The sequence below is a fragment of the Amborella trichopoda genome, chromosome 5 (genome assembly GCF_054954075.1).
Source record: "Amborella trichopoda isolate Santa Cruz 75 chromosome 5, AtrichopodaSantaCruz75HAP2 v2.0, whole genome shotgun sequence".
Classification (NCBI taxonomy): domain Eukaryota; kingdom Viridiplantae; phylum Streptophyta; class Magnoliopsida; order Amborellales; family Amborellaceae; genus Amborella; species Amborella trichopoda.
In genome coordinates this window covers 44005714-44077802 of record NC_142340.1, presented here as the reverse complement: position 1 = coordinate 44077802, position 72089 = coordinate 44005714, and the positions used below count along the sequence as shown (strand labels likewise).

At 34.7% G+C, this 72089-nt stretch overlaps 2 protein-coding genes, 1 long non-coding RNA gene and 4 other non-coding genes across 10 annotated transcripts; all 7 read right to left on the bottom strand.

Annotated features, from left to right (window-relative positions):
• Positions 1–15160: 15160 nt before the first annotated feature.
• LOC18432043 (disease resistance protein RPS2) lies at positions 15161–18619 on the bottom strand. Its single transcript, XM_020665893.2, has one exon. It carries the CDS (start codon positions 18152–18154, stop codon positions 15311–15313), a length of 2844 nt encoding a protein of 947 aa, XP_020521552.1. The 5' UTR covers positions 18155–18619; the 3' UTR covers positions 15161–15310.
• Positions 18620–21794: 3175 nt separating this feature from the next.
• On the bottom strand, positions 21795–21889 carry LOC148782139 (small nucleolar RNA snoR69Y). Its single transcript, XR_016056724.1, has one exon. It is a non-coding gene; the product is annotated as a small nucleolar RNA snoR69Y (small nucleolar RNA).
• A 537-nt stretch (positions 21890–22426) lies between these two features.
• Positions 22427–22503, bottom strand: LOC148782138 (small nucleolar RNA snoR53Y). Its single transcript, XR_016056739.1, has one exon. It is a non-coding gene; the product is annotated as a small nucleolar RNA snoR53Y (small nucleolar RNA).
• Positions 22504–32642: 10139 nt separating this feature from the next.
• Positions 32643–34291, bottom strand: LOC110007058 (uncharacterized). The gene is made up of 3 exons (XR_016056401.1): positions 33842–34291; positions 33449–33756; positions 32643–33408 (listed from the first exon to the last, which is right to left on the bottom strand). It is a non-coding gene; the product is annotated as an uncharacterized LOC110007058 (long non-coding RNA).
• Positions 34292–36626: 2335 nt separating this feature from the next.
• Positions 36627–43490, bottom strand: PFL (Ribosomal protein S13/S18 family). Of its 4 annotated transcripts, none has more exons than XM_088868171.1 (4): positions 43396–43490; positions 42891–43051; positions 42094–42282; positions 36627–40916 (listed from the first exon to the last, which is right to left on the bottom strand). In XM_088868171.1, exons 1-4 carry the CDS (start codon positions 43396–43398, stop codon positions 40850–40852), a joined length of 420 nt encoding a protein of 139 aa, XP_088724297.1. In that variant the 5' UTR covers positions 43399–43490; the 3' UTR covers positions 36627–40849. The 4 variants fall into 4 exon arrangements, with proteins under 4 accessions (XP_088724297.1, XP_020521524.1, XP_088724295.1 ...); XM_020665865.2 differs by having other exon boundaries at positions 36627–36935; XM_088868169.1 differs by lacking the exon at positions 43396–43490 and having other exon boundaries at positions 36627–36935; positions 42891–43060.
• Positions 39708–39784, bottom strand: LOC148782137 (small nucleolar RNA snoR53Y). Its single transcript, XR_016056736.1, has one exon. It is a non-coding gene; the product is annotated as a small nucleolar RNA snoR53Y (small nucleolar RNA).
• LOC148782136 (small nucleolar RNA snoR53Y) lies at positions 39899–39975 on the bottom strand. The gene has a single exon (XR_016056735.1). It is a non-coding gene; the product is annotated as a small nucleolar RNA snoR53Y (small nucleolar RNA).
• Positions 43491–72089: the final 28599 nt, after the last annotated feature.

Here is a 72089-nt window from a genome sequence, read left to right as displayed (position 1 = left end):
TCAAAATGAATCCGTAGTTATCTTGAAAAATGTTTACCATAGTTTGATGAGTTTGGCTACTCAGTAAGTGATCATCATAATCCTAAAAATAATCATGATTGAAAGATATCAACATTTTCCAAAATGAGATTTATTAACAGAAATGCATCAACAGTTTCACTTTCAATAAATGCATAATTAAGTATAATCCGTATAATTGAAATGCTTATAACACTTTTAACGGCAGTACATAATTCAAAGGATTTCACAAAATACCCTACTCGCGTCCCAAGTAGGTCACATATATACCCCATTAGCGTCTTGATGGGTCCACTTAATCCCTATCGACGTCCCAGATAGGTCCACTTAATCCCTGCAGGTCCACTTATACCTCACCGGCGTACCGGATGAGTCCACTTAATCCCTACCGGCATCCCAGATAGGTCCACTTATACCTCATCGGCGAACCGGATGAGTCCACTTGCATACTTAAATTATTTCTAAATCTCTTTAAACATTCGAAAGCAGCAATATCATGTACTCAACATATCACTAAAATCATTAATATGAATTTCACTTAAACCATTAATAACAGTCACTCTCTATAATATTTCAAAAATAACCAATCAAATATTTTGGGCTCAAATTTAGAAAGGTAGCAGTTTGTAAAGGCATTCTAGCATAATTGCCAATTTAATATGTATAGAAAAACTCTTATAAAAATTCAAGAATACAGAATTATCACAATTTATAGGATGTTAATTTGCAAATAAACATTTCACAACAATACTATAATCAATTGGAAAAATGTCAATTTTTAAATAATACGGCAGTTATTTGCACACGAATTTTACAATGTCTAAATATTCAAAACAGTAGAAAGAAATATCACAATTTAACTAAAAGCAGAAATATCACATTTATTTCTAACAATAAACAAGAAAAATAAATAAATTTATTTTTTTAATTTACAACATTCAAAATTTCTAATATAGATAAAATATCACAATTTTTATTAAAAAGATTATTTTTCATGATAATGAGGTCACGTGCGCATAAAATTTATCGCGCCTAAAATTCATGATAATAAGCAGAAATAATTATTTCATTTCATTTTTAAAAAGAATGGATTATTTTTCGAGACAATGAGGTCACTTACACATAAAACTGATAAAATAAAGGTCCTAGACGAAAATATCACTATTTATTAAAAACAGACTATTTTTCAGGAAGACGATATCACCTACCCATAATTATTTGAGAGGGAGCTTCCGATAAAAAATTTCGGTTCGAGAGAGAAGTTCACTGTGTTTCGACCAGAGAGAGATCTCAAAATTTTGTTTTAAGGTGGGAGTGCTCACATCCCCTATTTAAATTCTTATAACGTATTATTATATTATTTTCTTACGCTCTACCTCATACCTGAGGTGTCGCGTTAAAAGCAGACTTTTATCGTACAAAAACCACGTCCGCTAAAGGACGTTGCCAACTGCAAGCAGCAGGAGGCAAAAGCAGGCAAGCAAAACAGGCAAGCAAAAGTTAAACGAAGTAAAAGTTTTTGAAAATAGTGATCGTCCCCAAGGACCATCATACTCAAACAGAACATCACCTATTTATAAGCATATTTTCTACTTTTTTTTTTTTTTTTTTTTTTTTTTTTTGAAATTTTAGGATTGTTACACCACCCATTTTGATTGGGGTGCAAATTTTATCCTAACTGACTAGATGAAACTTCCTATTATCATCGTCATAAGAACCCCAAAAAATTTTTCTTATATATCTCTCAATGATATTGAAAATATTACTAGATATTTGAAGAATAAACATTAGATAAATAGGCAGGTTGGCATAGGTCAACTTAATTAGAGAGACACACCCTCCCAATGAGAGAGTTTTGAATTTCCAGAGATCCAGTTTAACTTGGTATCTTTGGATAAAAGGGCCCCAGACCGCTCTAGATAGCCTTGAGTTTGAAATAGAGACCCCCAAATACTTAATAGGGAACTTGTCGATCTTAAAGTGGAGGATAACAACCAGAGAATCGAGAAGACTCGAATCACAAGAAGTCCCAATCGTTGATGTTTTATGAAAATTAACTTTAAGGCCCAAAGCTAGCTGGCTACAAACAAGGAAGTTACTGAGATTCTTGATCATAATAGGGTCAGCATTGCAGAAATTAAAGTGTCGTCCCCGTACTACAAGTGAGAGATAATAAGGCCATTGAAACTCACCTGAAAGCCCTCGAGTCTGTCCTTACCAACAATGTTCTTAAGCATCATACTGAATGCTTATCCAACCAGGGTGAAAGGAAAAGAGACAGGATCTCCTTTTCTGATGCCCCTAGAAACCTTAAAAAACCCTTGTGGACAACCATTGATAAGTATAGAAAAATGAGCCGAGGACAAACACCCAAGAATCCAAGATGACCACCTAGAACCAAAGCCCATACATCTCATAATCTCCAATAATACTTGCCATTCAACTCTATCGAATGCCTTTTCCATATCCAGGTTAATAACAATCCCTGTTATCATATCAAGGGACTTCGAATGAAGGTATTCATGAGCAATGAGATTACTATCTGAAATCATTCTATCACAAATTAAATTAGATTGTTTTCTAGAAATAAGAAAAGGTAGAGCTACTTTAAGTCTTTCTGCTAAAACTTTAGCAATAATTTTATAAAGACTAGAAAGTAGACTAATGGGACGAATATCACTGAGCTCCGCAATAATATATTTCTTGGGGATGAGTGAGATGTAGGTAGAGTTGATACTTTTCAGGACATGACCAGTTACCATAAACTCCTTAACCATGAGAATAATGTCATGTTTAAGAAGTCCCCAAAATTTATGGAAGAAAATAAGCAAGTATCCATCAGGTCCCGGCACCTTGTCACTTGGTAGACTATACACTGCCTTTTTTATCTCATCCTTAGTAAATCCCTTCTCTAGATCTGCAACCAAAGAGGGTGACAAAGTCTTAAAAGGAACTCCTTCCAAGTTAACCTAAAAAATATGTTCACTAGAAAAGCCTTAAGGAAGTGGTAAAATAATGGCATTGTTCTTGCCAATTGAACCCCCTTCAGCAACTCTTGGTAGATTCAGAGTAGAAATGTCATTTTGCCTTCTGTGTGCATTAGCAATGGCGTGAAAGACTAAGTGTTTCTATCTCTCTTTCAGTCTCTTTACCCAAGATCTTTGTCGTCAATAAATCTCCTCTAATAGCATATATTCATGTAAATTATTTAGTAGACAATTCTTATCAACCCTTAAAATTTCTATAAACTATTGTTATTCATGAATCTGGCTTTCGATCATCTCAAGGTCCATGAGAATGGTGTCAATCTTACCTTTTAAATGGTATCAAGTGTTTTTCTTTCCATCAGTGATTCTGTGTTTAAGCGAGAGCAACTTTTTATACAACTAAAAACTTGCACTCCCAAAAGAAAAATAGTTTACCAAGGAATCGCTGATAATGTCCAAAACCTTGGGCTCATCAAACCACCCAATCTCAAACCGAAAGGGCTTGGGCCCAGAAATAACATCATATGTACTAAGGCAAATAGGCCAGTGGTCAGAAGAAAGCTTGATTAAAGCATGGACTTTAACAAGAGAAATGGCATTTTCCCAAGCACCTGAAATAAGAAAACGATCCAGCTTGAAAAGAATAAGTTGATCTACACCATTGTTAGACCAAGTGAAATGAACCCCACTAATCAAAAGGTCTGACAGGTTGTGGCGCATGATAAAGTCATTAAGCAAGTGCATATGAGAGTTGTAATGAGAAGATGAAAAAATCTCTTCAGGATGCCTAATCAAGTTAAAGTCCTCCCAATATATACAAGAAGCCCAGAAGAGATTCAACAATTATAAACATCATCCAAGAAAGTGGCCTCAAGGCCAGGAGAATTAGGACCATAGACATTAACAAGAACCCATTTAAAATCCCTAGCAGGTCCAACAAAAGTAATAGTCAAGCATCTATAGGAGAAATGTCGGGTCCCAAAGAAGCCACAGCCCACCTGAGTTGCCTTGTACATCAATCCCCTCAAAACAGACATATCTATTGCCCCATATAGCATTAGCTTAAAAAAAAACAAGTTAGTAGTGCTCAGTCTCTTGCAAGATAATAACAAAAAGCTGAAATTTCTTTATTAGGAAAAGAACCTCCTTCTTACGCTTTTCGTCTCTGAGCCCTCAAACATTCCAGCTAATAATCTTCATAAGGAGATGAGGTGTCATCCAGTCCATCCAAGTCACCAACTTCACTAGGACTGGAAGAAGAAGAGGAGTTGCTGGAAACCCCTAGGGGCTGGATATTTGTGCTCATGCTCAGGATAGAAATACCTCCTAATGAGGTGCTGGGGGAGGCGAGTAGAAGAACGTGTCCCAGCCCAAATTTGCTTAGACTTTCCTTTGTTGCTCAATGGCACAGAGGCCTCTGAGCCAACAATCCCGATCTCAACAGCAGAGGGATCAACAGGAGCTAGAACAGTAGCAGAAGAGCCTCGCATAATTGCATCAGACGAGGACACCAGAGGCGTTACAACAAATTGATCTGCAACAGACTTAACAAGGGCATCAATAGGAGAAAGAACCGAAGGTAATGGTGTATTGAGGAAAGCACCCATATCCCCAAACATATCCAAATAAGCCTGCTGCACATGTGTGATATTAATTGAAGATTGACGAGAAAAATTCTTATCAAGAGGAAAACCAAGAGTTACAGACGAAATAGGATCCGATAGAGCTTCAAAATTAACGCCAATCGCAGCAGGCTGGTCAAATACAGCCATCTCAAAAACACCAGTAGGCTCACCGTCAATGCTTGCATCCATCAGCAGAGGCGCAACTACATTTTAAGGGGGCAGAAAAATTCCCAACAGAGCTTCGACTACAACTTCAGGAGGCAACACATCCTCATCAACAACATCTTGAGAATCTGCCTGGTCATGGTGTGCACACCCCAAATCCTCTTCCGATTGTAACACACCACTATCTTCCCCAAAAGGTACATTAACAGCATCAAAATCCACAACAGGCTCGAACAACGCATCATTAACCTGAGTAATGGCCACATTCAAGTCTTCAACCTGCAATAAGTCTTCTTCCAATGCATCCGTCTCTCCATCGGAAACTTCAAGAAGCACCACTAGGTCTGGCCAAGGAGGGCTTTGTGGGGACATAATCCTTCGAGTTTGGCACAAACTGAGAGCAAGAAGTTTACGCTGGAAAATGGTTGAGAGGAGGAAGAGGAAAGAAAGACAATTCCCTAAAGCCAAGAGCAAGCAAGTGAAGAAGTTGAGGAGTTACCTTCAATTGTGACATCAATCATGGATGATTCTGTTCCAATATTGAGAAAATTTCTTTTGGGGGGCCTTGGGGAGACGACTCTAACAAAAGACATATCAGGGACCATTACATTGTTCCAGTCGACATCACAAAACTTCCCACAAAGGTTAGCAATGCTCCATCACAAAACTCCCCACAAAGGTTAGCAATGCTCCGGAAAACACCAAAAATTCCAAGCATGCAGGGGAATACCCCAAAGATGGATCCAAGTATTGAGTTTAGAGGTGAGGGAGGCATGATCACTGGATTTCCAATGATCCACTGAAAGGAGCTCTAACATATTTTTTATGTTCACTTCAAGAAGACAAACTTGAAGGAACATATTAGGCATGATCACTGGATTTATTAAGTGAACATATTAGAGCTCTGTGAAGGATAAAAAAAAGACAAACTTGTTAAGGCCAAAGGATAAAAAATAACCGGATTTTAAAACACTTAATCCTTCCATTTACGTAAATATTGTACTTCATATGTTAGGATTCATGAGTAGCCTTCACATGTCAATAGATTTTCCAAAGGTGCATCACACCATTTCAAAAAATCAATGAAGTGGTTAAAATTAACTAAATTACGAAAGTAGTTACTTTTAATAAATTATGTAGCATAGGTGCCTCTTCAAGTATTTTGTAAGAACCCACTCTGCCATTGTTTCAAGTTCGGAACCATAAATAATCAAGGCATTTTGGCTAATTGGTCACTCAAGTTACTCTATCCAAATAACCTAAATATTTATGGTTGTTCCATGTGCTAACTAGAGCATGTATTTCCATTGAAAAAATCATGTTTTGGAACTTGGAACAAGCAAGATATTTATACCTTTTTTTATGGAAAAAGTTGATGTAAAGTTACAACCTTAGAGTGTAGAATTAATGTGCACCTCAAAAATCTATTAGAAAATGTTGTTTGATCATCACAACATAAGATATATATATATATATATATATATATATATATATATATATATATATATATATATATATATATATATATATATATATATATATATATATATATATATATATATATATATATATATATATATATATATATATGTGAAAAAAATAAAGATTTCGAGTTCCAAAAATAGTACATCTTGAAACATATTATTTAGACCAGCTATTTTCAAGATTTTCATGTTTGTCTATATCTATTTGATTTGAACCATGTTTGGAGTTTAAAAATTCATAATCAGATATCAAAATGGATTCTAAGGCCATCCTAACAATTTTTTACATTAAAATTATATTTTATAATAAAATATAGGGTTGCATCTTATTTGGATTGTTTAAGGTTATAACCTTATAAAAACCACACCCTTTTTTTATATGGGTGACTTAAGTGGCACCAAATTATCGAAATGCCTCTGCTTACTTAATAAAAAATGTGTTCTCGGTTTTGATCTAAGAACAAGCCATATACATGCCATTTGGCTCAATCGACTTAAGTGAGACAAATTACCTAAATGCCCTTGCTTGTTTAGCGGAACAAGGGCATTTAGGGTATTATAGCAAGATTCTTGAGGAGGTATCTAAATGACAATATTTTTTAAGAAAAACCCCAACCAAAATTGTTGATTTTAAGCTCCTTATTAATTTTTTGAGGTAGTTGGACCATTTCATGACAGTGTGAAGTTTGTATAAGTTGCCTTCTTATATGGTAGAAGTAAGGCACATATCTAAAATTTGCTTAGAGCTTTCATGCATGTATCATAAACTTTATGATGACTTAAAAACTTGTTTTCATCTTCAGTGATAAAATTTTAAATTTCAAAAATAGTATAGATCGAGCACATCAATAAACAATTTGAAATCTTGAAAATGGACGGTCTAGGTAACTTGTTAAAAGATGCACTATTTTTTAGACTAGAATCTTTTTTTCTCTATACATCAGGTCGAGATGAACAATTAGAGGGCTCTCCAATGCTGGAACACCCTCTTCTACAGGATTTTTAATGTGCCCCTATAAAAACTTTTTCCCTCATGATATTCTACCTAACGAATTTTACTAACTTTTTTAGTATACAGTACGACGTTATATAGAGCAGCATGGGCATTTATTTAGTGGGAAGCACAAAAATGTGGCTACCTATTAGCCTAACTGCCCCTTAGAAAGGGTCACCTCTTTAACAAAACTCAGATAGTTTTTAGAATAATTACTTGATACTGAAACAGATCCCTATAATACGTTATATCTGGTTACCATCTTTGAGACTCCCCTAGATTAACAAATTGCTTAGATTGGAATTTTGCCGACGTTTCTTTCAGATTTAGGAAATTTTTAAATATTTTAAATAAATGAATAGAGTACTATTAAATCTTTTAAATAAAGGGTGTGGTTTCTATAAGGTTGCAACCTTAAACAATCCAATTAAAGCTCACCACCAATTTTTTTCATAACATGTAATTTTGGTGTAAAATATTCTTAAGATTATCTAAAAATCTATTTTTATCTTTAATTATAAAATTTTAGACTCCAAAAATGGTTAAAATCAAGTAGATCTATAAACATATGAAAAACTTGAGAATTGACGGTGTATATATTGTGTTGCAAGATGCATTATTTCTGTGACTCAAAATCTAAGTTTTTTTTCATATTCATATATCTTGATGTCGGGATGATCAATTAGAGGGTTTTTCAATATTAAAATAACGTTTTACAATGGCTTTTTTAGGTACATCTTTAATTCTACAAGGTTGCAACTTTCTATAAACTTTCTCCTTAAATAAATGAATAGAAAACTATCAGAAAACTATAATAAATCAATAGAAAGCTTTGATAAAATGTGACCAAAACAAAAATTTGCAATTTTAAATGATACTATGGTGAACTTCGCAAAAAAAAAAACCATGTAATTTCATTATTAGGATGGCAAGACATATTTTTATTAGAATATGGAAATCACTAGGATGTTAAGACATGGCAAGACAAGTTTTCTAAAAGATATTAGAAATAGATATTTGGGGAAATTTATAGAATATATTTAACATATCAATTGGTTAATATTTTACTCGTTTTCAACTATTCCAAATCATAATCGTAGGTATTTTGAAGGCAAAAATAGGTAAATATTAAATAATTCAGGTGAATTTTGATAAAATTTCGTTTCTTTCTTTATTTTAGACATGGTGTAGATGGAATACTGGACATTGGGCTTTTGGAAAGCGTGCAGCCCGACATAAAATAGGGGCGGTCCCTCACTTTGGGCTTTTGGAAAGCACATGGCCCGCCATAAAATCGAGGCGGTCCGGTGCATTGGGTATGCGAGATACAAAATGGGGGTAGTTTGGCACTATGCATTTCATCCAAAAAATATGATTTTTTGACTTGAAGGGTATTTGTTAGAAAACCTCAACTTGGGGTAAAAGTTGCTCTATAAAACTTTGTTGGGGGTAGGATGTCTAGAAAGTATCCTTTTGGGTTTTTTTTTTGTAACTTTTCCTTTTTTTCTACCCACTATGAGATATTTTTAACTTTGAAACTGAATTTTACCACCCAATACCAAATGTATAAAACTTAATTATCACACCCACTACCAAATTTTTATTATGGAAATTAAATACCAAAGTTTACTATGAAACCCAAAAAAATAAACTTGAAATTCCCAGCCCAGCATCAATGAAATTCTAAATAAAACTAGGTGCCCATTGTTTATTTGAAAGTTTTACTCAAGTCTTATATAAAAACTTAATTTTTAGTTAAAAGTTTTCCTCAATACCAAGTTTAGCTCCATCTTAAACTTTCAATACAATTACATATAAGAAGGATGGGAGGATGGGTTTATGCGAGTCCCCGGACTCACATGTGCATGATGGGCACCTTCTAAAATCTATATTAAAGATGCATTTTAGATTTAAATTTTTAATAGATGCATGATGTAGCTTTGATAATCTTAAGTATGGATTTTTTTTAAGTATTTAAATTTTAAAATTATTTTTTAAATTTTTTTATAATTAAAGAGAATGTTCTATTGGATGGCCAAAGACTAGCCGTGCTTTATGGGACAAAATATTGAGGGGTCTAGAAACACGTATTTTACAAGTGCAGCTAAGATAAGAAAGTTGAGGTGGATGAGTGATGAGATAAGAAGGGGTAGAATTCAGAATGAATATATATGATGGAAGCTAGGGGTAGTTCCAATAGACGATGAGATGAAGGAAAATAGACTTAGATAGTCCAACCACGTGTGGCATCAACCTAGAACAATACCAGTCGAGAAGGGTGATAAGGCTCGAAAGGAATGGATGGAAGTAGCGAGAAGATATGTGATGCTCTTCTGGTATGATTAAGGGTATATCTCTGGATATAATGGAATGACAAAACATGATTTATCTAACTAATCCCAATAAGTTAGGATAAGGCTTGGATGATGATAATAATAATGATTTTTTAAAAATCTTTTTTGGAATTTTTATTTAGGTAATCTTTTCTGAACTTTTTATTTAGGTGCATTTCCTTTTACAACATTCTCACGAGTTGAACGACTTTTTCTTCTAAAAATATTGGAAGACAATTGTTATGAGTATTAACAAAAGGAATTGTTTATTATGAGACCATTTATTTTTTGTATAAGGAAATGAGGCATAACATTGGAGAAATTTTATTTTGGAATTGTGCTCTACCAATGACACATCCTCAACCACCTAATTTCAAATCTAATGGTGATGATTGTGATCTCCTTGTATTAAAAAGTAAATAGTCTCATTGTATACATTTCCTTAACAAAAATATTGAATGAGAACTGTTAATATCTTAGTATTAAAAAAGCTTCATTTATCTTGAAATAACTATCTCAACATACGGTAATAAAACTGTTAGTATCACAGCATGGTTTTCTAATTGCGGTTATAGAACTGTTAGTATCTTCTCATGGTTTTCTAGTTGAGTATGTAACATGCATGGTTAGCAATTCTTCGCTAAAAACACGATGTTTTTAAAAAAATCTCCCATTTTACGAAATACGTTCGGAACTTTGAGTTTTTCAAAAGATCTTCAGAAAATCGCATTGTTTTTAATGGAACTAATATAAATCTATATTTTATCTTTTTTTTCAAAAGAATTTCTTCTCTATAACTGTATTTCTTCATTAACTTAACCGTATTAAATTTTAATTTAAAAATAAATACATTAACAATGGGAGTAAATTAAGAATCTTGATTTAACAAAAATTTCAACGAAAAATTTCACCAATGGGTTCCTATAAAAGAGTTTAAGAAAAAATATAAGCAATATATTCCTAAAAAAAAGAATTAAAACAATCGTATATCTTAAAATAAAAGTTAAAATTAGAGGAAGAGTATGAAAAATATATATATATTTTTTCTTTAAACCCATAGCATCCTTATAAAGAGAAAAAGAGAGATTCAATGATACTAAAGATTTAGGTAGTTAGGAATTCAAAGCAAATTCCAATTTTCTTACGCTTTTTTTTTTTTTTTTATGCATGGAGAAATTTGATTAATTCCATATTGTTATTTTTTATTTTTGTATTTTATTGATGCTTACCAGTGTTCGCAAAATCAAACCGAAATGGTTAACCAGATATGGGGCCGGAAGCGATTTAACCGGCCGATTCAACTGTTCTAACCAAGCAAGTCCCGAGTGGTCAAAAAATTGTTGGAAAAATAAAAAAGTTAAAAAAAAGCTTCTGAAATATTAAAATTACATAAAGAATTATTAAAACAAAATACATTCAAATGAAGTTGAAAATTAATGAAAAAACGGATTTTCAAGAATTGATTTGTGCCTACGGGTATTTTAAAATTTTTTTGAAAAAGATGAATAAATATAAAAGTGAGTATTAATGACCTAAACAATTTCTAATCTTTACCATAATGTAAAGAATAATTAAAAAATATATTACAAACCAAATTCCTTATTTTTGGGATGTTATATACATTTTTGAATTTTTTTGTTAAAATACTGACCGATCACAAAAACCACCCAAAAGAGAAACCGACCAGTGGTTGGTTCTGATCTAATCGGGTGGTTATCGATTTTAATCCCCGGTTTTTCCAATATAGTTGTATACAACATAGCATTTTGGATGGACCACTATTTTACATATTTAGAACTTTGCATTTTCTTTTTAATTAGGTACAATCCTATATTGAGGGCCTTTTTGTCTTTTTCTTTGAAAAATAATTGTATATGTTCATTCACAGTTCTTTTTATTTGTTAAAATAGTTTGTGTTAAGTATTGTTGTTAGTGTTTTGCTCCCAAAAAATCGTGATACGACAACAGAGTAAGCATTGTTGCTGGATTTATTGTAAGATACATCGTTACTTCATCAACGTTCAACTCGGTAAAGCAGACCCTAGCGTCACGGCTCACCGGAGAGTCTAAATCCACAAGAAGAAAGAGCGAGAGTCCAAACCAACTAGACTAGTTTTAACAAAACAATGTTAAGTATTAACCGAATGACAATAGTAACGATATAAAATTATTATTTAATGGCTTTGATATATCCATACAATAGCTACAAATCACAATCTTATATTAGGACATTAGTATATATCTAATTTTTTATTATATTTTTTAACCAAATCTGAAATAATCACGGCTCTATAGCTTACCTTATTTTTTGGCAATCCGTATTTTTACCCAATTTTTCCTCAGACTTTTTAAAATAAAACCTATTTGCTACCGATGTTTTGATCTGTGGATATTTTATTCCTTCCCAATTTGTTAACTATGATGCCATGTCAATGAAAGTACAAAATGGCACAAAAGTTTGGAGTGAGACCTGAAATATAACTAGTTTGCGGGATTAATTACATAACCAATACTCAAGAAAGACATACAAACAGAGATTAAAAAGAATCCAAAAGAAACCTGTGCCCACCACATCAAGAAAATGATAATGCACCGATTGGAATGTTCCATTGCCCTTTGTACAGGTCGAAACGACATACCCTATCATACCCCAGCAGAGTAAATTTGGTTCTCAGTGTTCAAACTACCATATGCCAGAGCAAGGTTCATGGGAAGCCTCTAAAAAGATTTATTGTGACCATAATGGTAAGGGTGCGGTTTGTATAGAGCTGAACAATCAAAGTAAAACCCATCTTTAAATAGTGTCGAGAAATATGGTTTCAATACTGAAAATTTTTGTGATAGTCTTAAAATATATTTTCATCTTTAATTATAAAATTTAAAGCTTCAAAAATAGCATAAAGCGATCAGATCTATGAAAACTTGAAAATCTTGAAAATTGACCGTCCAAAAATGTGTTACAAGATGCACTATTTTCAAAAGTTGAAATTCATTTTTTCTCATGTCCATGTATCTTGATGTCGAGATGATTAATTTGAGCATATTGAGACATCAAAACAACCTCTTCTAATGATGTTTTAGAGATGGGCTCCAATTTAATTGTTTAGAGGCTCGGCTCTATATAAACTTTTTCCTAATACTAAACATCCGCAGCTTGGGAAATGGAGAACCACTGGTAAATGAGTGAGTACAAGTAGAGTTGGTACCAAAATAATCAAAGATATGAGTGTCCTTGCTGCTAAAATTTGATAGGGAATGTGCACTGAAATTACGAATGAAACTTAACGCCGAAAAAAAAATAAAAACAAAAGAAGAAGAAAGAAAAATAAGGCAATGTGAAATAGGGAAGTACCTTTGGAGAAGCAACAATTGGTGTTCATGAATTAAAGAAGGTTTTTAAAGGCTTGGAAAGGAGTTCATGGAAAATCCAATCTATTAAATAGGCTAGCCAATGGGAGTCTGTGAATGGGTCCAAGAGTTAAAAAACTCCCCTTTGATGTTGGCACTGCACAAAGACTGCAAAAAATTTGAAGTAGAAAGGGAATGGTTGGAGTTCGAAGACCAAAACATTCTCAAACCCAAACTTTTCCTAGAAACATAAAACTGAGAACCGAGCCAACCCAAACTTTTCCTCTTTTCATTTGCGTAAAATTTGGCATTGTGATTGAGGAAATATTATTATTATTATTATTATTTCGGTTTAAAAGGATGAAATTTTGATTTTACAGCTTTTAAGTTTTTCTAGGATTCTAAGGTTTTCCATATTTTGATTATTTACTATTTATGAGTATTATATATGGTATTGTTCATGCATTACCGATCATATGGATATTTTTGAAATTAATTATCGTTTAAAGGTATTTTGGGGTCTTAATCATTTACTTGGGTTTGAAGCTAAGTTAGGATTGTATAAGTTTATAGAAGGTTGGATGTAATATTTTGGGGGGCATACATAATAAAAGTGAATTTTATTTTATAAAAGAAGAAATTTTTTTTTCTTTTGACGTGATTTACAGACATATTCTTCCTTCATTATTGCTGACATTAGTTGTTTATGTTAACAAAATCAAATTTGGTTAAAGTTCATTTTTACCGTTGCATTTTTGCATGCAAGTTTAAGGTTTTTTTTTTTTTTAATTAATTTATTTTATTTTATTTTATTTTATGGAACGCTAAGTAGATACATGCAAGCTTATGTCACGCTGGACATGGTCACAACAAAATGTCCAATGATACAACCCCAAAAGACACGGGGCCAAATATTTTGTGTCATTTTTCCTATAAAGAGTGAATGATATATGGATTTAATATATATGTAATTTGCAGTAACCTTGTAATTTTGAGCTTCGTCAAAATTTTTTCTTTATTAGAGAGAGAAAGATCTCAGAGAGTTTATTCTTGTGGGGAGAGAGATCGACAGGTGCTTGTATAGTCCCATTTCTTTTTATCAAGTACTTGGGCACTATTTACCCAAAAAAAAAAAGGTCATGGGCCCTCGAGATATAATTTAGAGTTTTTGTTAAGATTTTGTTCTCTATAACATTTTGTTCAGAACAGAGGAGGAGATCTTAAGTTCTTTAATGTTTCGGATATGTTTGTGTCTATCGTCCAATAGCGGTTTGTAAGAAGCGCCCAGCTTAAACAATCAAAGTTGGATGTAGCACAAAAAAAATCATGCTGAAAGATGCAATTTGAGTGCCACAAATTTTTTGGATCTCCTGAATATTTGTCAAGTTTAATTATGAAATTTAAAGCTCAAAAAAAGCGAGAACAACTTGAGTTTGAACAATTGAAGATAGACAATAGTAACAAAGCAGGAACATAAGAAGTTTGACAACTGTAAATTATCAATCCTCAGAAACCGACATCTCGAACTGAACAATCACGCATAACAGTAAATCAACATGTATTCATAATAGATATTATCGGAATAGACAGATCAGAGAGTCGAAACAAGAACGGAAAAAAAAAATAATCGTTCTAGACCTGGCAAGGCGAGACGCTGATGAACAACCATTAAAACAAATGGAATGAGAAAAAAAATAAAAAGAACTTTTTTGTTAAAAAAAAATTCCTAAAAAAACAAAGACTGTCCTTGGATATGAATAAATTACTAATCCTTCCTTAACCATTTAAATATTCTCAAAAATTGAAAGTTTCCAATTTTTTTTTCTCCAAATTTTATCAATGGAACTGTAAACGTCAAAGTGTCGCACCTTGCCACTCCACCGCCGGAGGAGGAATACATGTTTTGTTGCGCCTTGGCACCATGACTGTGGATGCATAAGGCTGCATCGACAACAATCCTGTTGTACAATAAATACTCTCTTAAGCGCTCTCTCTCTCTCTCTCTCTCTCTCTCTCTGGCCCCCCGCGATTCACAGATTTATGTGGTGTCTTTCCACTATAAAGTTCACCATGAAGTAGAGGAGTGTTGTCAGCGAAAGCTCTAAACTTCAACCCCTTTTTTTTTTTTTTTTTGAAAGAAAGGGCAAAAACAAATAGAACTCGCAACAAACAAATCAAAAGCAAAAAAAATAAAAGAGGAAAGAAATAATGCAAAAAAAACAACTGAACTTTACATAATTCATATGTAACTACATCTATAGGCAAAAAAAGATAGACGGATTTTTAACTAATAAAATAAAGTAAAATTACCAGATGCCTCTAGATATTAATGTCTCATTGAGTGTCTCTGAACACTTCATTTTTCGTGCCAGAAGTAGGCGGGTTGGAGACGGGACTTGGTGGTTTGGTCTGCCCACTCCAAACCCTCCCACCACTCCTTCTCTCCCCCTATGTATTTTAGACATTGTGCACTGCGGGCATCGAAAGGGAGCCTGGTTAGACTTGGACATTTCTCCACATCGATCCCCTTCAGCGATGGCCAATTCAAGTTGCGGCCGCATATGGTTCTCAATTTTGGTAGCGATCTAAGAATCACACTTTCCAAATTGGGGAAGGCATCCTCTTCAATCTCCTGTTCATCATCTATCACTTTTTCCATTTCATCACATTCTTGGATGAACACACTTTCCAGACTAGTGAGCATTTGCGGCATGCCGGTTGTGAAGACGGACCGCAGTCTTGAGCATGAACTCAAACTCAGTCGTTTTAGGATGGCGAAGGATCCCTGAGACGGCACCCCAATGCATATGCTCTCAACTCCATCCAAGCGCGTAAGCGCCAACTTCTCCAAGCATCGGAATGCACCGTCTCCCGCCTCCTCCCCCACCATCACACACTTCACTTCCCTGCAACCTACTATCTCAAGGTCAGTTGCAAAGGTGTTGGGGGCGCGTGTCAGCCCCAGGCATTCTACAAACACCAAAATCCTTATGCCAGGGGAGTTTTCCAATGTGATCAAGGCATCATCTGTAATAGTAGATTCCTCTATTCTCAATCCCCGGATGCTCCTGGTTAACTCCTCAAGCCAATTCCAATTTACCACACCTGTAACGGTTAAGTTGTCAATAAATCTCAGGCGACTGAAGCGAGTTAACTCCAACAAATATGCCCCACCCGCCTCTCCAGGCTCCTCGATGGACCATGGGAGGCCACATTCTTGGATGTACAACTCCTCCAGATTGCTTAAACAAGACCATGCTCGAGGTGGGAATCTCGTGAGACTACGGGTCCAGGACAGATGTAGCCGTCTTAGATCAGTCATGCCCCCAAACCCAATAGGCAGCTCCTCAATCATACGACACCCTGACAAGTCTAACAATTGAAGCCGCCGAAGCTCCCCGAATGTTGCAGGTAACTCTCGTATCGGGCAACGGCGTAACCGGAGCACAAGGAGGTTCTCTAACTTTGAAATAGAACATGGGAGGGATGAAACACGGGTATAACTCAAATCAAGCACCCGGAGGGCACGCAGGCGTTCAAAGAAATTCTCGGGTGGGATGTACGATAGATCCCGATTTCGCTGAAGCAGTAGTGTTACCAGTTTTGGGCATTCAGGCAACGGAGGAAGGGCCTTTAAATGGTTTTCAATCAAGGATATTCTGTCTGCCTCACTCCATTTCGAGGCATCTGGCGCCTCACTCAGACCAGCCCTAGGCAGTGCTAAGAATTTGGCACCTTGCCCCGACCTCGACCTAATAGAAGTGATCCATAGAGCCATGTGCCGCAACACGTCATGCATCTTCACTGTTATTTCATCATCAAGGTCCGAGCCTTCTTCATCTCCAGTTTCGAGCATGCATGCTAGTTTTAACCTTCTAACTAAAGTAGGCAACTTTTTAATGGCAGAATTCAGATCACCTACCCTATCTACCCATCCTTCCCCAATGCACCAATTTAAAAGTTCATATTCCCTCATGATATAGTCTTCAGGGTATAAAGCGCAGAACAAGAAGAGAGATCTAAGATCATCATCATCTAATTTATCATAACTGAACTTTAAGGGCTTATATACGCGTTCATCCATACCTCTAACACCACTGCCCGACTGTTTCAACTCCCGTTGGGCATCCTCCCACTCCTCCACTTTCAAATGGTTTGCCATGGCTCGTGCGACCGTGATGATCGCTAGGGGCAACCCATCACAACATTCAACAATAGCTTCGGCAACTGGTTTTATTTTCGGCAAAGTAGAATGTGAACCTGATTTCTCGACAAATAGAGCCCATGCTTCCTCCTTCGAGAGTGGTGCTACTAGGATCACCGGCTTGGCATCCATGTCACTGCAAACTTCTCGGATTCGACTGGTTAGGAGAATCTGGCACCCAACATTCTCAATGGTTGGTCGAGGAATTCCGACATCTTCGAGTGACAAAGGACTCCAAATGTCATCTAATATCACTACAAACTTCATTCCTCTCAACTTAGTCAGTAGCTTCTCCCGGGCCGTCTCATAACTGCAATTCGACAAATCCAGACCCAATCGCTCTCCAATCCTCTTCTGCAAGCCTGATAGATCTGGATAGCTAGACACAGTGACCCATATCGCAATATCAAAATTAGTATTGGACTGCAATTGATTGTTTACCTCTTTGGCAAGAGTTGTTTTACCTACTCCTCCCATACCGTACACTCCGATGATCCCGATTTGGTCGTCATGTATGCAGTTGAGAACCTCCTGTAATGCTTTTTGAGCTGTAGGTTGGCTTGGGATGGGCGTGGTTTCCAACTGTACAGCACGCTCTGGAGGTGGAGAGGTAGACAATGCACCAATCTCCATTGCTAACTTGTAGTCGACATCTTCCACGAGATTGACAGCTCTCTTGCTGAGTTTGTAACGAGACCAACAATCGGGGCACAGGCGTCTTTGCTCATACTCATCTTTAATCCGAACGGCTTCTGCTTCGATTACACTTACTGAATCGAGCCATTCTTTCGCTCGCTCGGTGGGGATTCTTCCCTCTCTCCTAGCAGCTGCTGCTAGGGCACTATCTGTGTCATTCTTTTTGCTTGTTAGCTCTCTCGTTTTGCTTTCCAGCTTCTCAATATTCTTCCTCAATCGCACTAAATAACAGATCTGCCGAATACATAGGTCAAACACGTATTTTGTAACAAAATCTGCAACTGGGTTTATGAAAGCCATGAGTGAGAGTGCAAGGTTAAGCCTTTTTTTTTTGGAGAAAGTAACCTTAGTGGAAGATGAAACAATTCGGTGGATGCAAGATTCCACTTATCAGAGAGAGATGCAATCAAAGCAAAGTGGTTCTAGTAGATTGAGAAGAAAGTATTGGAATTCAGTCTGAATGTTGGTTTGTTGAAGTGAGGAAGAGGGCAGGAGAAATTTGAAGGGAAAGAAGAAGAAAATGATGGTGTAGTTTGCAATGGAGTCCTCGGCACGTTTCGAATTCATTCAACTGGAAAAAGTCGAATGAATTCATTAAAGTGGAGCCACATCATAAAAAAAGAGGACACAGTAAATAAAGCAAGCTAGCAAAGTCATGGAATCATTGCCCGTCACAGTCGTTGAAAAAGCTTTACATCTTTCCACTTGGTCCAAAGGTCATTTAATGATTGCAAAAAATAAAAATAAAAATAAAAAAAAAAATAAAAAAGTTACGGTTTTTATAAGGTTGAGCTTTAAACAATCCAACTAAAACGCACTTTAAAATTTTTCTGTAATTTTGTTATAAAAAGTTCTTCTTATTATCTTATTAGAAAATTTTAAATAAAACCAAATAGATCTATAGATATATGAAAATCTAGAAAATAGACCGTTTAAATAATGTGTTGTAAAATGCACTATTTTCGAGATTCAAAAACTTATTTTTTTTCATATTCATGCATCTCAATCTCGAGATGCTCGATGAGCTGGTTTTTACAATATTAAACAATATTTCAAATATATTTTTGAAGTGCACCTATGATTCTACATTTTAAGGTTATAACCTTATATAAACTTTTTTCCAAAAAAATAAAGACATGTAAAATTTAGAAGCTGAAAAAATTTAAAAAAAGTTGCAACCAAATAAATTGTAGAATCACATATGCATTTCAAAAATCCATCAAAAAATGTTGTTTTAATGTTGATCTAATTGATCATCTCGATGTATGAATATGGGTAAAAAAAGAAGATTTTGAATATTAAAAATAATACATTTTAAAAAATATTATCTAGACTGTCCATTTTAAAGATATTCATATGTTTAATCACACACTTAGGACCACCCGATTTGAAATCTGATGGACAATAGTGATTATTTCTTGTATCAAAAGTTACTAGTCGCTTTGTATATTCTCTTTTAAGGGATTGTATACAATGTCACCATTATTACAAGGAGATCACAAATACCTCAAAGCATCTTATTTCAAATTGCACAACTTCAATTATATTACAAAGTTCAAGAAATTGTTTTAAAAAAATTTAAACTTAGTCTATGACACATTTATAATCACTCACTTTTAAATAGGACAAAAAAGTGCTAGTGACCTATTTGTATCAAAAATAAATAATCTCTCTACATACTTTCCCTTTTTGTTAAAGGATAAGGTTTGTATAATGTACCACAAAGGTGTACCCCTAAAATTCGACAATAGGTTACACTGTTGGAGACTAAAATTTTGACAATAGGTTACACTGTAGGAGACTATATGATGCAGATGGCTTGAAAATCGATATTCAGCCCTATGATGAACTTTAGATTCGAAAACACATAAACACTTCAAAATCATTAAAATATTTAAATAACTTACCACAAGATTTACCATTTTTAAAACAAATTCTTTTTAAAAAAAGTCAACAAAGAGACCATTTCCTTTTGAGAAAGTATACAAAGAGCCCATTTACTTTTGACACAAAAATGTCACAATCACTCTTGTTCATCAAATTTCAAATCAGGTGGTTATAAATGTGCCGTTGACTAAGTTCCAAATTCAAAAAAAAAATTCTCGAACTTCATGACATAATTCAAGATGTCTAATATGAAATCGGATTGCTTGAGGTACTTGTGAATACTTTGTAACAAATGTAAATGGTCTCAGTATATACAATCCCTTGAATAAATGGTGTAGGGAATCATAACCTTCCACATCAATTCAATGAGCTCCAAATACCCCAACTCTCGGCATTTTGTTAAACAACAAACTTATAATAACCGTAACCGATACAGTTTCATACACAAAAGCTAATTGCAAATCCCATGAACACCATAAGAATAAAAATTCAACACACGAACATAAAACAGAGAAATAAGTGAGAACACATCGTCATGATGAAATCTATTCGTAATTGGGGATTGAAAATGCTGAAAATGAGAAAGGAGTCGAACTTTTCATAACGAAGTACAAAAATGAGGAAAGAAAAATAACAATTCCTGGGTAGTAATCATGCTTAAGGTTACATGTAAAATAACCTAAAACAGGAGACAAACTACAAACGACATCTACAAATCTGAAAAGCTCTACCATGTCATCTAATCGGAAAAAAACCAATTCTACCATTTCTATTTGGGTCATTGAAACCGTTGACACCTACCAATGTAACAAGTTACATGAAAGTAGAAAATGCAAATGAATCGCCTCCCTCAGATAAATGCCTAGAGTTACATCAAGTAGGTCAGACTCGTCGTAAATTTTGACATCACAGAGAAACCCATTTGAAGAGGCACTAGTCATATAAGCAAAATACTCATAGCATTATAACCATTTAAGGATTCATGGATAGATAATCACTTGATCTCACTGAAATAAATCACAATTAAAACTGTAGTGACCTATTTTAAAAGGACATTTGTCTATAAGCTGGGGCTCAAAATGGCTATTCAAATCAATATATTACTTCAAATTAATTGTGATAGTATTAACAGCAGAAAAAGGACAATACTCTCACTGGAAAAACAAAAAGAATGAATTTATCTCAAAATACATGAATGAAAATTTTCTCCCAAACCTAGTAAGCCCTCATAATGAGCTGGGTATCTCACAATCATCACCGCCAAAAAAACATACAAAAATAAAAAAAACAATTCTTTAAATTCAACTACTAGAAAACAAAGAAACACAATCTACCAAACTGGTAATAAGGGAAGATAAAATGTATGGTATTTTTCTCTCAGACAAATGCCTCACGTTGCATCAAAATATATAAAACACGTCAGACTCGTCATCGATTTGACATCATTGAGAAACTCATTTCCGCCAACATTAACATACAAAGATAAACAACTCATTCTAAAACTTTTTTCCAGGGGAATTCTTTCCCCCCTATTTGAATTAAACAAGAATAACCTAAAAAAGGTTTTCCTTGATAGTTGTCAAAGGAAAACGACCACAGTTCGTAACACATCCACAAGCGGAACCCCAAGCTCCAGAGATGAAGTTTGTGACTCTACAAATAATATTCTCTGAGAAATACGCTAAGTAGTTACATGAAAGTAGAAAATGCAAATGAAAGGCCTCTCTCAGACAAATTCCTCGAATTACATCAAGGAGGTCAGACTCGTCATAAATTTTGACATCACTGAGAAACGCATTAAAGGAAGGACGAGACATATAAGCAAAATACTCAGCATCATAACCATTAAGGATTCATAGATAGATAATCACTTGATCCCACTGTAATAAATCACAATAGAATTGCAGTGACCGATTTTTAAAGGTATGTGTCTACACCCTATACGATGGGGGTTAGAATAGCTATTTCAAATCAATATATTACTTTAAATTACTTATGATGGCATCAACAGCGGAAAGAGGACAATTTTCTAACTGGGAAAACAAAAAGATTGAATTTAGCTCAGAAATGTGAATGAAAATTTTCTCCCAGACCTAGTGTAAGGCCTCATAATGAGCTGGGTATATCACAATCATCACCTCTAAAAAAACACACAAGAAGCAAAAACACAATTCTTAAAATTCCATTAAAAGAAAACAAGAAAAAACCATCAGCAATCTAGCAAACTGGTAATAAGAGAAGCTAAAATGTCGGGAATTTTACTCTCAGATAAATGCCTCAGGTTGCATCTAAATATATAAAACATGTTAGACTCGTCATCGACTTGACATCATTGAGAAACCCATTTCAGCCAACACTAACATACAAAGATAACCAACTCACCCTAAAACTTTTTTTTGAGGGAATTGTTTTCCCCTATTTGACTTAAACAAGAATAACCTAAAAAAAGTATTCCTTGATAGTTGTCAAAGCAAAAAGACCACATTGCATAACACATATCCACCAATGAATCCCAGACTCCCGAGATAAAGTTTGCGACTTTATAAATAATATTCTCTGAGAAATATGCTAATATTATAGGAATGGCCAATTCCAACTCAACTAAACTATTTCACATTGAGGTAAATAATTTTTCAAAAACTGAAATAGCAAAATTGAAATTCTGCAAGAAAGACATATAGGAAACATTCCCTCAATTACATCGAAAAAATCATCATCAATACAATATTAGCATGGTCAATAATAGGACCATCATTGGGAACAAACTCACAAGAAAAGAAGAAGAGCGAGAAGAAGAAGAAGAAGAAGCAGTATACAGCATAGTTGCTCTCAGACTCCATGAAGGGATATTTTCCCAGAACTCAGAAGGTCTCATAATGAGCTGGGATTATCACAATCATCCTCGACCAATTTCTTTCAAAGAAAGAATATGAAGCTATAATAACTCCAGAAAACTGAAAAGAGGTAAAAAGACAGAAAATAACCAAAAACACCACTTAACTTAGAGATTAACTTAGAGATCAGACTTATCCTCAATCAAGTGCCATAAAAAATTCCACTCATCAATGATAAATTCAGGAGAAATAAACATGAGAATACCACAAAAAAAAAGGAATACAAAGGCAGAAAACAGACGGGCAAGAGAACCCATATTTACATCAGATATTGATAGTTGAAGTGGGGATACACGCTTAACATGAACTTCCCTTGTATCAAGCACTTCCATTCCCCAAAGGAATAAAGAATAAAAAAACAGAATATTTAGCCTCCTACATCTATACAAAATGAAACACACAATAAAAGATCCAACAAAGAAATGTTGTGTTCCTTTTGAATTTGAACAAATAATTGTCAGGCTTAAATGATTTTAAAAAATAAAACTGCCACATACAAAAGGAATTATTAATAAAATGGGTAAAATAAAAATAATATGATCATTCTAAGATAAATACATTAATTGTATTCCTTGAGTTATAAATTGTAATGCATGGATATAACTGGTAAGAACAGAAACAATTGCTTTTTTGAGGCACAACCATGTTGAACAAAACGAATACATTTTAACATTAAAGAATGTCAAGCGCATAGAAGTGCGAAATATTGGAATATCACGGACGATTATGATGATCCACCATCCGAAAGAAAGTGTGAGGGTGTGTCCAACTCGAGTTCCCTGCATATTCCATATGTTACAAATTCTTTTTTCTACAAAATATGGATAAATAAATGTTATGGACAAGCTACAATAAGGACAACCCAATCATTAGGAGTCATCATGACTTCAAGAGCTTTGAGACCTAACTACAGTACGTAGAGTGTCACTGGAAAAGTTTACAAGAATGTCATACCTCCATAAATTCCTAACTACAGGAAGTAGAGTGTCAATGGAAAAGTTTACAAGGACATCATAACTCTATAAATTGAGGCATGCTTTCTTTCTTTTAGATTGAAAAGTTAGAGCATAGTCCTAAAACTGCGGTACACTAATATGACGCATCACGGCAATCGAAACTGGACAGTTTGAGCCATCAGAAAGATGGCCAAGGGATCTCCAAAATGAGTATGTTTGAGACTGAGGAAGCCTTGGACAGGTTTAGGGGGGTCCAGGAGGAATTTGGTCCTCCATAAGCTTGCTATACACAACTAAAGAACTGTATGCCTGTCACATATAAGAATCCCAGCCAACTTCAAGAGCAATGATATGCCTAATGCTTTTAGGCATAGGTGTCTTACAATCAGCTATATAGATGAGCCTCTCCTTTTCTACACTTGCATAATGCTTTCAGTTATAGGTATGCTACCTTCAGCAATATATAGGAGCCTTTGTTTTTCTACACTTGCTCCGCAGCATTAGAAATAGCCAATCATGCACATATAATTGTCAATAGTCAGCAACATTATAAACAGCATGGAAATGCTTCATAAAAATATAACAGCAGTACAAAAAAAGTGGATGATACATATAAATCTTTCTAACATAACCCACATTCAAACATCAGGAGCCATAACTATTCCCATGAGAACACCTCCAATTAAGAGTAAGTTCCATGTCAAAAAAGCACAACATAGTAAATCATAAAAATAAAATGTGCTTCCAGTGCGGGATATGAACTCAAGCTTCAAATTAGTCAATCCAGGCTTTCCACTAGAACCAGATTATCTTGTTCATTCCCAGATTAGACACATTACAAATCAAGTTAACATTGAACAGAGTCAAAGGCCAAGATGACAACACATCAATATTTAAAGAGTACGAAACTCATAATATAAAGAACCATAACATCAGAATGTTTTGATAAACTACCAAGTGCCAACCAAAAAAGACAATCAAGGATGGTCAATAGAAACTCCAGTTCAAAAGATGCTGCATGGGGTTACAGTTTGATAAAACCAAACTAAGAAACCTTAGTTATGGATTCTTCAATCAACCATCGTTCTTTAGTTCCAAAATGCAACAAAAAGATTTCATAAATACAAGTAATCTCCTCCTAATAAAAAAACTCAATCAAGAAACACAAATAATCCATACATCGATAGAAAGGAAATGTCAAAATCATCCCTTTCATATGCACCATAACAGAAAATGTACAATTAGATACCAAAACCTAGTCATGAGTGCACACCAATTTTAATTTATCATGGTTCTGTTAAATATTTCATCCATCGTGATGGAACATGATGTCAATTACAAAAAAAATACATGTTAATTGCTCAACTTCCAGCTAAACTAACTTCCATTCACGCTACAAAATATTTAATCACGTGTAAACCAACAAGTTAAACAGAAGAACTGTAATATTGGGAACATGATCAAACAAGCACGAATACACTCCTGCATTATAAGCAGAAATCATATATCAAAAACCAATCAAAGAGATTTTGTGTGTAACACTTCTTTGCATTCCCAAGAGCACTAACATGTAAGGAATCCACCATTAAAATAACTTAGCAGTAAAAAAATTGAATCATGAGTTTTTAGTTATTACACACCTGATCTTCTTCAAAAGCTCGAGATCGTCCCTCAGCTTTAAGGTAAATAGAAAATTAAATGCCCATTGAACAATACAAAATTGAAAACCAATGTGGAAAAAAGAGACTCCCATAAAACATACATAATGTCTACATAATAACAATACAAAGGAGGTATATTGGGGTAATATATCTAACGCAACCATATAAAATAAATGTAATTCAATACAGACTCTTTATCCATAAAATATAAATTGAATACCATCAGCCAACTTAAATGTGCGGAGAAAAGGGTATATAAACTTCCAGCAAAAAATAACAGAAAAACACAAATATAAAAGTACAACTAACCAACGAATATGCAAAAACATTTTAAAATAATTGAAACAATGTAAAAAACCAATACATAAATTGAAATACCATTACCAAAAACCTGTAACAAATTACACTAAAATATATGTAGAACTTCAGCAAAAAAAGACACAGACACAAGAAGGTTTACCTCTTGTTCATATCAACATCTGCCTTCTTGCAAACAAGGTTAGCAAAACGCCTTGCAATACCCTTAATGGAGGTTAGGGCAAACATAATCTTCTGCCACCCCGCAAAGGTTAGCAATGCTCCGGAAAACACCAAGATTCCAGGGGAATGCCCCAAAATCAAGTATTGAGTTTAGAGGTGAGGGAGGCATGATCACTGGATTTCCAAAGATCCACTGACAGGAGCTTCGCACGGATCCGAGTTAGAGCTCTGTGAACATCATCAGAAGAGGATAAGAAGAAGACAATCTTTTTAAGGCCAAAGGATAAAAAATAACCGGATTTTAAAACATTTAATCCTCCCATTTATGTACACATTTTACTACATACGTTAGGATTCATGAGTAGCCTTCACATGTTAATAGATCTTCCAAAGGTGCATCAGACCATTTCAAAACAATTTAACAAAATTAACTAATTTAACAAAATGGTTAATTTCCATAAATTATTTAGCATAGGTGCCTCTTCAAGTATTCAGTAAAATGCCCACTCTACGATTGTTACAAGTTCGGAACCCTAAATAATCAAAGGCATTTTGGTTAATTGATCACTCAAGTTACTCTATCCAAATAACCTAAATATTTATAGTTGTTCCATGTGCTAAACTAGAGCATGTTTTTTCATTGAAAAAATCATGTTCCGGGTTTGGAACTTGAAACAAGCATGATATTTATATTTCTTTCATGAAAAAAATTGATATAATGTGCGCCTTAAAAATCCATTAGAAAATGTTATTTTTATGTTGGAAAACTCTCTAATTGATCATCACTAACATAAGATATATAAATATGTGAAAAAATAAAGATTTCGAGTTCCATACATAATACATTTTGCAATATATTATCTAGACCTCTATTTTCATGACTTGATTTGAATCATGTTTGGAGTTTAAAAATTCATAATTAGAGATGAAAATGGATTATAGGGCCATACTAAGAATTTTGGACATTAAAATTATATCTTATGATAAAATTTAGGAGTGCACCTTATTTGGATTGTTTAAGGTTATAACCTTATACAAACCATACTTTTCTTTAAAATGGGTGACTTAAGTGGCACCAAATTATCGAAAGGAAAAAGTTTATACAAGGTTGCATCCTTAAAATCTCAAAAATCCATTAGAAAAGGTTGTTTTAATGTTGAAAAAACCTCTAATTGCTGATCTCAACATCGCGATGTATGAATATAGAAACAAAAACAAAAAAAAGATTTTGAGTCCCAAAAATAATGCATCTGGTAATACATTATCTAGACCGTCCATTTTCAAGATTTTTATATTTTTATAGACCTACTTGATTTTAACCATTTTTAGAGTTTTAAAATTTATAATTAGATATAAAAATAGATTTTGATATAATCCTAATAATTTTTTTCACCAAAATTATATGTTATGATACAATTTGGAGGTGTTCCTTAATTGGATTGTTTAAAGTTGCAACCTTATCGAAACCACACCCTTATCGAAATGCCTTTGCTTACACAAATCCATACTTTTTAATAAAAAATATGTTCTCGGTTTTGATCTAAGAACAAGGTGGTGTATATAGGCCATTTGGCTTAATTGACTTAAGTGAGACAAATTACCTAAATGCCATTGCTTGTTTAGCACCACATACATGAAACAAGGGCATTATGGGTATTATAGAAAGATTCCTGAGGAAGTACCCAAATGAAAGTATTTTTAAAAAGTAACCCCAACCAAAATTGGTGATTTTAACCACCTTATTGTTTTTTTGAGGTGGTTCGACCATTTTATGACAGGGTGAAGTTTGTATAAGTTGCTTTATTATACGGTAGAAGTAAGGTACATATAGAAAAAAATAATTCGATATATCATTCCTATATCAGAAACCTTATGATGACTTAAAAACTTGTTTTCATCATTAGTGATAAAATTTTTAAATTTCAAAAACAGTACAGATCAAGCACATCAATAAACACATGAAAATCTTGAAAATGAACGGCCTAGATAACTTGTTAGAAGATGCACTATTTTTTAGACTTGGAGTCTCTTTTTCTCTTCATGTCCATATACCTCGAGATCGAGATGATCAATTGAAGGGCTCTCCGATGCATTGAAAAAAAAAATATAAAGCTATTGAAAAATGAAAAATAAAGATTATGAAATTTCATTATTAGGATGGCAAGACATTTTTATTAGAATATGAGAATCATTAGGATGGTAAGACATGGCAAGACATATTTTTATACAATGATAAAATTTGAAGCCGCACCTTACCTCTACCACTACGGATGCATCCGTAGATATGTTTTCCAATACAGACCAATATAGACGTAATTTCACCACGACTTTTTAGCAAATAACGCGTGAAGACCTTGACTTATGCATTACCACATGTTTAAAGTGGTTGGCAAAATGACAAATATGTCTTCGTCTATGGAGAAAACAACTCCCAACAATTTATGAAATTATCTATCCAATGAAGACAAATGAATTTAAATGGTTTGAAAATAAATATAAAAATAAGGAGTACATTGTATTGTTATTCTGTTTGGCAAAGGAGCTGGGCCTTTTTAATTATAAACTATGAGATCCACTTGAGAACCACCTAATGCCTTTTTCTCTCTTTTTTTTTTTTTTTTTTTTGGTGTGAGTCAGTGGGGAGTGGGCCCCGTTCTTGCTAGGAGTTGAACTTAGGACATAGCAGTATAAATCGTCAAGCGGTTTACAATCAAGTAGATCTATAAACACTTGAAAATCTTTTAAATGGACAGTAGAGATAACTCGTTGCAAGATACATTATTTTTATGACTTAAAAATCATTTTTTCATTACATATTTATATATCTCCATGTCGAGATGATCAATTAGATGGTTTTCCAATACTAAAACACACCTTTTTATAATGGATTTGCACCTTAATCCTACAACTTAAAAGTGCAACCTTATATAATTTTTTTCCTCATGCTAATTAATGCCCGAAGATAAAACAAAACCATAAACTTCGGTGGTTCCTAAGGTTTATACCTATGTTAATTCTAAGACGACCCAAACTTATCTATCACCAATCACTATCAAATTAGAACTTTCTAATAACTCGTAAAATACCCATGTAATTTATCTTTCAAAGTTTGAACCTATCAACCTTTAATGGGACAATTAAAGTGGTAACAACCTTGCCCTCAACTACACTTGTGCTTTATATTCTACAATTATTATAGTTATGAGAAAGTATATAATGAGGTCATTTACCTTTGATATAAGATGGTCTCAATTAATCATGGTCATTGGATGTGAAATTGGGTGGTTGCATTTATTTCATTGATTAAGCCGTTTGATTTGAATCGAGGGTTGTATAAAGCACAAGTAACTCTTATTACATGCGTGCAATTTAAATCGATTGTTGGGATTGTTTCAATTATAATTTCATATTTAATAATGCTTTATTTTTCATTTAATGGCTTTATTTTATTTTTTTCAATGAATATGGCATAAAATTGGGGTGTGCCCACTCAATAAAATGAAATTTCATTATTAGGATGGCAAGACATATTTTTATTAGAATATGAGAATCATTAGGATGGTAAGACATGGCAAGACAAAAGGTTTCTAAAAGATATTAGAAATAGATATTTGGGGAAATTTATAGAATATATTTAACATGTCAATTGGTTAATATTTTACTCGTTTTTAACTATTCCAAATCATAATCGTAGGTATTTGGCAAAAATAGGTAAGTATTAAATAATTCAGGTGAATTTTGATAAAATTTCGTTTCTTTCTTTATTCTAGACATGGTGTAGATGGAATACTGGATATGACATTGTGGAATCGCCACCCGGACAACTTCTCCCAAGAGCTCGATACCAATATTACAATTAAAAATTTTCCTTCGAGAAAAATCTTTAATCTAATACGACAAGGTAGAAGCACCCCTGCAAGAAAAATTATCTTTTCTTTTCACTCAATCCTTTAGATAAAATTCTCGAAGTTTTTCAGCCAAATAATAATACATCTCCCTCAAAACTCTTTAATAACAAGTATTTAAGCAAACTCAAAACTTGAAAAACTCTTAGGAAACCATTCTTTTTAATTTTAGCCCTTCATTATTAATTTAAATGGCTAACCTTGCCCCTAATAATGGTCTTCGGAATTACAAACTTTTGGTTATGCTGGGCATGGCCGCATCAATTTTTTTTATGTAATTTTTCTCCCTCAAAATAATATATAACATGTAAATTCTGTAGCGCATGATTTGCTTCGAATTCATTTTCTTTTAAAATTATAAGTGTGGTTTTGCATAATATTCTTTCCATATAATTTCCCTCTATCAAAAAATACGAACCACATTTAAATAATTGAAATCTATTTTTCTCTTACACATTCAAAGAATTAAATGCATTTTCTTTTTAAAAAAAACTAAAGTGTAGTATTGGAGAATATTGATTTTTTCTAGAGAAAATTACAAATAACCCTCAATAATAGATTTCCTATGCAACTTACCCCTAACCAAACTTTTTTTTCTCACTTTTTACCCCAAATTTAAGTTTCCTAGCAAATACCCCCCAGTCAGAAAAAAAATACAAAAAAGATCAAATTAAGATCAAAATACCCTCTGGAAAGCATGTGGTCCAGCACAAAATGGGGACATCCGGTACTTTGCTTCTGGACAGCATGTTGTCCGACACAAAATAAGGGTGGTCTGGTGCTTTGGGTTTGTGGTCCGACACAAAATGGGGGCGGTCCGGCACTTTGCTTTTGAAAAACATGTGGTCTGACACAAAATAAGGGCGGTCCGACACTTTGGACATGCGGTCCGACACAAAATAGGGGCGGTCCGGCACTTTGAACTTTTTAAAAGCATGCGGCCCAACATAAAATAGGGGCCATCCGGCACTTTGGGCTTTTGGAAAGCATGCAGCCCGACATAAAATAGGGGCGGTCCGGCGCATTGGGCATGCGGTCCAGCACAAAATGAGGTGGTTCGGCACTATGGCATTTTCGTCCAAAAAATATGAGTTTTTGACTTGGGGGGTGTATGTTAGACTTGGGGTAAAAGTTGGGGTAAAAATTGTTAAATAAGACTTTGTTGGGGATAGGATGTCTAGAAGTATCCTTCTAGGTTTTTTTTTTTTTTTAGTAATTTTTCCTTTTATTCTACCGAATATCAGATTTTTTAACTTTGAAACTGAATTTTACCACCCAATACCAAATATATAAATGTTAATTATCACACCCACTACCAAATTTTTACTATGGAAATTAAATACCAAAGTTCACTATGAACCCAAAAAAATAAAACTGAAACTCCTAGCCAAGCATCAATGAAATTCTAAATAAAACTTGGTGCCCATTGTTTATATGAAAGTTTTACTCAAGTATCATATAAAAACTTAATTTTTAGTTAAAAGTTTTCCTCAATCCCAAGTCTAGCTCCATCTTAAACTTTCAATACAATTGCATATAAGAAGGATGGGAGGAAGCGTTTCTATGTGTCCCCGAACTCACATGTGCATGCTGGGCACCTTCTAAAATCTATCTTAAAGATGGATTTAGATTCAAACTTTTAAAAGATGCATCATTAGCTATGATAATCTTAAACATGGAATTTTTTAAGGGTATTTAAATTTAAAATTTATTATTTAAAATTTTTAAAACAAAAGCAAATGTTCTATTGGATGGCCATAAGTCTAACCGTGCTTTATGGGACAAATTATTGCACCTATTTTACAAGTGCAACTAAGATAAGAATGTTGAGATGGATGAGTGATAAGATAAGAAAGAGTAAAATTTAGAATGAACATATATGATGGAACTTAGGGGTAGTTCCAATAGACGATGAGATGAAGAAAAATAGACTTAAATGGTCTTACCACATGTGGCATCAACCTAGAACAATACCAGTCGAGAAGGGTAATAAGGCTCGAAAGGAATGGATGGAAGTAGTGAGAAAATATATGATGCTCTTCTGGTCTGACTAAGGGTATATCCTTCGATAGAACAGAACGGTAAAACATGATTTGTCTAACTAACCCCAATAAATTGGGATAAGGTTGGATGATCATAATAATAATGATTTTAAAAAAATATTTTTTGGACGTTTTATTTAGGTCCATTTCCTTTTTCAACATCCTCACGAGTCGAACTACTTTTCCTTCTAAAAATATTGGAAGAAAATTGTTATGAGTATTAGATTGTTTATTATGAGACCATTTATTTTTTGTACAAGAAAGTCACAATAACTTTTGACAATGGGATTAGAAATCCAACAAATGTAAATGAGGCACAACATTCGAGAAATTTTATTTTGAACTTGTGCCCTAATAATAACACATTCTCAACCACTTAATTTCAAATCTAATGGTCATGATTGTGACCTCCTTGTATTAAAAATAAATTGTGTCATTATATACATTTTCTTAACAAAAATATTGAAAGAAAACTGTTAGTATCACAACATGGTTTTCTAATTGCGGTTATAGAGCTGTTAGTATCTCTTCATGGTTATCTTGTTGAGTATATGACATGCATGGTTAGCAAGTCTTCGCTTAAAACACCACATCTTTAGGAAATCGCATTTTTTTTAATGGAATTGATATAAATTTGTATTTTATCTATTTTAAAATAAAACTTTTCAAAAAAAAAAATTTCTTCCCTACAACTTTATTTCTACATTAACTTAATAGTCTTTAATTTAAATATAAAGATAAGCACATGAACAGTGGGAATAAATTAAGAATCTTGATTTAAAAAAAATTTCTACGAAAAATTTCACCAATGGATTCCTATAAAAAAGTGTAAAAAAAAATATAAGCGATATATTCCTAAAGTTTAAATACCACCAACAAACCAAAAGCAAGAAAAATAAAAATAGAAAGAAATAATGCAAAAAAACACCTGAAGTTTACATGGTTCATATGTAAGTACATCCATAAGTAAAGAAGATCAATAGATTTTTCACTAATCAAATAAAATAAAATTACAAGATGCCTAGAAAATTTAATATCTCATTAAGTCTAGCTCAACATTTTTTTTATTTTTTTTTTATTTTTCGCTTGTGGGAAAAAAACCATGACTAAAGTGTAGGGGAACTACTACCACGCCTCTCACCAGGACCCATCCCAATATCTTTATACAATTCCCCTCTCTGTACCCAAGGATTCTCTGAGCAACTTCCTGTGCATCTCTCTCTCTAAAGCAATATGAAATAGAGTTAGAAAGACAGGGATGGAAAGGATCGCCTTCGAACTAAAGTATGCACCCTGTTAATAGCAGATTTGAGATCACCTGGCCTGTCTACCAATCCTTCCCCAATGCACCAATTTACAAGTTCATATTCCCCTATAGATTCGTCTTCAGGGTATAAAGCGCAATACAAGAAGAGAGATCCAAGATCATCATCGTTTAATTTATCATAACTGAACTTTAAGCCGCTAAATACGTATTCATCCATACCTCTAACACCAATGCCCGACTGTTTCAACTCTTCTTGTTGGGCATCCTCCTACTCCTCTACTCTCAATTGGTTTGCTATGACTCATGCAATCGTGATGATCGCCGGGGGCTACCCATCACAACATTCAATACATAGCTTAGGCTGACTCATGCAACCGTTATGATCGCCAGGGGCTACCCATCACAACATTCAATACATAGCTACGGCAACTGGTTTTATTGTTGGCAAGGTAGCATGTGAACCTGATTTCTCAACAAATAGAGCCCATGGTAGCATGTGAACCTGATTTCTCAACAAATAGAGCCCATGCTTCCTCCTTTGAGCGTGGTGCTACTAGGATCGCCAGCTTGGCATCCATGTCACTGCAAAACATCTCGGCTTAGACTGGTTAAGAGAATCTTGCACCCATTCTCAATTGTTGGTTGAGGAATTCCGACATCTTCGAGTGACAAAGATTTCCCCATGTCATCTTCGTTCTTCTCAACTTACTCAGTAGCTTCTCCCGGGTCGTCTCATAACTGCAATTCGACAAATCCAGAAGACCCAATCGCTCTCCAATCCTCTTCTGCAAGCCTGATAGATCTGGATTGCTAGACACAGTGACCCATATCACAATATCAAAATTAGTATTTGACTGCAATTGATTGTTTACCTCTTTGGCAAGAGTTGTTTTACCTGCTCCTCCCATACCGTACACTCCGATGATCCCGATTTGGTCGTCATGTATGCAGTCGAGAACCTCTTGTAATGCTTTTCGAGCAATAGGTTGGCCTGGGATGGGCGTGGTTTCGAACTGTACAGCACGCTCTGGAGGTGGAGAGATAGACAATGGACCAATCTCCATTTCTAACTTGCAGTCGACATCTTCCACGAGATTGACAGCTCTCTTGCTCAGTTTGTAACGGGACCAACAATCTACTCACACGCCTCTTAGACATGTCTTTCCTTGCTCATACTCATCTTTAATTCGAACGGCTTCTGCTTCGATTACACTGACTGAATTCAGCCATTCTTCGACTCGCGCTGTTTGGTTTCTTCCGTCTCTCCTAGCTGCTGCTGCTAGGGCACTATCTGTGTCATTCTTTTTGCTTGTTAGCTCTCTCGTTTTGCTTTCCAGTTTCTCAATATTCTTCCTCAATCGCACTAAATAACAGATCTGCCCAATACAGGGGTCAAACACGTATTTTGTAACGAAATCTGCAACTGGGTTTATGAAAGCCATGAGTGAGAGTGCAAGGATGAGCCTTTTTTTTGGAGAAAGTAATCTTAGTGGAAGATGAAACAATTCGGTGGATGCAAGATTCTACTGCTCAGTAAGATTAGAGAGAGATAGATACAAGCAAAGCAAAGTGGCCCTAGTAGATTGAGAAGAGAGTATTAGAATGGATTGTTAGAAGTGAGGAAGAGGGCAGGAGAAATTTAAAGGGAAAGTAGATGAAGAAAATGATGGTGTAGTTTGAGAGAGAGAGAGGGAACAGCGGTCAAACAATATTCAAGCATGGGTGGCCTTATTCTTTGCACTTTGGTAGCGGGAGCCTCGCCACGTTTGAAATGCTTGGCCTGGAGGGGAAAAAAGTTGAATGAATTCATTAAAGTGGAGCTTCATCTTATAAAATAAAACAATTTATTGAGGTTAGTTTTTGTCGTCAAAAGTGAATAAACGTGGGAGATAATAGATAAGGATGGTACGGTGAAGTACTTGAGGGTCTTATTTTATGTCGCTTGAAAGAAAAATAAAAGGATCTACCGTGAAATAAACTGTGGAATTAAAGGTTGTATGAAATTTTCCCAACAAAATATATAAGGAACAAGTTTACATAATGTTGCAATTTTAAAATGTAAAATTACATATGCACCGCAAAACTCCATTCGAAAAGATTGTTTTAATGTTGAAAAACTCTCTAATTGACCATTGAGATGCATGAAAATGCAAAAAAAAAATTTGAGTCAAAAAAATAGTATTTCAAGATTTTCAAGATAATGTTGAAACACATTATCTACACCGTTCATTTTCAAGATTTTCATATATCAGTTTGATTATAACCATTTTTGGAGTTTAAAATTTATAATTAGATATAACAATAGGATTTTAGATAATCCTATGATTTAAAACACTAAAATCGCATGTTATTGTGCGCTAATTGTATCGTTTGCAACCTTATAGAAACCACACCAAATATATAAAGATCAGAATTAAAAATAAAGTTTTAAAACCTTGAATAATTCTGAAAATAATTGTCTTGTAATAAAAATATTTTAATACAATTTGTAGGCCTATATGGCCGACTTGTTGATAAAATTAGTGCGAGTCTCAATTCAATATTGGCAATTCTGCCTTATAATCTCCTAGCGCCCCAGATAAAAGTGGGCCTCAATTCCAATAAAAGAAGACAAAAAGCACATAATTGTTTGATAAAAGAAATTATCCCATTCAATTGTTCATTACCCCATGTCCTGCCATATTTTTTCCTTTCTTCTCTCCTTCCTTCCTGTTGACTTGTTATTTATGTATAGAATTGTATAATCTAACGCCGTTCACATTTTGTTCTAAGGAGATTATATATAACTCAAGCGATCCTATTTTAAATTGGACCGCTTTGGTAAGAGAAACCAAAAAATACTTTTTAAAATATCGAACTTATCAATCACACTTATAACCACCCACCCAATTTGAAATCTGATGGACAATAATAATTGTATTTTTCTTATATCAAAAGTAAATGATCTTTTTTTACTCTCTATTAAAGGCAAGTCATCTTATTTCAACTTTGACAACTTTAATTACATTACAAAGTCTGAGAAAAATAATTAATTTTAAACGTTGACTATTAACACATTTCTAACCACCCGCTTTAGAATCAGACAAACGAAAGTATTTGTGATTTCTTTATATAAAAAATAAATAATTTCTTTACAAATTTACCCTTTTTTTTCAAAAAGTGAATTTGTAGCACCACCAAGGTGCACGCCCAAATTTGGACAGATGTAGGTTACAGTGTTGGAGACTATATGAAGCAGATAGCTTGACAATCGATATTCAGCAATAATTATGAAATTTAAATTCAAAAACATAACAAATCGACTAGATCCATAAACACTTTAAAAATCATAATAATAGCTAAATCACTTATTATAAGATGTATTATTTTTAAAACAAATTCTTTTTTGAAAAAGTGGACAAAGAAACCATTTCGACAAAGTTTTCAAAAATGTCACCATCACTCGTCCATCAAATTGTGGTTATAAATGTGTTGTTCATTAAGTTCAAAATTCAAAATTCAAATAGAAATTCTCGTAAATCAATTTGTCCAAATATGAAATCAGTTGGCTTGAGGTATTTGTGAATTCTTTGACAAAGGTGAATGGTCTCTCAATATATACAATGCCACATCAATTCAATGAGCTCCAATACCCCGACTGGGCATTTTGGTAAGCAACAAACATATGATAACTGTTACAGTTTCACACACAAGCTAATCCCAAATCCCATTAACACCATAAGAATAAAAGATCAATATAGTCAAATAATTCTTAACACAAAATTGAGCTCGTCACTTGAACCAATAAATCCTCCGATAACAAAACCAAAAACATTTATAGAGAGAGAAAGGCACAACAAGATTTCAGAATTACTGGAAAACTTGGGAAGATTGGAAAGGGAACTCAACGCTTCTTCGAGACACCGACAGTCTTCCCCCTGCGACCAGTGGTCTTTGTGTGCTGACCCCTGACCCTCAGACCCCAATGGTGCCTTAACCCACGGTGGTTCCTGCACAATTCAACATTAAGAAGCACTAGATTAAGAAAAAATGAGTCTCATTTTGTAAGCAAAAGTCAGTTAAGAATACAATCAATTAGCGATGAGATGGATTCGAATGAGCACCAACGTAAGGCGTAAAGCCAAAATGCGGCATATGAACTACCATAATAGGTATGTATGAAATGATTTTCATGATCATGACAGCAAACACGCAACTTCACAGAGGGAGACACAAACAGAGACTACAAGAGCTTCTGGTATTGAGACAGTTAATGGGGTTTAAAAGCTTTTGATGGATTCTGTTAGTGAAGAACAGGACCCAGGGTTTCTGTACACAAAACACAGTATTCAAGAGACCAAATTTTGCGCCCCAACTTATACTGGTCACCAGCACGACGAGTATTCCAAACACAATTAACTCCAACACTTAAACTCTACTGATGAAACGATGTGATAAGACAGTATACTCTCTCAATGATCAACAAAGAGAGTGAAAAGACATCATGACTCATGGAACCAGTATCATTGAGAACAAAATACCATATTTCATCTTTTTGACGTATCATTATATGCAGTAATAACACACAAACATAAAACAGATAAATAAGTGAGAACGCATAGTTATGATGAAATATATTCGTGATTGGGGATTGAAAATGCAGAAAATAAGAAAGGAGGGGAACTTTTCATAACAATGTACAAACATGAGGAAAGAAAAATCCAATTTCCTGGATAGTAATCATGCTTAAGATTACATGTAAAATAACCCTAAACAGGAGAAAAAAACTACAAACGACATCTAGAAATCCGACAAGCTCTACCATGTCATCTAAATGGGAAAAAACCACTTCTAACATTTTCTTTTTGGGTTATTGAAACCGTTGACACCTACCAATGTAACTAGTTACATGAAAGTAGAAAAATGCAAACGAATCGCTTCTCTCAGACAAATGCCTCGAATTACATCAAGGAGGTCAGACTCGTCATTAAATTTTGACATCATAGAGAAACCCATTTGAAAAGGCACAAGTCATATAAGCAAAATACTTATAGCATTATAACCATTAAGGATTCATAGATAGATAATCACTTGATCTCACTGTAAAAAATCACAATATAACTGCAATTACCTATTTTAAAAGGACATTTGTCTGCGCGCTGAGGCTCAAAATGGCTATTTCAAATCAATATATTACTTTAAATTAATTGTGATGGTATTAACAACAGAAAGCGGACAATACTCTCACTGGCAAAACAAAAAAAATGAATTTAGCTCAAAATGCATGATTGAAAATTTTCTGCCAGACCTAGTAAGGCCTCATAATGAGCTGGGTATATCATAATCATCACCGCCAAAAAAACAGACAAGAAGACAAAAACAATTCTTTAAATTCCAATAATAGAAAACAAAGAAAAGCAATCAGCAATCAGCAATCTAGTCAACTGGTAATAAGGGAAGGTAAAATGTATGGGATTTTTCTCTAAGACAAAAGCCTCAGGTTGCATCAAAATACATATAACACGTCAGCCTTGAAATCAATTTGACATCATTGAGAAACCCGTTTCAGCCAACATTAACATCCAAGAAAACAACTCATCCTTAAAACTTTTTTCCGGGCGTATATTTCTCCCCCTATTTGACTTAAGCAAGAATAACCACAAAAAGGTATTCCTTGACAGTTGTCAACGCAAAAAAACCACAGTACATAACACATCCACAGGCGAATCCCAAACTCCAGAGATGAAGTTTGTGGCTCGAGAAATAATATTCTCTGAAAAATATGCTAACTAGTTAGTTACATGAAAGTAGAAAATACAAATGAAAGGCCCCCTCAGACAAATGCCTAGAATTACGTCAAGGATGTCAGACTCGTCATAAACTTTGCCATCACAGACCATTTAAGGAACCACGAGTCATATAAGTATAATGCACAGCATTATAACCATTAAGGATTCATAGATAGATAATCACTTGATCCCACTGTAATAAATCACAATAGAACCGCAATGACCTATTTTAAAAGGGATGTGTCTACACGATGGGGCTTAGAAAGGCTATTTCAAATCAACACATGACTTTAAATTAATTGTGATGGTATAAACAGCAGAAAGAGGACAATTCTCTCAATGGCAAAACAAAAAGATTGAATTTAGCTCAGAAATGTGAATGAAAATTTTCTCCCAGACCTAGTGTAAGGCCTCAAGATGAGCTGGGTATATCACAGTCATCACCGCCAAAAAAAACACACAAGAAGCAAAAACACAATTCTCTAAATTCCATTAATAGAAAACAAGAAAAAAAACATAGGCAATCTAGCAAACCGGTAATAAGGGAAGCTAAAATGTATGGAATTTTTCTCTCAGACAAATGCCTCAAGTTGCATCAAATTATAAAAACATGTCAGACTCGTCATCGATTTGACATCATTGAGAAAACCCATTTTAGCCAACACTAACATAAAAAGATAAACAACTCACCCTAAAACTTTTTTTCGAGGAAATTTTTTTCCCCTATTTGACTTAAACAAGAATAACCCAAAAAACGTATTCCTTGAAAGTTGTCAAAGCAAAAGACCACAGTACATAACACATTATCCACCAATGGAACCCACACTCCCAAGATAAAGTTTGTGACTCCATAAATAATATTGTCTGAGAAATATGTTAATATTATAGGAATGGCCAATTCCAACTCAACTAAATTATTACACAATGAGGTAACTAATTTTTCTAAAATTGAAATAACAAAATTGAATTTCTACACGAAAGACGTCTAGGAAACATTCCCTCAGTTACATCAAAAAAATCATCATCATGTCAGTATTAGCATGGTTAATAATAGGACAATCATTGGGAACAAAGTCACAAAAAAACGAGCAAAAGAAGCAGTCTACAAAATTGAAAAACAAAAATTGAATTTCTCTAAAACTGAATAACAAAATTGAACTTCTGCAAGAAAGACGTATAGGAAACGTTCCCTCAGTTACATCGAAAAAAACATCATCATTTCAGTATTAGCATGGTTAATAATAGGACCATCATTGGGAACAAACTCACAAAAAAAAAGAAGAAAAAGCAGTATACAGTATAGTTGCTCTCAGACTCCATGATGGGATCTTTTCCCAGACCTCGGAAGGTCTCATAATGAGCTGGGATTATCACAATCATCCTCGAGCAATTTCTTTTAGAGAAAGAATATGAAGCGATAATAACTCCAGAAAACTGAAAAGAGGTAAAAACACAAAAAATAACAAGAAACACCACCGGAATCATAGCAAATTAGTGATCAGACTCATCCTCAATCAGGTGCCACAAAAAATTCCACTTATCAATGATAAATTCAGGAGAAATAAACATGAGAACACCACAAAAAAAAAAAAAAGGGGAACAGAAGCCCAGAAAACAAACGGGCAAGAGAACATATATTCACATCAGATAATGATAGTTCAAGTGGGGAAACATGACTAACATGAACTTCCCTTGTATCAAGCACTTCCATTCCACAAAGGAATGGAGAATTAAAAAACAGAACACTAAGTCTCCTACGGCTATACAAAATGAAACACAGAATAAAAGATCCAACAAAGAAATGTTGTGTTCCTTTTGAATTTGAACAAATAATTGTCAGGCTTGAATGCTTTTAAAAAATAGAACTGCCACTCACTAAAGGAATTATTAATAAAATGGATAAAATGAAAATAATATGATCATTCTAAGATAAATAGATTAATTGTATTCCTTGATTAATTGTAATGCATGGATATAGCAGGTAAGAGCTGAAACAACTGCTTTTTTGAGACAACCATGTTGTGAATACATTTTCACATTAAAGAATGTTGAGCGCATAGGGAGTTGAGCGCATAGCGAATACATTTTCACATTAAAGAATGTTGAACGCATAGGGAGTGCGGAATATTGGAATATCACGGCAGATTGTGATGATCCACCATTCGAAAGAAAGTGTGAGGGCTGTGTCCAACTCCAGTTCCCCTGCACATTCCATATGTTTCAAATTCCTTTTTCTACAAATATGGACGAATAAATATTATGGACAAGCTACGATAAGGACAACCTGATCATTAAGAGTCATAATGACTTCAATATCTCTGAGACCCAACTACATGACGTAGAGTGTCACTGGAAAAGTTTACAATGATGTGTCATACCACCAGAAATTCCTAACGGCAGGAAGTAGAGTGTCATTGGAAAAGTTTTCAGGGACATCATAACTCGAGAAATTGAGGCATGCTTTCTTTCTTTTAGATTGAAAAGTAAGAGTATAGTCCTGAAACTACAGTACACTAATATGACGTACCATTTCTGACATTGTTCATTCCCAGATTAGACACATTAAAAATAAAGATAACATTGAATGGAATCAAAGGCCAAAATCACAACGCATTAATATCTAAAGAGTAGGAAACTCATAATATAAAGGACAACAACATCAGAATGTTTTGGTAAACTTCCAAGTGCCAACCAAAAAAGACAATCAAGGATGGTCAATAAAAACTTCAGTTCAAAAAACACCGCATGGGGTTCCAGTTTGATAAAACCAAACTAAGAAACTTTGGTTATGGATTATTCAACCAACCATCATTCTTTAGTTACAAAATGCAACAAAAAGATTTCATAAATCCCCTAATAAAAAAACTCAATAAAGAAACACAAATAATGTAGGCATCAATAGAACAAGAATGTCAAAATCAACACTTATCATATCACCATAACAGAAAATAGGAATAATTGTAAAATTTGATATCAAACCTAGTCATGAGTGCAAATCAATTTTAATTTATCATTGTTCTGTTAAATATTTCATCCATCATGATGGAACATGATGTCCATTTCAAAAAAAATACATGTTAATTGCTCAGCTTCCAGCTAAACTAACTTCCATTCATGCTACAAAAATATTTAATCACGTGGAACCCAACAAGTTAAACAGAAGAACTGTAATATTGGGAACATGATCGAACAAACACGAATACACTTATCAAAACATGTACGGCATTATAAGCAGAAAACATATATCAAAAACCAATCAAAGAGATTTTGGGTGTAACACTTCTTTGCATTCCCAAGAGCACTAACATGTAAGGAATCCACCATTAAAATAAACTAACAGTAAAAAACATTGAATAATGAGTTTCTAGTTATTACACACCTGATCTTCTTCAAACGCTCAAGATCATCCCTCAGCTTCATGTCCAATGCATTTGAGACCACCTGAGAGTACCTGCCATCTTTGTAATCCTTCTTTCTGTTAAGGAACCAATCTGGGATTTTAAATTGACGAGGGTTGGCAACAATAACCATTAAGCTTTCAAGCTCTGCAGCAGATAACTCTCCAGCCCTATGCAACCAAACCCATAAATAAGTCCTGAATAAACTAATAGAAACACAATCCCAAGAGAATAGCATTACATATTCATAATAACTTTGGAATTTGTATAGTATACTACTAAATTACCAAAATAACAAGTGGTGGGTGCTTATAGAAGTCCTCACTTCTATACATACACACATACATGTACAAATGCCCTTGCACAAGATAAATAGAAAAATAAATGCCCATTGAACAATACATGATTGAAAACCAGCATGAAAGAAAGAGACTCCGATAATATATCTACCGCAACCATATAAAATAAATGAAATTCAATACAGACTCTTTATCCATAAAATATAAATTGAGTACCATCAGCCAACTTAAATGTGCAGAGAAAAGGGTATATAAACTTCAGGCAAAAAATAACAGATAAAACACAAATATCATAGCACAACTAAACAACGAATATGCAAAAACATTTAAAAATAACTGAAATAATGTAAAAAACCAAGACATAAATTGATATACCATTAAAATAAGCAGTGGCTTACTACACCACAAACATGTAACAAATTACAGTAAAATATATACAGAACTTCAACAAAAAAAGACACACACACAAGAAGGTTTACCTCTTGTTCATATCAATATCTGCCTTCTTGCAAACAAGGTTAGCAAAACGCCTTCCAATACCCTTAATGGAGGTTAGGGCAAACATAATCTTCTGCCTCCCATCCACGTTAGTGTTCAGAACACGAAGAATGTGTTGAAATTCCTCATTCGCAATCAGAGACTGGTTCATATCCAAAGTGTAACTAAAATCAGTACTGTTCAACTAACATACACAAATAATTTATCTCTTCAAAAGTATATTACAAATACACAGAAAGTGGGTAAAAGAGGGTTTTACACCATAACTCCTGCAAAATCAGAACAAAAACTGAAACAGGGAGAACACTAGATCTTTAAAACAGTTCAGTTTACACTAAAAAAAGTATCAAACAAGAGGAGCTAAGGATGTAAATCCAGGCATTCTATACTAGAGAGAAACTATAAATAAATGCACAATAGATCGACAAATAAATGGAGAATTAGGGTTTCAGGAACGAGAAATTTGAGGTAGTCGATGAAACCCACCATTGTTGGAGGCTACAGAGAAAAAGATAAATTAGGGTTTTCGAGGCCTTCAAAGGCAGAGAGGGTGAAGTTCTCTCAGAGACAACTGCAAGGTTGCATAACTAGGGTTTCGGCAAAGGTCTTATAGTGCGACTGAAATCAAAACAATAACGTTAACACCCCTCTTCGATATACTAAATTACGAATATGCCCCCCAGTACTCAAGTGTACATCGAAACAATAGTACATATGGGAAAGTGTGCGGTTTGTATAGAGCCGAGGCTCTACACAATCAAATTAGAGCTCACCTTCAAATAGTGTAGAGAAATATGGTTTTAATATTGGAAAGTTTTGTGATAGCTTTAAATAATATTTTTATCAATAATTATAAAATTTAAAGCTTCAAAAATAATATAGATCAAATAGATATATGAAAACTTGAAAATCTTGAAAATTGACGATCCAAAAATGCATTACAGAATGCACTATTTCAAAAACTTGAAATCCATTTTTTTCTGTTGTCCATGCATATTGATGTCGAGATAATCAATTTAATGATATTTTGACATCAAAACAACCTCTTTTAGTGAATGTTTTGAGGTAGGCTCTAATTTGATTGTTTACTACAATAGTCAAACAAAATACGTAGTCATAAGTTTTGTTGACCATCCGGTTAGTGGATGGGCGGCGATGGAGATAAAGTTAGCTCTAACAGGGGTCGAACAACACTTTCTCCATAACTGTTGATTTTATCAATTGGACAATGATGACTCTTATAAGATAAATAAATAAGGCAAAAGTTTTTATAGAGAAAGCTCTATGTTGGGTTTATGTGGCCTTTAAAGGCTTTATGAGTGTGTAATGAAAAACATTTATCACAGTAGAACATACACTCAGTAGGAGTGTGGTCCCTCGGGGATTATACCAAGCAAACGATATTTGCTGATATTGGATTGTGCTTGACGAGCTAGGCCAATCAGTTGGAAAACCCAAAGTACCTGGGCATAGAAAATAAACCGAAAAGCGTTTTAGGTTATCCCTTGATGAGGTCGGAGCTTATGTCTAGATGAGTGAGTCGAGGGATTGTGTGACCATTGTGTGTGACGGTAGGCTTATAAAGACGGGGGCCAAAACCTCATCCATCATTCATCACACGGTATGCATATTGATAGATCGTTCGGGAAAGGTAGATATCCACTTTTGGGTAAAGCATATGCATGTGCGAGAGATACCCCTATACACCATAGAGTTGTGGTCGCATTAGATCATGGTGATCATGACTCGTCTATAGGGAATGACCTATAATCTACAGACTAAGATTGTGACCTCTTGGCTCATTGGCTAGACTTTGGTAACCCGCTAATGAGCCCCTGCCTAGACTGTGGGTCATGGGAAACACTGAGTCCGTTTGACAAAGCAAGTGTGATTTATAGTCCACAGTTGAAGGTGGAGTGCCCATGATTGCAGATTGAATTTCTAAACCATATGGATCCATTTCCCATCAAATTAATTTAATAGTATTTGTTTTATAATATAAATTATTTTAAAATTATTATTTGAATTTTTGTAAGTTTTTTGATATTTTATTTATAATTTTTGGACTTATAAAAATTAAGTTATTGATTTTACGAAGTTATAAAATTCAAATAATGTCTTAAAATTATTTTGTTAATTTTAAAATATTTATAAAATCTCATGAAGGCCCATAGTGCATGTTGGCCCACTATGTGACAAATGGGTGGGGCCTACACATGCCACATATGGGTGGCACGCCCCACCCCTTGCCTGCCCCTTTTGTTACTTTGTGATCTAAGTTATTTATATTTGGAAAGTTGATCTTGTTGGACGAGGTCAAATATTATATGGTATATTTTAACCATATCTTATCTAATTGAGATAACAAATATTAATTTGATATCTTTTGAAATATTTTTATGGAATATATGAGATGGATTATGCAATTTTATGAAATGCATGATATTTTAATAGATTTAATTTATTTAAATAAATTGATGGGAAAATAGTTTAAGAAAAGAGGGATAATGGTCCATGCACCTTCCATAATGTTGATGGCCCATCTATGAAATGAATGGCTTGGATCTCTCACCCCACAAGTCACCCTGATTAACGGTCCATATTCATTCTCAATAAAGCGACAAACTATGAGAAACCTTAAACCTAACTTTGCATTATAAATAGGGGTGTACCCTCCCCTATTCTCTACACGTTTTCTATCCTACAACTCTCTCTCTCTCCTTAGGGTTTCTCTCTCTAATCCTCTCTCTCTCCTAAGACCCATATGGGACATGCCCCAACCCTAGGCCTCCTACTCTATCTCTCTCTCTCTTGACCTAAAGATATCAAGGGTTGGGAAATTAGGGTTAAGCCTAAGGTTAGGATTTTCTAGATATTTAATAATGCTTACTCAGTTTGGTCGAAATTAGCTTTCTCGATTCGAAATTGAAGTTAGATTGCTGATCCCGCGCCATCGAATGTTGGTGATTCGGTGTAGGGTGTAATAAGCCCAGTTGAAGTAATCTCCGGCATCTTCTTTTATTTCATGCAAATTTATCTTTATTATCAAGCATAGTGTTTAGTTGTATAAATTGCATCAAGTGGTTGAGTTTTAATTTATTGTTAAGTTGCCTTTATTTTGAAATATTTATTGATTGTAATAAGACCATTTGTAAGTGATATTTTTACCAAAGCAAAACGAGCGATTATTAAAAATAAATAAAAATTATATTCACCGTTAAAAGGTCACATATGGATTTCTTTCAATGGTATCAAACTCGTTTTACTTGATTGTCATTAAGAGCCTTTTTTTATTTTTGCTTGAGAATATAAAGATATGGTTGCCCGTACCTTCATCTCAGAGATCCTGAAACCGAAAGGTTTGATGAGATCAATTATGCTTCCTGAAAAAGAAAAATCAAATATGTGTTATATGAATAAAACTTGCATGAGGTACTATATGAGGACCGACCTCGTCGTCCAACTAACCACTCATCTCAAGAAATTAAATATGATTACGTCTGTTGGAAGAGGATGAACCTGAGATCCAAACACATTCTTTTATGTGTCATGACTAACTCGTATGTTTCTGAATACAAGTCAAACTACATTGCAAGTGGGATTTTTGATATACTTGAAAGAGAATATGTTGAATACTCTCTCATGAAGTAAATCATGGCTATAAAGAGGTATAATGAGTTAAAAATGACAGAAGGTACCAAGTTTGCATATCATGTGCATGTCATTCGCGTGCTAGTCAGAGAGCTAAAAGACACAGACATGAAACCCAATGAATCTATGCAAATAATTCATCTCATGAATTCAGTTCCTAATTCATGGGAGACATTCATATCTTCCATCTCAGCCAGAAGGAAGGCACCAAAATTGAAGGAGCTCATCAGTACCATTAAAGCAGAAGAGGAGAAGAAAAATTCAAGACAAGCACTGATAACAACTCCAAAGGAAGCCGTGCATATAGTAAAAACTCAATCTTCTTATATATTTAAGAAGAAAAGATAAGAAATTATTTTGAGAAGAGAAGATATTTAAAAAGGAGAGATTTTGGAAATAAGGGAGCAAAAAGAGAGACTCAAACCTATTTTATTTGCAAAAATGTGGGCCACATAGCCAATAGTTGTCGATTCAACAAATCTTGAGGGACCGACAAGGAATTGACATGTGTGGTCTTTGAGTCTATAATGGCTGACCCTAAGGGAACTTCTTGGTGTCTTGTCTCGGGGGCTACAGCCCATATCACAAACACCAATAAATGTTTATGTTCTCTCAATCCCAAGGGGTCAGGGCAACAACATATTTATATGGGAGAAACCCAAAAGACTAATGTACTTGGAGTTTGAGACTTTGAGTTGAAATTAAAGAGTGAGAGCAACATGATCCTAAAGTAAACATTTTATGTTCCTGATATGAGAAAGTATTTGGTTTAGGTTCCTAAGATGTCTATGACTGGATTCATGACCACTTTCATTAGGGAGAAAGTGGTGGTCAAGAAGGGGGAAATGTGATAATGACTGGATGTCTTGTAGATAAGCTATTTACTATTGAAATAAAAGATAACGTTGCTTATGTCTCGTTCCCTAATGAATTAGATGCTATCCTAATAAGACATATGAAGTTAAGACATATTAATAATAAAACGAATGGAAAGATTGAAAAATGATACATTCTTCAAAATGACCAGGGAGATTTATCGAAAGTGTGTAAATCTTGTGTGCAAGAAAAATTAATAAAGTAAAATACCACCAGGGCAAAAAGAGCTACTAGTGTATTAGAAATCATTCATAGTGACATATGTGGACCTATGAATGTGACCACCAAAAGTAGAAAAAGATATTTCATCACTTTTTATAGATGACCACGCGCAATATGGTCATGTGTGCCTTATTCATACAAAATCAAAAGCCCTAGAAAAATTCAAAGAATATAAGGCCGAAGTAGATAATCAAATCAACTTAAAAATCAAAGTCCTTAAAACCGATAGAGGGGGGAAATCTTCATCTGACATTTTCAAAAAACTCTACGTTGAAAATGAAAGTATCATCAATGTATCATGCCTTATACTCCCGAACAAAATAGTGTAGCTGAAAGACGGAATAGGACTTTAGTTGAAATTGTAAGGAGTATGATGGGGCATGCAAATCTCTCCTTAGACTTTTGGGGAGAAACACTGTTGATGGCATGATACATCTTTAATGAGACTCTCACAAAAGCTTCCCCACTTACTCCTCACGAAATTTTCACAGGTCGTACTCTCTCCTTTGATCACATGAGAGTTTGGGGTTGCTCAGCCCATGTCTTTATCCCACACCAAAAAAGAACCAAATTGCAATTTAAGACTGTCAAATCCATTTTTATTGGTTACTCAGATCATGGTAAGGGATATCGATTCTACAACCTTGAAACAAGAGTGGTCATTGAGAGTCGTGATGCTCATTTCTGCAAGGAAGAATTCTTTGCAGCGAAGGTGAGTAGAAAACAACCCGACTTCTTTAAGAAGGCGAAAAACAATGATGTAGTTCGAGAACCTGAACCTGAACTTGAGCTCCCTAAAGATAGTGACCGTTACCCGAACCCAGACGAATTAACCGAGTCAGTAGACCACCTCTGTACCTAGAACAATTTTTCTACCTTGGGAAACATTTTAATAGAGTTGGGGAAGATCCAGATTTTGAGCCTAAGACCTACCATGAAGCCTTGTCCTATCTTGAAAGGGAATACTGAGTAGAAGCTATAAAAGATGAGTATGCTTTCATTAACCAAAATCATGTGTGGAATTAGCACCTATTGCAGGGTTCTCTATAAATAATGAGGATTATTGCATATATCAAAAGGTATGTAGGAGTGATGTGGTCTTTATATCGTTATATGTAGATGATATGCTAATTATTAGTAACTCAATTGCCCTAATAATAGAGACGAAAATTTTTATTGCACAACACTTCGATATGAAAGATCTTGGAGAAGTTTCATATGTGTTGGGCATTAAGATAATAAGAAACATGAGAGAGAAGACTATCCAACTTTCTCAAGCAACCTATTATAAGATGATACTGGAAAAATTTGATATGAATATGTGTAAGCCCATGTCTACCCCAATTGACAAAAAGACGAAGCTTAGTAATAAAATGTATTCTACCGAAGACATGGATATAAAAGTCATGGAGAGAGTGTCATACAAGAGCGCAGTTAAGTCCTTTGTGTATGTCATGACAGGAACAAAGCCTGACTTGTTCTTCGTCATGAGTCTGGTGAGCCGTTTCCAAAGCAATTCAAGAGAAGGCATTGAAAAGCAGTAAAAATAATTATAAGATATTTAAAAGGGACCATGAACTATGCGCTCACATATAAAAGATGAACTAAAATAGCAATAGATGGATATTCAAATGCAAGCTATCTCACGGATCCAGATGATGTGAAGTTTACATCTGAGTATGTGTTTATGCTTGGAGGGGGTGCGGTTTCTTAGAAATCAAAGAAATAAGATATAGTGGCATTATCCACCATGAATCCAAGTATGTGGTATGATGTATAACAGTCAAGGAGGCCGTGTGGATTGAGAAGTTTTTTAATCAATTTAATTTTCGTCCTGTACGTTGTGAGGTAGTGTAGATTTTATACGACGACATGCCGACTATTTGTGTCTCTAAGGAGCCTCGGTTTCACAAAAATTCCAAGCATATCAAGCCATACTTCTAGCACATGAGAAATGAGGTGAGATTGAAAGAGATCGAGATCAGCTACATATCTACAAATTTGATAATTGCAGACCCTCTGACTAAGGGAGTTGTCCCTTATGTTTTTATAAGATATGTGAGAGAGATGAGGATGAGAGAAAGTGAGGAAGAAATAACATAAGGCCTTGAAAGGCCAAGTGGGAGATGTTGGGTTTATGTCGCCTTTAAAGGCCTTATTAGTGTGTAATGAAAAACATTTATTACAATAGAACGTAAACTCAGTGGGAGTATGGTCCGTAGGGGACCATACTAAGCAAATGATGTTTGTTGATACCGGACTTTACTTGACGATCTAGGCCAGTCAGTTGGAAAGCCCAAAGTATTTGGGCATATAGAATAAATCGAGAAGGGTTCTGGGCTATCCCTTGATGAGGTCGGAGCTTATGCCTAGATGAGTAAGCTGAAGGACTGTATGACCCTTGTGCGTGATGGGGCCTAAAGAGACGGAAGTCAAAACCTCATCTATGATCCATCACAAGGCATAAGTATCGATAGATCATTCGAAAAAACCAGGTATCTACATTTGAGTGAAGCATATGCATGTGCGAGAGATACTCCTATGCACCATAGAGCTATGATCGCATCAGATCGTTGTGACCTTGACTCGTCTTTGACCTGTACTCCATATACTGGGATTGCGACCCCTTAGCTCATCAACTAGACTTTGGTGACCAGCGAATGAGCATCTACTTGAACTGTGGGTCATGGGAAACCCTGGGTCTATTCGATAAACAAGTGTGGTCTGTAGTCCACAGTTGAAGGTGGAGTACCCCATGAGCAGATTGAATTCCTAAACCATATGGATCCATTTCCCATCAAATTAATTTAATAATATTTTTTTATGATATAAATTATTTTAAAATTATTATTTGAATTTTTATGAGTCTTTTGATATTTTATTTATAATTTATTGACTTATAAAAATAAAGTTATTGATTTTATGCTGTTATAAAATTCAAATAATGTTTTAAAATTATTTTGTTAATTTTAAAATATTTATAAAATCCCATGGGGGCCCTTAGTGCACATGGGCCCACCAGATGGCAAGTGGGTGGGGCCCACACATGCCACATATAGGTGGCACGCCCCACCCCTTGCATGCCCCTTTTGTTACTTTGTAATCAAGTTATTTATATTTGGAAAGTTGAACTTGTTGCATGTGGTCAAATATTATATAGTATATTTTGACCATATCTTATCTAATTGAGATAACAAATATTAACTTGATATCTTTTGAAATATTCTTATGGAATATATGAGATGGATTATACAATTTTATGAAATGCATGATATTTTAATAGATTTAAATTATTTAAATATATTGATGGGAAAATAGTTTAAAGAAAGGGAGATAATGGCCCATGCATCTTCCATAATGTTGATGACCCATCTATGAAATGGATGACTTAGATCTCTCACCCTATAAATCACCCTGATCAACGGTCCATATTCAATCTCAAGAAAGAAGCAAATTATGAGAAACCCTAAACCTAACTTTGCATTATAAATAAGGGTGTACCTTCCCATATTCTCTACACCTTTTCTATCCCACAAGTCTCTCTCTCCTCAAGGTTTCTCTCTCTAACCCTCTCTCTCTCTCCTAAGACCCATAGGGGGCATCCCCCAACCCTAGGCCTCCTACTCTCTCTCTCTCTCTCTCTCTCTCTCTCTCTCGACCTAAAGATACTAAGGGTTGGAAAATTAGCTTTAAGCCTAAATTATTTTGGGGTTAGGGTTTTTCTAATGATTTAAGGGTGCTTACTCAATTTGGCCGAAATCAGCTTTCTCGATTCGAGATTGAAGCTAGACTGCTGATTCCGCGCTATCGGATGTTGGTGACTTGGTGTGGGATGTAATAAGCACGGTTGAGGTAATCTCCGGCATCTTCTTTTATTTTATGCAAATTTATCTTTATTATCAAGCATAGTATTTAGTTGTATAAGTGACATTAAGTGGTTGAGTTTTATTTTATTGTTAAGTTACCGTTATTTTGAAATATTTATTAATTGTAATAAGACCATCTGTAAGTGATCTTTTTGCCAAAGCAAAAGGAGTGATCATTAAAAAAAAAAAAAAATTATATTCATCAGCAAAAGGTCACATAGGTCTTTCTTTCACTCTAAACAATCAAATAAGAGCCTACCTCAAAATTTTCACTAGAAGAGGTTGTTTTGGTGTCCAAATATCCTCAAATTCATCATCCCAGCATCAAGATGCATGGCCACAAGAGAAAAATAGATTTCAAGTTTTGGAAATAGTGTTGTAATGCACTTTTGGACCATCAATTTTTAAGGTTTTCAAATTCTCATGGATCTGTCGATCTACACTATTTCTTAAGCTTTAAACTTTATAAATAAAAATGAAAATACATTTTAAGGCATAGATTTCCAGTATTGAAACCACATTTCTCAAAAGTCGAAACTATTTGAAGGTAGGCTCTAATTTGATTATTCAAAGCTTAGGCACTATACAAACCGCATCCAATAAATAAACACCAAGGATAGAAGAGGATGTGAAATGGTAGAAACCAATAATTGGGGTTCAATATGGATCACACATTTAAATCAGTGTTTTAAAACCTGGAATGAGGTTTTGGATTGCCCACTCACTGTATCAATTTAGGTCAGCCGCATAGTTATCCAGATCGGCTAAACGGATAAAAATTGAGTAAAATAAATTAGAAAAAATAAAATCAAGGGATTGGGGGTGGGAACCTAAATCACCTAGCCATAAAATAAAAATAAAGTACAATTAATTAGAAAAAACACAATCAAGGGATTGGGAGCTGGGAATCTAGATCATCAAGCCATCGAAATTGATAAAAAATTGCATTCTCAATTCACTGGGTTCTACAACCCCGATTTAAAGTATAAAAAGAATTTAAAAAATAATGAAATATCAATTAAAAATAGAGATTGTATACAGCAAGACAATTTATCTTTATTACAAAGAGGTTACAATCACTATTAGCTATTAGATGTCCAATTAAATGGCATAGGTGTATCACAAAGTTCAAAAATAATTTTTTTAGACTTTTGAGTCTAACAAAAAATATACTCACAACCATCTGATTCGAAATCTGACGGACAAGATTGATTGTGAGCAATAATGTGGGAGAAAACTAAAATCCTATAAGAGGAGCATAAATAATAAAGTTATAAGAAAAATATTTGGTGCACTCGGTCGAACAGCCAAAACACCTAATTTAGGAGATTTATTTGACCCACAAGAGTTTCAAACTATCGTTATCAATCAAAACAAGATTTTTAAGATTCGGTGGGTTCTTATGGATTGTGGTATGCTCTTATTTACCTCCCCATTTTAAACTATTAATGATTAGTGATCTATTGATACAATCTAAAGTCCTTGATTTTAGCTAAGAGTCAATATTAGTGTTCAAGGACTCGCCCGAGTTAACTCAGACTCAATAGGGCGTTGACGCCAGCTTTGGTGTACAAACTCAGGTTTGCGGGAATGACATTACTTCTATATAACTACATCTAAATCACCTATAAATAAATTATAAATAAATTTCTATATTGTTCTGTTTTGCAATGATTTGTGAATTCGTCTTATTATATACTCCATTTTTATATGTTTCCCCTATTATTTTGCATTGTTTCAAGTTAGAATTCAAACTTTTTCATATTCCTTCTTCTAATGTACATTTTTAGACTTTTAATGCTTTTTATAACTTATTTTGCTTTTCACTAAATTTTTAGCATTGTTTCAAGCTAGAATTCAAACTTTTTCATATTCCTTATTCTACATATTTTTTCCTGATGTCTATGGACTTTAATGCTTTTTACAACTTCTTTTGTTTTTTACTGAATTTTTAGCAAACTTTTTAATCTTATTTTGTAATTTTTAGCCCTAAGGCTCATACATGAATAGTGTGAGCCACTAGGACTGAAGAGAGTCACTTAGTTTTGGTATGGGCGTAGTCCGGAGTCCGAGCCAGAGCCAGGTTTTTTTACCATTAGTTAAAGATGTTTGTCTTTCACCTGAAATTTAGACTTGTTAGAAAGTTATTTGTTATCAATGGTTATGGTTAGTGAATGTGATTAAAGGATGTGGTTTGCACAAATTTGCAACCTTAAATAATCAAAGTAAGCTCTACATCCAAACTTTGTCATGAGATGTAATTTTTGTGTGGAAAATTCTTAGGATGGTACCAAAATCTATTTTTACCTCTGATTGTATAATTTTAAGCTCTAAAATAGTTTAAAATTGCATGAAAATATTGAAAATGGTCGGGTCAAATAATGTATTCCAAGATGAACTATAACTTTAAGGACTCAAAAAAAAAGACTTTATAGGTTACGTTTTCAAATGCTTCTATTTTGTGATTGTTCATTAGAATGAAAATAGTTTATATTTTGAATTTTAGATTAAACAAATGGCCCAAACATGGTTTTTTAGGGTTGTTGTATTAAATTACCATAAACTATTGCATGAAATCACTACCTGTAGACACCTTTTTCGAAATTCTAGCTAAGGGAATTCCTAAAAATCTCCATTCTAAGCCTAAAGAACCACAAAAAACCTAGTAGATCATAGACAACCTAGACTCAATATAATTGTCCCAAAATTACTCAAAACCTATCCCAAATTAAATTAGACCCAAGAGCTTTCCAACAATTCAAAAATAACCACATTTAAAAATATCCAATAAATAACAATTTAGTCCCCATGAGATCCAAGTGTCGGGCTACGAACCATGCCATGCCACGGCCTGTCAAGCCCAAACACAGCTTGATGATGTAGTAAATGTGTTTCTTTAATTTTTTTTAATTAGATAAAGCCAAAAGGGCCATGATAAATCCAAAAAGATCCATAAAAAAATAATAAATCACCCATTGAATCCTATAAATACCCCATCTAGAACGTAAAAGGAGACAAAAAAAGAGAAAAATAAATACTTAGAAATTCCCAAATTGGTTTTCAAAAACCCCCTCAAAATAGCTAAAAAAATTACCTAAAAATAGGACAACCTCTTAGAAAATTCCAAAACATTTACGAAAAATCCCCAAAAATCAAAGTAAATCTAGAAATTCGGAGTTCAGCTGAGGAACCTCCAAAAACCTTAGAAACTAAAGAATAAACCCTCAGCAAATCAGACGAGCGATTGATACAAGCCCGAAACTTCGAGTTCCGGATCCCTATTTTTCTTGCCTTAGGAACCATAAATCTAGGTAAAATACCTTTAGATATACTGATTCCAGCAAGCATATGCATCTAAAATGAGATGGTGGCACAAATTAGAAGAACGACCTGATCCAAGCCCGAAACTCTGGATTCTGGGTCCCTAGATATAAGTTGCATTTCCTTCTTCAATTTTAGTTAAATTTCCAATCAAATTTAGTTTATTTTCTATAATTTCTGTTATTTATTGGTTTATAAAGTGTTTTTTAAAGAGTTTTTAATGCAAAATACATATATCTAGAAGTTGACGTTGTAAGTAGACCCAAAAAAGGATCAGATCTGAATAGCTCCTTACCATTCTTGGACCCATAATTGAGTGACCCCACTCTCTTTATCTTATTGAATATGGGCCGATATGACCGCCACGACTTTATTTCCTATTTGAATTTTAATATTTTTTCTACAGATCCAAATAACTTGAAATTTTTGGAGTTCATTCTTCTCATTAAGGCGCAGCTAATAAAAATATTTAAAAGATAATTTACAGAAAATAAATTGACCAAAATACCCCCAAATATTTAAGGGGTATTTTGGTCAATTTATTTATTTATAATTATTTTTTGATAATTTTATTAGATTATCATATTTTTCAAAAACACGTTTAAAATTTCAAGTTATTTAGATTTATAAAAAAAATTAAAATTAAAATACAAAAGGAGGTCGTGACCGTCAGATCGTCCCAAATCCAACCTGACTCATTAAGCTCATATGAGCTCATATGTTCATATGAGCTAGTGGGTTAATCTCAGTATTTTCCATATATATATATATATATATATATATATATATATATATATATATATATATATATATATATATATATATATATATATATGGGAAACTAACCTTATGAGATCCTCCCACACCCATGTGTGTAGAACTCTAAAGGATCAATATTAAATTTGGCATAGATATCTAGAAAAGTCAAGTCTCATACCCATGTGATATTTTTTTAGATATTTGTGACAAATTTAATGGTGATCCTTTGGGGTACTACACACATGGGTGTGGGAGGGTCTCATAGGATCATTACTCGCATATATATATATATAAACACTACATAATGCCTATAGGCAAAAATGAACAGTGATTTTGCCTTCCCTTATCACCGTCCAAAGTTCATCGCGCGGTCACGATTGTCTGGTAGTGCTTCATTTTTCATTTTTTTTCTACAAATCAGAATGATCTAAAATTTGTAATATATATTCATCAAAAATAGGGAAATCTTCAAAAAAAAAAAATTACATGAAAAACATTGACCAAAATACCCCCAAAAAGATTTAGGGGTATTTTGGTCAATTGATTTTTTTGCGGATAATTATTTTTATATTTTTACTAGATGTGAATCAGTGAGATGTACATACCTTCCAAATCACTATTCATTTTCACCTATAGGTATTGGAAATTTTTTTTCATATATATATATACATGTTTGAAGGTATTTTTCATTATCTTGTATCCCCGGCACGAATAAAGAGAAGCCAAGACAATAAAACCATGATTCACAAGTGGAATTTTCAACAGTCTTGGAATAGCCTCAGAATGAGCATAAATGTTCCTAAGAACCTCATAAACTCACCTGCCAAGTTTCGTCGCAATCTGACAAGTCTAACGCAGTGCAGACGAAGAAATAGTTATGAAAAAATCGACTTTTAGCATCTTGAAATGGACTTCATAATTGAAATCATATTAGTGGAGCATCAAATGATTGTGGGACCACCGCCATAGAATCCAGGACGATCGAAAACCTCTATGGGTCAAGTTTCTGCTCAATCGGACGATCCAGGATAAAGTCATGACCAAATTACCCAAAAGGGGTAGGTTACACACTATTCCCGTGCGCCCTCAGTGAACCAATTTCCTTTAATGGAAACTAAATTTCATAGCTTCAGGATGAACTTTGGAAGGTCGTATCTCCCTCGTCTTGAGTTGGATCGAGCCTAAAATTTGGGAACGTGTTTGTCTCATAAGCCTGAGCATTTTGATACGTGGCACGACCTGTGTCATCACCCGAGTAGGGAGAAAAGTTAGAGAGAAGTTGCCATTTTCTGATGAAGTTGCAGAAAATCCAACAAGAGCGCGCCTCGATCGAGCGGCCATATCACTACGCTCGCGCATTGGATCGTCCCAAAACCAGTTCTGTTACATGCTCGAAGTCTGAGGCCTTATATGGGCCAAACTCGCACGTGATGAACAGTCGGATTCGACACATGAGGACGACGAAGTTGCTGTAAATTCCGGTAACCGGAATTCAGATTCCTGCCAAAAGTGCAAAAGTGGAAAATGGTTGTTTGAACATGAAATCGAGCTGCGTTTGTTGCCAAATGATCGTGACAATGTACTCGTCATAATGCAGTGAAGAAATCGTGAAACATGCCGAGAGACGAGCGCAGTGTCGATCCGAAGATCGCAAGTTTCTCATAAATTTCACATCGTATGATCATGGCCCAAAAACTCCAAATTCAGCGCCAGAGCAACCCCGAATTAGCCTTGGAAGATCGCACGAGTTTTAGGGCAAAAATAAGGACTGAAATGGAATTTCGTGAGTTGTAGGTTGAGGGCCAAAATCGTTATTTTGCCTTATTTTTCTTATTTTCTTTAGTTATTTTAATACCTATTTTCAAACAATTAGGTGAACTTTTGAGTGTACACCCACATTTGGGCCCCACCTCTATATGTACACATATCATTCTCATTGTAAAGGGTACCTTGGCAAGTCAATAAAAAATTCCCTTTTTCTTGAGAGTTGGGGTCATGTCTTGGAGAGAGAGAGAGAGGAGATAGAAGAATTAAAGTGGTACCCCTAGGGTTCAAGGTAACTTTCTCTCTCTTCTTTCTCTTCATTCTCTTTCTCTCTCTTCTCACTTCCTCTTCTCCCTTCCTCTTATTTCTTTCTCTCTCTTCCTCTTCTTTTTCTCTCTTCTCCCTTCCTCTTCTTTCTTTCTCTCTCTTCCTCTTCTTTCTCTCTCTTCTTTCTTCTTCTTATTTCTCTATCTGCTATCTTCTTCTTCATTCTCTCTCTTCTCCCTTCCTCTTCTTTCTCTCTCTTCTTTCTTTCTCTATGTGCACTTCCTCTTCTTTCTCTATTTTCTCTTCCTCTTCATTCTCTCTCATCTCCCTTCTCTCTCTCTTCTCTCTTTCTCTTCTTTCTCTCTCTTCTCCCTTCTTCTTCCTTCTCTATCTTCTCTCTTCCTCTTCTTTCTCTCTCTTCTTTCTCTCTCTCTCTCTGCCTTCTTGCTTCTCACTCCTCATAGGGGTGCAGTGTGGACTTGCTCGTACTTGCAAGTCTCAGTGCATCCCCGGTGACTTCTTTCTCCCTCTCTCTCCCCACAGGGGCAATGACGTGGGCTTGCTCGTACTTGCGGGTCTCCGTGCTCCTTTGTGATTTTCTACCTCATTCTCTCTCCTCTTTCTCCTTTACTTCTCTCTCCCTTCTCCCTTTTCTGACTTATTACACTGATGGCAGCCTTAGCCACCGCCTGCGTAAACTTATTCCCCTCTATTCTTTTTCTTCCTCTTCTTTCTCTTCTCTCTCGTCCCTCTTCTCTGGTCAGTTACACAGACGACAACCTAGTTGCCGTCTGTGTAAGCTTTTCCCTTTTCTTCTCTTTCTTTCTCTCCTCTCCCCTCTTCTCTGGTATATTATACAGACGACAAGTTTAGTCGCCGCCTATGTAATCTCTTTTCACTCCTCTCATATGTGTTACATAGACGACAGCCTTAGCCGCCACCTGTGTCAACTCTTCTTTCCTCTCTCTTTTCTCTCCTCTTATGTGTTACATAGATGACAGCCTTAGTCGCCGCCTGTGTAAACTCTTCTTTCATGTCTCTTTTATCTTTTCTCTCATGTGTTACACAGATGACAGCCTTAGCCGCCACCTGTGTAAACTCATTTCTCCATGTCTCTCTTCTCTCACCCTTTTACTCTTACAAAGATGGCAGTCTCATCAGCTGCCTGTGTATGACACAGACGACAGTCTTAGCGGCCACTTCTGTCATCTCTCTTGCTACTTTTTCCTGACACAGATGACAGCTTGAGCGGCCGCCTGTGTCACTTCTTCTCCCCTTTATCTAACACACACGGCAGCTCTAGCAGCCGCCTGTGACGCCTCGCTATCCTTTTCTTTAGACACACGGCAACCTTAGCCGCTGCCTATGTCATTGTTCTCATTTTTCTCCTCTAACATAGACGGCAGCTCTAGCCGCCATCTGTGTCCTGTTCTTCCCTCTGCTCTTATGTTTTCCCTAAAAGTTCTTTGCAATATGCATAAGAAGACTTTGGGTGAAAAACAAACCAAGTTCTTTCCCTTTTATTTTTCTCATGAGGCACTAGGGGAAAAGCAAACTAGTCCTCAGTTCCCTTTCAAAACATATTTCACCTTTAAGTACTGGGTGAAAATAAAACCAGTCTTCAAAGTTATTTATTTGAAGTACTGGTTGAAAATCAAACCAGTCTTCAAAGTTCTTTCTTTGAAGTACTGGGTGCAAGTCAAACCAGTCTTCAGAGTTATTTCTTTGAAGTACTGGGAGAAAATCAAACTAGCCTTCATAGTTCTTTCTTTGAAATGCTGGGTGAAAATCAAACCAATCTTCAAAGTTCTTTCTTTGGAGTATTGGGTGAAAAGCAGACCAACCTCCTAACATTCATTTTTCTTATCTTTGAAAGATTAGTTGAAAATCATACTAGTATTTCACTTTTTAACACCCCCCTATTCTTTTCTTCATATGGAAGACTAGGTGAAAATCAAACTGGTCTCTGTCTCTTTATTCAACCCTCGAATGTACACGTTCATGTGCATTTGCCTAAAGACAAAGTGAGGTCTTCTGACTCACTTGTCTTGTACATTAACATGTGTGTATGTGATCGTAGGAGTAGGAGAGAACAGGTCAGTGCGTCAAGAACCCACGCAGGGTAAGTCCCACCTCGTGACCTTAATTGCTCTCTCACCGGTTGGTGTTCCTGCCCACGTTTTATTCATGCGGTTCCCGATAGAGCGGTCTCAAGTCCCGGGTTCTCTGTGAAACCCGAGACCCGTGCCACCAAGTCAACCCGACCCCTAGGCGAGATCGAGGCATCTAACCAAGACACATACTTCTGAATAATATTATTTTTACATCTTCTGAATAATCAATTATTGATATCAGTTTTGAGCAGTTTGTGAGGATGTGAATTGAAATTGCGTTGTATCAATATTTATGTATGGTTTTTCCTTAACTGCATGCTTCTATTTGTTCGTGTTAAAGTATTTGTATCCACAAATTTGCATGAGTTGGGGAAGGAAGTGTGTCAAAGAAGCATGCTAATCTTCCCATATGGATCTCTATGATTTTTTTCCCTCTTTAAGATGAACAATTTAGTGACCAATTTGCTACTCCTACTGCAAGATTTTCAATTTGCAGTTTTATATTTCCTTTTGATGGCGAAAACATTGGAACTTCTAAAATGTAGAAATGAAATTTGGTAATTTTAGAATAGAATTAGAAAACAAAAGTATTGAACTTTATGCATTTGGATTTTATGTATTTCTTGTTGTCCCTTTCATATTTTATCCTTTTGAGTGATGGAGAATTATAATTGTATTTGAGTAAGAAATGTGAAAATTGATGCATCCGATAGATAATTATTATGAAAGAGCATAGCACAAACCAGTTGAATACCTCTAATTAATCGAAAAATCCTAACTAAATACCTTTTTTTCTTTGTTTATTAAAAAACAGAGTTCATATTTTGGAGTCCCAGATGATTTGAGTACATGTATAGGAAGATGTGTTGAGTTGTCATTCTGAATTTAGAACGGGAGTCTTTGCCGCAATGTTCACTGAGGGCAAAATTTTACCATATGAGTCCATTGCGAAAATTGAATCCTTATTGAAATTCTCCTGGAAATTCTGTCTCTCTCACTTTATAGAGTTATTGATGGGTATATTCCCAACCACATTTCTAGTATCTTCAATTTTATCTTCCACCAAGGGGCTCAATGGCATATATGATTCATCCATTTCCAAGTCCCTTACATCAACCTTCTTGTGATGCCTAACAATATAAGTTCCATTGCTTGCTGGAAAATGAACATATTGTCCCAAAGCAAATATTTATTTTTGTAACAAATCAAATGCATAAGGTGTGAAGATTTTTTATGCATGCTCTTCTATTCTTGCACTTTTGTTCCATAGTATTTTGCTCATAAACTTGATCCCTGTAATTAATTGCAATGGCCACCTACAAAGTTTAAAAATATTAGAGATGTTAGCCATAAATACAAATGTGGTTACTTGGACATAGAAAAAATAAGAGAATAGATAGATGGATAATCAACTCTTACTTGCTCTAAGAAATCACTCAGTCATTTTTGCACACTCAATAATTGCTTAATGAAAGCATTAATAGACTCTGAGGTTTGTGTTGTTGTCATTCCAGCAAAGAAATGATATTTGAGCATTGTTCGCAAAATTGCCCGATCTAACCATTAATTGCCCGGTTAGATCGGATTTTGGGTGGTTAGGGTGATCAACCAGTATTTAAAAAATAAAATTGAAAAAGATGTATGTAAATTCTCAAAAATAAGGAATTTGATTTATAATTCATTTTTAAATATTGTTTACATTATGGTAAATATCAAAAATTGTTTTGATCATTAATACTCATTTTTATATTTTTCCATCGTTTTTTTAAAAAAATAAAAATAGCCCTTGGAAAATATAAAAAGGGTTAAAATCCATTTTTTGCATTCATTTCAACTTCATTTGAATGTGTTTTGTTTTAATCATTCTTTATATGCTTTTCATATTTTTAGTAGATTTGTTTTTGTATTTTTTTTATTTTTTTCCATATGTTTTTTACTGCTGGGGACTTGCCTGGTTAGAGCGGTTGAATTGGCCAGTTAAACTGCTTCCAAGTCCATGTCCGGTTAACCGTTCCGGTTCGACTTTGCGAACACTGCATTTGAGATAAGGTTATGGCTAGAATTCACGCCATTTAAATAGATTTCTAAGATTTAAATATGAATGGAGTCCAAACACATCAACCATTTTAGACCATCCTCTTTCAAATTCATATGTGGTCTCTGCATTATATAGCCTTTGGAACTCATTTTTCAATTCTTTGTATTGTTCTCTTAGAAGCGCTGAAAAACAACTGGTAACATGGTTTGAATATGCCAAATGCAATAGGCATGCCTTATATTTGATAATTCTCTTTGCATTGCATCTTTGAGATGACCATCCTGATCAGTCAATGTTGTCTTTCGAGCCTTCCCATTCATGAATCCTAGAAAATTCCTCATGTTTATTAATTTTTTATGAGTAAGAATACAACCACATTAAACACGACAAATATTATTGAAAAAGAATATTTATATAGCATATGCCTCTAAGGCCAAAGAAAATGATGTCTTCTCATCTCTTAAAAGCTTGCATCCAAAAACATATGAGGTGCCAACCCTTTCCATATGACCATGCAATGTTCCTCAATCAACTACTTTCATCAATGTCGATCTCATATTTAAAATCAGAATCCTTATCTCTTAACTACTTGAAATTCATAAGGAGTTTCGATATATCAGTCTTACAATCTAAGTCTCTTGAAGACTGTAAAAAGTTACGCACATCCTTCTCTAAAAACGACAACAATCCCAGTTCCAAATTACAGTCCATTTCAAGAAATGTAACTATTTGCTTCAAAGATAAACCAACCTTCTTGAATTTCAAAATGCTCTCTTTGGTCTGTTAGATACCAATTTGCAGGTAAATACCGTACTTTATTGACCACTATTAAATCATGATTGTGGTCATCTCTAAATGCATAAACCTTCCATTGTGGATCATCTGATTTCATCTCCTTAAATATACAAATTGATGCAAGACATCCACATCGAGATAATTTGATATTTCTTTCTTCTTTGCTTATCATTTTTAGTCATATTACAACCAACACGATTGCACACATAATATTTTATGTATCCCCGATTACCTTCACCTTCATTACCATAACTTTTATGAAGACGAATAGAAAATCCAGGCTGCTTAGCAAAATTTCAACAAAAGTTGTAGTCACTTTCATATGATGGGGATTTCTGACCTTGATAGGGAACACCACCACTATTTATAATGTCCTTCTGAGCTTCTGATGATACAATAGGCAAGGATGTCGTTTCATTAGCAATTCAAACTATGTATATCAAACAAACAAATTAGTATTCCAACTAAAATAGATCATAATACTTTACAAGTTCCAAAAAAAATTTACACTACTCCACAAAAATATAAGAAATTAAAAGAAAATAGAATATTATACATATGAGTTTGTTTTTATCTAGAGAGATAGAAAGAAAGCTCGAAAGAGGGGGATAGGAAGTTATTGATGCTGATGTAAAAATCTAGCAGATGTGATTCTGTTTGACTTTCTGATTCATCAAAACTTCATGGAATAAATAAAAACGTGATTAAATATTCTTCCAAGAGTTTATGGATCAAAGAGAAGATAAATAGGATCATAAATAAAGTGAAAAATTGGGAAAACACATAAATATAACTACAAGAGAATAAATGCAAGAGATAACGGGAAAGAAGAAAGAAAAGGATGTTATAGGCCCTCCAAGCCCGGTGCCCAAAGTCGGCGTCAATTTAGATTGAATAGTTGCACAATCAATCGTGAACTTTCGGTTTTTTTATCGGGGCAAATAGAAATAGGAGGAAAGGGGTCCGAAAAGTCGGATTATCCGGACTGTCTTCCTATTGATATGGTAACTTGAAGGGGTTAACGACTTAGTTTGGATTGAAGGATTTATGCGGAATGGGATTTACTCAAATGGGCTTACATTGGGGCATTCTCACAAACTCAAGCTTGAACTCATGGTCAATGAATTTTTTACCATAACCTAGGCTTAATATTAACGAAGCTTGGACCTTAAATGTGAGGTAAAAAGAGCTATTTATAGGCAAAATGGACTCTACACCGCTTGTAGGTCGGTTTTGTATGAATTTCGGACCATCAGAGTTCTGATGATGTTTGAAGTGGCACCGACAGCACTTGGATCAATGCTATGCCAATAATGCCATAATAATGATGGTCAACAAATACTAATTGTTTATTAATGCGGTTGATACAACTCTGTCAGTATCTAGCGCCATTGGCAATGGCACTAGTGGCCTTCCGAATGCCTTCAGGTTATGTTTTGGACACGTGTTGCGTCCTGGTGATTCTGATGGGCCAATCACAGCTTGAAGCTGTCCCAAATGGCGTCGATGAAATTTGTAGTGTCGCCAAATGCTAGCTGGCACACCGCTCTGGTTGTACTGTCTTCTGATCGTCGGCTAATCACATTTCGACAACCACAGTCTGTACTTACATCGGACATGCCCTGCCATGTCGGCTGGTACGATCTGACATATCAGTATGTCATCTCAGTCTCGTAGGCTAGGTTGTTTTCCGCCTATTGGAGGTTCTTGAGCCTGACGATATTTGATATGGAGCTAGCGACATTGGCAATATTATTAGACTTCTGATCATTTTGGAAGCTCATAGGGGCCTTGGATATAGCGTTGTTTGGAGTGGCGTTGGCGCTAGACCTCTATCCTTCCTGGGCACCCATTTTGTAATTGAGGTGCCTTCGATATCATGCCTTAAGGTTTTTTGTAGGGCTTCGACGGCTGTTGGGGCAACACTAGAGCATTCCTTTCTGAAAATGCCTCGAAGTTTGGTAGCTTTGAATATATCTTGCCTTGTCTCACCTCTTGGTGACTTTGGTCCCTTTGGGGCAATGTCGAGCCAGTGGAGGCTAGGTTTACGTAAATGGTACAGGTGGGGTGAATGGTTTAAAATATCCAGATGGCCTGCTTGGGACATTTCAACCTATCGATAATTTCTCCAGTCGAGATCGGGATGTCTATAGTTTGCTTCATGGTTTTATTTTTAGTTCAAATTTAAACTATGCATCGAATCTGTTAATAAAGAATGGGTAAGAGAGAGAAAAAGATTATGTGTGTGTGAAAAAATCCCCCAAGAAATGGCAATTAGTATCACAAAATTACTATAAAAAAATCTCAAAAAAATTAGTTTCTCATTTGTTTCTTCACTAAAAATTATAAAATTAGTATAGTTTTTTTTTATAAATGTATTGTATCAAAATTAACATCAATAGACACTCAGACAATGAATGATGTCTTAATATTCATGTATATTTATAAAATATTGGAAGTCCATTATAAACTACCCTCATTTTGTTTTAAAAACTTAAAAAATAATATTTATATTAATTTTTACTACATTTTTTTTGTAAGCCCAGATCAGGTTAATTTGGCAGATCCATTGATCTAAAGTGCCTGGGCACGTCTTGACTGGTTTTTAGGATGGACGGTTTGGGTCATTGATGTTTTTTAAATATCGTGTTTCACAAAAGAAAGGCCCAAAAAAGCTAATCTAGTGGGACTGGGGCGTTTGCCTGTTCTCTTCAACGGAGTAAGGACTAAGAACCATTGAAGTCGTTTGGAGGATTTCATCCATTGGACCGAGGCTCTTGGCTCTTCCGTTAGGGCATGACGTTTCTACAAGGCATAAGCTTCATGAAACAAAAAAAAAAAAAAAAAGCCTCACCTAAAATCCTCATGTAGAAAGCACATTAGACAATGGAAATCGTTACAATGGATTTAAAATTAATTTTCAATACTGACAAAAAAATTTAAAACCAAAAAAGTGGTAGAGATTTTACTGATCTATAAATACTTATTTGTAGGGTAAAATTATCAGTCTAGATAATTTTATTACAATGTACACTATTTTTAGAGCTTAAAATTCTATGATTTTCACAATCATACTATTCAAGCCGAGATGATCAATGTAAAGGTTTTTCGATGCTTGAATTGTAATTTTCGATGAGTTATGAAGTGATGCTTTAGATTTTGATAGGACTGCAACCCTATCAAACCATTTTCCATTAAACTATAAGTTTGATGTCACAAGTTCCAATCCTACTTCACTTACCAACACATCAAATAAGACTTTAGGGGTAATTATTAAAAAAAAATTATTTTCTTCTAAAATTTAGAAAATGCCCAAATTCTTTAAAATCTACGTCTTAACCTATTTTGTCACGGTTTATTTTGTTTCCCAAATTACCCTGTATGGACTTAGATTTGTGAAGAGTCATCACGCACCGAATAAGACCTTCCACGCTCGGCAGGTCTCATTACCTCCACGCTTTGAAAAGGACTATCACAGTCTTAATAGGACCATATGACCATGATGGTCCCTTGGTCCTAATAAGATCGTGAGATCCATTTATCACCATTGGGATCAAGAGACCCGCATTGGACTATTACGGACCTATTAGGTCCATGATGACTTAAGGGTATTTTGGATGAAAAATAAATTGTAACAAAAAGTATGGAGGTAGATTTTAAAGAATTTAGGTAATTTTTTGAATTTTTGAAAAAAAATATTTTTTTTAATTACCTATTATTTTATATATGTAACTGTAGAAGTTGTTTGTATGGGAGCATACTGCATATTTGCTTTCTCAATAAAGTGACTTATTTAATTACCCAAAAAATGAAAGTGACTTATTTAGGAGGATTTATATAATCTGAAAAGTTTTATCCACTTTGTGTGCAATTTGGGGATGTGATTTTTTCCATGTAAATTTTTTTTTGGGTAATTCAGTGGGGATGACGAGCCCCTACCTACTTTTTAAATCGTTAGTGATTTTTTAATATGTTAAGTGAGAATGGAAGCCTTGACCTTAGTTAAGGCACGAGTGATGCTACCGCGACGACCCCAACCCCATTCTCATTCCATGCAAAATTTTGATATCCACGTTGTGCAATTCTAGAGAGTGATTATTTTCATGCATTTCCAGAGTCCACTTTTGGTTTAATAGTTGGTTTGAGCAGATAATACACTCAAAATTTGAGATCCTACTCCGGGCTAGGGTTTTGCCTATGGGAGTAAATGTACATTATGCTCCATAATAGCATCATCATTTCAGTTTATTCATGAAGTTTATATCAATCTTGGTGGAGGAATGCTTTTTTAGATGGACTCTGTTTGGACAAACCATTTGTTAAGAAATAAGTCCCCTTGCTCCTTCCAATTTAAGAGTGGAGGAGGAAGAAGTGTGGTTTGCTCCGCTCTTCGAGAGTACGAGCCCTCTTAGTCCCCACTTTTTTCAAAACGTTTTTGAGAAGCTTTTCAAAAGTATCACTATGAGAACTCCATATAAATCCATTCTTTTAATGGGATATATGAACAATCCAAATGGGGGCCTAAATTTTACTATTTGAGAATTGCATTGATTATAGAGGAAATGGGGCCTAAACGTTACCATTTGAGAATTGTATTATTCCCAATGCTTTAGTATTGCACTGATAGACTGGTACCCTTTGGAAATGAAGGATATGCGACAAACACAATTTCCCCATTCTTTGGACATGGTCAGGGTCGTGATATTCTAATTGTCATTTATCCCAACTATTTAAGGTCGACTACGTAATAGAAATAAGAACTACAATACTATTCAGAACCGTACCCACCATATATCCAAATTACAGGTAGTCTCCATAACAATTACAAAGTGGACTAAGGCCTCGGTCAGACATGGTGACGGCCATATCAAAGCACCCGATTTTTACATGCGTTTATAGACGGTCATCAAAAGAGAAACTCTTATATTATCAGATATGTTAATATCCGGGTTTTGCCATGGCAAAAGTAGTATGTTTTTCTTTTGTTGCTATCGCATAATCTCACTATTGGTGGTCCATTGATGACAGGCTCATTCGTGAAATTGTATTATTGAATAGTGACGCATCAAACTAGCACATTTCCCATTCAAGTGTAACTGCATATTAGAAGGCGACTCGAGGAAAGAATGGTGCACACGGCCAAGAGAGACGACTTGCCTCTGAGATGTCTCTGATTTTGACCGGAATTGATGCTGTATTCAGCTCAATAGAGAGAGAGAGATAAACTTGGCTTTGCAGTGTCTCTGAATTTGACTAGAATTGAACCTAGCTTTGGCTCGGCCTTGACCCAACCTCTGTAACCCTTGTCGATATAAACAATGCTCATTGCGTGTTGCTCTCAAACACACATCAAGAAGATGGGTTGATAATGGAGAAGAAGAGAGAAGAATAAAAAAGATTGGGATCCAAGAGCCTCGGCAAGGGTGGAGACAATTGAAAAACAATGCTTCAATTGCCTGAAAATGTTTCTTTCCTCTCTATCTAGGACTTTGATTGAAGAATAAGAGCATGAAGCAAGTTGTCAGGAGAGAGATCATGGGGTACCTGGGAGAGAGAGAGGAGAATTTGGGAAGAGAGATATGGTTGGTATCCGGCAGCGGGTTGGGTGGGGTCCTGTTGACCCCGATCTGGACCAGACTTGACTAGATTTTACTTTGACCAGGCTTAGCATTTGGATTAGGAGCTGGACTCAACTTGGATCTAAAAAATAAAAAAAAGTATTTTTATATTATTTACCATATATTTTATATATTTAAATTGGATCGGGTCGACCTGGACCTTGATTGTACCCGAACGATAGGCTCCCCAAGACCTGGTTTGGGTTGACCTAGTTGCTATCCGTGAAGAGAGAAAAAGCAAGAGAAAAACAAACTACTCCCTTTAATTTTGCTTCCGGAACGGTACCCATGTGAGTGTTGTACGGGCTCGCCAATAGTATAGAAATCGGGGAAGTTCCTAGACCAGTTCTATAGGATGAGTCTGTAAAGTACTCACCCGAGTGCTGGTGCCCATACCCCGATTATAGGGACCACTACTCACCTCACTAGGGTGCCGAGGTTGAAGTAGTCATATGTGAGTTCGACATTTACATCCGCTATTTAATTCTACGATCTTGAAGACTGGAAGTCACATTGTATTTTGCTTGTTAGTTATTTTTGCCTCAATGTTAGTTTAGGTTTTTTCTATCTATAAGAGATTGGGTTTGTCACCCATTCTTTGATATAACAGTCATTTTATAATTTTCTTTGAATTCATCAGTAAAAAACTTTCGATCTTCTTCTCTCGTGAATAATCAGTATTCTTTTCTTGTCGATCGGGTTATTGCGTGAATAATCAGTATTCTTTTCTTGTCGATCGGGTTATTTTGTTTGCTTGTTGCTGGTTGTGTTTTTTTCGCTCTTTATTTGCCAAAATCAACCCATCAAATTTTAGAGCATCAATTTAGCCCTCAGACTGAGGCAAAGTTTTCTCCCTCTACCTATCCAAGACTACAATTTTACCCATCTGGCTCCTCTAGTCATGAATAGTGAACTTTTGGATTTATAAAAAAAAAACACTGCCAAAATATCTATAAACAGTTTAAAAAGTAAAATAAAGCTAAAAAAGTAAAATAAAAGTGAATGTCTTCCCCGAAAGGAAACCTCATTCCTTTAAAAGACATGTTGGGCCATCCAAATGGGGCCTTAAACTCTTTTTGCCTGTTGTCTAGAAACAATTTAGATAATCAACAGAGATTTTGATTGCCTTTTAACTGTTAGTAATTATAGATTTCACTGAAAATAACAGTAAGAACATGAAGAGATGGTTAAATGAGAAAATTTACCATGGTTTAATTTTGGAAATGGGAACCACTGATTTAACATTCACCGACAAGTTTGAAAAACAGTGGTGTACTTGTTTGATGATGCTGTCGAAATTTGCTGGCTGGGAGAAAACCATAGAGTAGGGCAGAGTTGTTCATAACCTAGAGAGAGAGCCTATTCACAGGAGAGAGAAAGAGATCCATGGCTCATTTTTTGGTGCATATGACTTGGGGAAATTATATTGATCAAAGTGGTTACGTGGTCATGGGGGTTATCACCAATGGATCCATGCTCTGGAGAGAGTACGAGAGATCCACATCAAAATTGTGTCATGCTTTGGTAGGACCCACTATCTATTTGGAACCGTTCGACCGATATTTTCGACGCTGATGAAACCCCAATGTCGACATATCCCATGTGGTCATGATGATCTTATCCATTAGTGGTTTAAAAAACGGCAGGTCGTCCGGTTTAACTCAGAAATCAGTCGCCCCATGAAGAAAAATACAGTGTTTTGCTCCAGTAAAAAATATCGATTCATTGATCTAGGCATGTTTTTGGCCAGTTCACTATTTTTGCACGTGTTTTTTCGTCGGTTCACTATTTTTTCCGCAATGTAAAATAGTGATCCAAGCCACTGATTCATTGATTTAGACTCATATTTGCATTGTCCGATCTTGGTTAGCGATCTATTTTTTAAGTCACTGCTATACACTATCTATTTCTTTTTCTTTTTTTGGATTGTATACTAAAAGACCGTTAATTTGTGTCGTAAAAATATCACAAGCACTCTTAGCTGCCAAGTGTAAAATTGTATCATAGAGTTTAGACAAATTTCTTTTAGACTTTGAACCCAATTAATAACACATATTCAGCCACATATTTTTGCATCGAAAGCAAAATATAATTTGTATCTCTTCGTACCAAAAACAAATAATCTTGTTGCATATGCTTCCTTTGGTTTTTTTTGGCCTCTCATTAAAGTATAAAGTTTGAGTTTTGCGTTGTATTTTCTCTTTTAATAAACTACAAATACAGCTCTAAAAAGCTTCAACCAAAAGCAAAAGGATTTCAATGATTATACATGGCAAAAGATGGACCCATAAATAAAAAGCCATTATAGATGCTCCATGTCTTGTGCTTGTGATTTCATAATAAGAACGCGTCGAGAGTGCATGGCTTTCGGGACCAAAATTTGATAAATCCCATATTTGAATTAAGGCAAAAAACATCATTTATGCCTCAATGTATTATAAGGAACAATCCAAACAATGTATTATAAGGAATCTTATTTGTAAGAGGATTTTTTTTTTCCAGATCCATAGTTATTGAGATTGAAATGAACAATTTAAGGGTTTTCTATCACGGGATTTGCAATTTATGATAGTGTTTGAAGCGTGCCTTTGCTTTTTAATTTTATATTAAAAACATAAAAATGGGATATATAAATAATGTGGTTATGGGTGGGTAGGTGTGGCCCATGTATGTTAGCTTACATGAAAGAGAGAGATTTGGTTGGTATAGAGAAGTTGTTCAGAGAAATTGGAATTATGTATGATTGCATTTTACAGAGAAAGTTAGAGAGAGAGAGCCTATTTGGTTGGTTTAGTTCAGACTTCAGAGGAAATATGAGGCTGTTATTGTTTGGTGAAATTGGAATTGTGAAATGAAAGTATATATTGTGTACATGGTTAATATGAAAAGTAATATAATATGTATATTTAGGAAGGTAGATATAATAACTTATATTTATGGTAAGTTTGGGTATATTATAGGAAACTATGATTTATTTTTATAATTTCTCATCTATAGTCTGTATATTCATATGATTAATAGATACTGAGTCTTTTCAGGTTTATCTAAAGACACATATGACAAAAATATAAATAAATCACAAACACCTATACTATGCTAAGACGTACCATAAAATACAAGATATTATACCTGCTCTTTTCATATAGGCCGATTACAATATACACCTTCCCAAGTATATATATTATCATATACACTTCCTATATTAATTTAATAGGTAATATATACTTTCCTTTCACACTCCTCAAACTCAATATGCTATCAAAGAGAGAAATTGGAGTTTGAATACTAATTATGAAAACGAGCAAGATCTTTAGGTGCATAACATGACCAGTAGAAACAATGGTTGTTATGCTCAAATTGCTCTTTGATCAAATAAATTAGACAGTCGAAGTGGAGGAGATCAAACAAATCAGAGAGTCGAAAACACGATTCGGCTAAGAGACAGATAAGATAGTCGAAACACGACTCAGCAAAGAAATCAATGAGTCGAAACACAATTCGGCGGAGAGACATATAAGATAGTCGAAATACAACTCGACAGAAGTTGCACCAATTTGGTGAGCAACATACTTGTCTTGAAAATTGATGACAATGCTTTAGAGATGAGGAATGGACACGATGAATATGAACCTTGCTTTGATACCATGTGAAGATTCTCATGTTTCTCTGAAAAGACTCGGTCTTTATTGAAGATTATGAATATACAAGTTTGTTTTAGATATAGACGAATACAAAAATAGAAATAAATCACAAACGTCTATACTCTGCCTAGACTTATTATAAAATATAGGATATTGTATCCACTCTTTCCAAATATATTGATTACCGTATACACCTTTTATATTAATCTAATAGGTAATATATACTTTCTTTTAAAATGAATATGTAA

Bases quoted from the DNA above. Each gene is read 5' to 3' on its own strand.
- LOC18432043 (XM_020665893.2), bottom strand. From the start codon at position 18,154: ATGGCTTTCATAAACCCAGTTGCAGATTTTGTTACAAAATACGTGTTT.
- PFL (XM_088868169.1), bottom strand. From the start codon at position 43,060: ATGAACCAGTCTCTGATTGCGAATGAGGAATTTCAACACATTCTTCGT. The intron at 42,283-42,890 runs GTAAACCTTCTT...TTGGTTGCATAG, and splicing joins GATATTGATATGAACAAGAG to GGCTGGAGAGTTATCTGCTG. The intron at 36,936-42,093 runs GTGTGTAATAAC...TGAATTGTGCAG, and splicing joins GAGCGTTTGAAGAAGATCAG to GAACCACCGTGGGTTAAGGC.